The sequence below is a fragment of the Gossypium arboreum genome, chromosome 8 (genome assembly GCF_025698485.1).
Source record: "Gossypium arboreum isolate Shixiya-1 chromosome 8, ASM2569848v2, whole genome shotgun sequence".
NCBI lineage: Eukaryota > Viridiplantae > Streptophyta > Magnoliopsida > Malvales > Malvaceae > Gossypium > Gossypium arboreum.
In genome coordinates, this window is record NC_069077.1 from 33,989,319 (window position 1) to 34,040,000 (window position 50,682).

Sequence of the window (50,682 nt, forward strand, 5' to 3'; positions counted from 1 at the left end):
TGATGTTAGCCATGTGATTTGGCTTGTTAATGATGTAAATGTTGATATGTTTTAGCCAATTAAATTGGCTTAAGTTAAGTGCTTGATAAGTGATATATATGATGCAAATAATGCCTTTATATGTTGGCTTGTTTTGGTGTGGTAGATATGGTTAAATGGATATTGTTTTAGTTAGTTATCAATGTTTGAGTAATGGTAAATTGTGATGATTTTTAGCATAATAATTTGGTATAATTTGAATATGGAAATAATTAGTTGAAATGGTTGATTACTTATGGTATGTTATGTATATGTTTTGGTGAGTTTTGGTTGCTTACAAATGACTTGAAATGATGCCAAATAGGTTGATTTATATGCATGATTGTAGGATGGCAAATTGGCTTTTCAAATGGCCTATTTTTTTCCACACGGGCAGAGACACGTACGGCCGTGTGTCCCTTGGGGTAGTCCTACAATTTTAAGTCAGTCTGGAGCATGGCCTAGACACACGAGCGTGTTTGGTAGTCGTGTGAGGCACACAGCTTTGGCACATGGGCGTGTGTGGCCATTTCGAAGGGTACACCGCTAGACACACGGGCGTGTGGTTAGACGTGTAACCCAAGTTAGTTTCGACCACAGCCAATGCACATGGGCACGTCTTCAGCCGTGTGGTGGAAGTCAGTATGTATGCTCTGTTTTCACACGGCCTATGACACGGGCGTGTCTAGTAGTCGTGTGAGGCACATGGTCTGCTTACACGGGCGTGTGACCTAGGAATGTAAAATTTTTCTGAGTGTTCAGAAATTTTTAATTGTGATCGGTTTAGTCTCGAACCATTCTTAAGCATGTTTTAAGGTCTCGTAGAACCTTTTTCTGGTAATGCCTTGTAACCCTTTTTCTGGCGATGGATACAGGTTAGGGGTGTTACATATGTAGCCTTGTAATGGTTGATATATGACTTGTTATGGTTGAATGATGGTAGATAGAAATGTAGTTGAATGTGCATATTAGATATGACATATAACTTGTTGTGAATTGGTGTTTTGCGATAGTAAGCATTTATGTATTTTGATACTAATAATTATGTGGTAAAGTTGGTACCAAACGATATGTTTTGGTAAGTAATTTACATGTTCTGTAATGATGCAAACTTAGTTAGAAGTTAATCAATTATTTTGGCCAAATTGAATACATGGTTATACATTTTTTAATGTTGTCATTTGAGGTGCCTTTAGGCATATTGGTTGGATGTTATTGTACCATATGTGTTTGGCTTGATTATGCATGGTTTTGGTGCCTTTTAAGGGCTTAGGTATATGTACAAAAGGGATTATAGGTACATGTTGAAAAAAGTGAGAAAAATGGCTTGTAAAATAGATTATTTTTGTCCGCACGGGTAGAGACACGGGCGTTTGTCTCAGCAATGTGTGACACACTACCAGGTAACACGGTCATGTGTGACACATGGCGAGGTAACACGGCCGTGTGTCCCCTGTAGTTTTTAAAGGGTTGCAAGTCAAGTTTTATACGGCCTAGCACTTGGGCGTGTAAGGTTATTTTGAAGGGTACACAGCCTGGCACACGGTCATGTGGTTTGTCCATGTGACCTAAATCAGTGAGTTACACGGGTACAGACATGGGCTGGGACACGGTCGCGTGTTCCTATTTTGAATGCCTACACGGCCTAAGACATGGGCGTGTCTCTTGGTCATGTGAATCACACTGGCGTGTCTCTTGGTCGTGTGAGTCACACGACTGTGTGACCCCTGCAGTTTGTAAAATTTTCATCTTTTCCCTGAAATTTCTATATGTTTTTATTTAGTCCCGATTTGTATGGTCTCGAGGGCTCGTATAAGGGACAATATGTATGCTATTGATTGATTTTGCTGTGATTGATGATATGAATTAAATGTACTAATTTTTTTTAGTTCTAAAATGTAAACTCCGATAATATTTCGTAACCCTATTTCGACGATGGATACGGGTTAAGGGTGTTACATATGAACCTTCAGTCCATGCTTAATATAGACATGCATGTTGAAGGTGGGTTAGAATTTTCAAAACTTCCTCATAGAAGACCGAGTCATTCAAGTGCTTATACAATTTTTGATGATTTACAAGTTGGAATGGAGTTTTCCTTCAAAGACGTTGTTGTTGCTATAGTGAAATGGTATAACATAAAGCATGGTGTCAACTTCCATGTTACAAAATCACGAGTCAAAAAATGTGAGACGAAGTGTCAAATGCTTGACACTAGATGTCCATGGAAAATCATGGCATCCATGAGAAAGAAAACGAGGTTATTGTAGGTATGTCACAAGATCATTTGAAATTGGATTCTAACCTTATCTTTAGCATTGCCATACCTATGGTAAAATACTTGTGTTGTTACAGGTATGTCACAGGATCATCTGAAATTAAAACCTTCCGTTATCTCAGACATTGTCTTACCTATTGTGAAAATGATTCTTAATATTCTTATGTCAATTTTGATTGCAAATATCCGTAATGAGTACAATTACACTATTTCATACTACAAGACAAGAGTTACAAAATAGAAGATAATGAAAAAGTTGCATAATGGGTGGGATAAATCATATAATGATTTGTGGCAATGGTTGAAGGTATTGAATCAACACGTCTCAAGTACCGTCATCAAGATTCAAACGAGACCTACATATCATGAAAGGTGAATGGTCTAAGGGAAAAGAATTTCCATCATCTTTTTTAAACATTCAAGCCATGCATTAAAGTATTTCGATATTGTAAACCATTGGTCCAAATTGATGACACATTTATGTAAGGGAGATATGAGCATCACTTGTTGTTGGTTGTTGCATAGGACGATAATCGAAAAATTTTGTCAATAGCTTTTGTAATTGTTGAATAAGAATTTGTTTATGCTTGGGACTTCTTCTTAACTAACTTGAAAAGGCATATCATGTCGCAACCTGATATATGCATCATTTTTTATAAGGTACCCAGAATACAAGCTGTGATTGTTTAGCATGGAAACTTATGGGATCGTACACACCATAAATATTGTATACATCATATTGAGTCAAACTAAATTGGTTGATTTCACAAGGATGATAAGTGACGATATGTTATGAACATGAGTACGTAGTAAATATTATTTTCTATATAATTCTTTAACAAATTGTTTGCATTCTTGGATATACTTTTTATTTTCTTTGACAAGGTACGAGTTCATCTAACATCAATTCTATGAAATGTTAGAGAATTTGCAGGCAATAAAAAAATTAGTGTTGATAAAGGCAGTGTGTGGAACAAGATCATAAATTTGTCCAAGTCACGAATTTGGCTTAGGGCTCTAAACAAATGAAGGAGAACTCGAAGTTTAATACAACTTAAAATACAAACAAATCCAAGTCAAATTTAAGAATTAAAAGGGTAGCAATTAAAATAAATAATTAAGATAGAAAAAGAATAAGGAATCCAAAACAAAGATTAGAAACAATTAAATAAGAACATAACATAATAATAAAGAAATGAAAGAAGATAGATAGAAAAGATGAAAATAACGTGTAGAAGTCCTAAGGGGCCTTGGAAATAAGAGGAATCTACAACCTCCTTCAAAAGACTCTAATTTTTCCTCTAAAAAAGAAAACTTGGCAAGAAAAAACTTGAAAATAATCTCACAATTTGAAAAGATTGTTAAAACTCTTTTAAAAGAAAACTCAAAAGAAATTTTTAAAGAGAAAAACTCAAAGAAAATTTTATTAACTTAAAATAGACAAGTTGTTAAATGAGTTATGAATTGTGTATCTAATGAACAATGAAGAGGCGTTTAGATAGGCTAGCTAAGTACATCTGCAACATTTGCATTATGCCTCGGAGCTGGGTATAGTAGTATATCGAGTTAGAAAATAGTAGAGAATTTTCAAAGTAGACAAAATATGAAATTTGAGTGATGATTTAGTAAGTATTTTGAGCTAATAAGAAATCTGAAAATATTTCCTAAATAAGAAAATTTATTTGAGACAAGGATTAAATTGTAGTAGAGTAGAAAATATTGTGGCAAAAGTAGGAAAATTAAAAGTTAAGAAAAATCGTTGGAGTTTGTGGAAAGAAAAGAAGGACTAAGATGAAATTATACCTAAGGTATGATTCATGCTTGGTATTTTAGAAAAGATGAAGGATAAAATGGTAACTAGTTAAATAAGATATTATGAGACATAAAGATTAGAGGTCAAATTATAAATATGTGTAGCTAGAGGATTAAGTTGCAAATTAACCATTTTAATTAAAAATCATGAGATATCTTTGTTAGAAATATGTAGAAAGATCGAATAAAGGATGAGAATTCTTCAATTCTTGCTTAAGAAGTCAACATCTCTACCATTCCTCTCCATCCAAACTTTTATTTTTATTCCAAGCAAGTTCTTCCACCATTTTCAAGCCATTCCAAGCTTAATTTCATTCATTTCTTTGATGTTTTCTTAGCAATTCAATAGAGAAGACTAGTAGAGACCTAAATTTTATGAGAAGAAACTCTTCATATATGTTGAAGGAGAGAGAATTAGGTTTTGGTTCCAAGTGATTGAGGTAATAGATGATTAACTTTTCATGACATACATGTTTATTTCAATAAATAGCATAGAAAATTTATTTGATTATAGTTTTTAACATGAAAATATTGTATTTTTTATATGGAATTGAAGAAAACAAGAAGAATGTAAAGGACCAAATTGAAGATAAAGAAAAAGGGTTGATCAAGGAATAGAGGGAATGAAAAATCTACCATTCAAGTTTTTGTTGTAAGTACTTGAAGAATTTTACCATGCTTAGTTTAGGATTAGGTATAAATTATGTTATTAAATAGCCTAATGTGAAACTATTATTGTTATACATAGTAACTATGAAAAAAGGTTCTACATGAAAGTTTATGTTTTGAATTACATTATGAAATTTGGATAAATGTTTATAGTGGTAATTGAGAAAAGGACTAAATTATAAAGAAGACAAAACATATGTGAGTAATGCAAATGTTGAAAAGAATTTTTATAGAAAGACAACCGAAGTTATAATGTTATAAACATTGATGTGTAATAAATTAACAAGTTATGTTATGCCTTTGGAATTAAGGACTAAATTGTGTAAAAGAAAAGTTACATTGCATTGTTGTTTAAATGATTGATTTAGTGCCTAAAAGTATTGCCCACGTAGTTGAGATGAGAACCATTAGGATACAGATGCATGCCATTAAGGATATTTAGTGCGCCCTTTGTTCTGTATTGCACTACGGTGCACTCTGTTTAACTTAGCACTACGGTGTCCTCTGATTAAAAAACACACTTCGTGTGCCTCTGTTCTGTTAATGCACTTCCCTGCAAGTCTATATTTTTTCTGTATATCCTAAACGTTCTATTTAGTCTATGATGGGCTACTAAATGTAATGTGATCAAGGAATATAATTAAATGGGAAGGTAAGTTTTAGTAAGTAATTACATTGAAAAAGTTCATTATTTGATGATAAAGAAAAGAATTAGAAGTATGGAATAACTTATAAGTTGGCTAATAGAAATTATTATACTAATGATTTAGATTCTTATGCTACTTAGGGCCAGTTCTGCATTGCTTTTCAAAAGCACTTCTGGAAGAAAAGCTGTACAGAACAAGCTGCTTTTGGCTGAAATTTTTAGCTTTTCAGAAGCGCTTTTGAAAAGCAATTCTGAAAAGGAGAAGCTAAATTGTTTAGCTTTTCCTCTCCCAAAAGCACTTTTAATGCTTAATTACTTTTTCACCCCTCCAATAACATAGTACTTTCTCTTTTTTTCTTGGTACTTAATTACAAATGTGTTAAAATTATTAATTAAAATTAAAAAAAATAATTTTTAAAATACTAATTACAAATATTTAATAGTTATATTTAAATATTTAAAATATATTTTATATATTCTAATTAATATTTATTGCTTAAAAATATTTAAAATTTATATTTTATATATTAAAATATTAACAAGAAGTTATAATAATTTTTTATATTCTTACTAAAATATAATAATATTAACTAATTTAAATATTATTTAAATACATATTTGTTACTTTATAATAACATGTCTAAAATGGTCATTTTATTTCTCAAAAGCACTTTTTAACAGCAATGCTAAACACTCAAATTTTAAACTAAACTTTTCAAAAGCACTTCTCAAAAGCACTTTTTCACAGCACTTTTCAAAAGCATTGCCAAACTAGTCCTTACTAAGTCTTCCCCGGCTTAACGTGCTTCTTTTAACGTGTAGGTAAAGTAGATCCTAAGTGTGATATCCCAATTAGGGCCTAAACGGAATAGTGGTTTCGAAACCACAATTCTGAAGTAGAAAAATTTATTCCGATTAATTTTTATAATTTATTGAGTGATTAGATGCATGTGTTAGAATATCGATAGAAAATTTCATGAATTGCATGTCTAATTTGCCTATTAGGACTTAATTGCAAAAGTTGATAAATATGAGTTTTAGATGTTAAAGGATTTAATTGAAGAGCATAATTGAAGTAGAGGTCATTAAATGGTAATTATACCATTAGGTTTTCATGGACAAAAGTGGAAATACATAAGTAGAGATAACCAAAGTTTTTAATGAAGGGTATTTTAGTCATTTGGTAATTAAAAGATTAAAAAAGGGAAAAAGATGGAAAATATGTCCATCTTCTTCATTAGGACGAAATTTCAAGGGTTCTCCATAGCTAGGGTTTGTTTCAAGCTTCCAAGCTCCATAACCAAGAAAGACGTGGAATCGACCTTGATCGGGGAAAGGAAAAGATTGTGGACTAAATTGAAAAATTTCTTTATTTTGTACTGAGGTAAGTTCAGGTGTAAATGTAGTAACATAATTGTCATTTTAAGTAATTTAATGTTATTTATATGATATGATGATTAATATCATGAAATATTATGCTTTGTGGTTATTATTGAGTAATATGCAAATTATGTGTGCTACGTGTTAAATATGAATTGCTACCGAGTATCGATTTCGATATTCTGTGGAAGACGGCAAAGATGTGTGATTAAGGAAAAATCCCGTTTGAACCTTGGGAATAGATTAGAATACAAGTGACACGTCACTAAGATATTTGAGTTCCGAGCTCGTTGAGTTGAGTCCGAGTTCACTTATGGATGCGAACGCCCGAGCTCGTTGAGTTGAGTCCGAGTTCACTTAAGGGCGAGTTACATGGTAGCTTGGCTACATAATTTCCGTAGGCTATTGAGTTTGTCTAGCTGTGGGTATGGCACTTATGTGCATGAAATCCGTGTATTCGAATCATATTCTGATGTGTTCAACGGGTAAATCTTAAGTGGATAAGGTGAGTACCTAAAACGAAGGTGACATGTTGGTAAGTGTGGTGAATGAGAAAATTTGTACAGGTATGTACTTAACCCTCGGGTTGAGACTTCACTATAACAATAATATGGTAGGATCATGAATGAGAAATATGATATGAATGCTTTGGTGATATTATGCAAATATGGATTTCGTATTATTGCATGGTTATGTTACTTGCTATTTACATGTGAACTTACTCAGCAATTATGCTTACTCCCTCCTCTCTATTCTTTGTATTTTTATCAAGCCGGCTAGGAGATTGGGAACGATCGGAGGCGCGCTCACACTATCAAAAAACTATTTCGGTATAATGACTTGTATATTTTGGGACTATGGCATGTATAGCATTATAATCATTTTGTGTATATAATCTTATGATCTGGCTCATGGATGGCATGGAAATGTTTGAGAATGATTAGCTATTGAGTGGCTAATCAAGATTATATTTGATAACACGTATATTTTATGTGCTAACTAATCTATGGAAATCAATAAAATGGTGAAATTGGCTATAAAACAGAATCACACAGTAGCAGTAACGTGAGTTTGAAAAATCACTAAAAATAGTATAGACATAATTAGATGATGAATAAAATATGGAATTTAATCTTAATGAATATATCTTCATGTGGAAGAAACAAAATAGGTAAAAGAGTTGTATTTTATGAGATATTTACGTTTTAGTGAAATAGGGTCAGAGCGATTCCTGGATTCCCTGTTCTGACTTTAGAAATTCATCATAAATTTTTTAGAAATAATTAGGACTCACACTTTATATTTATGGATTCCTTATTGAGTCTATTTTAAAGAGAAACAAATGACATGGTCATTGGATCTCTGTACAGGAAGAAATTTGATTCGTAGTGCACAGGGGTCAGAGTATCCGAACCCTAAAATAGGGGAGATTTAACTAATAAACTGTACTAATTGGCCCTACCAAAAATTCTAGAAAAAAATTATTAAGTAGATATATGAGTCTAGTTTCAGGAAAAATTTACAGAATTTGATTTCGAGTTTCGTAACTCGAGATATGATTTTTTAGCGACTGTGACGCAGATGGACAGTTTACTACGAGAATTGTTTGAACTTGTTTAAATGCTAAAATAAGTTTAGTAATGTCTCATGCTCGACTCCGACGACGGTCTTGGGTAAGGGGGCGTTACACGAAGGGCTAGTATTGAGGTCAAATATTGCTCATCTCATCACATTGCCAAGCTTGTTGAGTGTAGGTAATGTATTTTGGTATAGAATGGAATGTACATAGGTAATATACTATGGAACTTAGTAAAAAGTATAAAAATGTAAATTTTGTAAAACCTACTAAGTAAAAGGGTTAATTAAAGTTTGAGTATGATGGTATTTTACTAAACTATATTGATGAAATGGTTGGTTTATATGTCTATTTTGTGAATTGGTTGAGTTGGAATTGAAATTTTTTATTTGCAAAGACTAATTTGTGAAGTTTGGATTTTGGTTAAATTCCCTTGCATCTCATTAATAAAGAGCAGATTAGGTATTGATGCCATGGCATAAGTATTGATACTTAGAGGTATGTATTGATACTTCAACGTATGTATCTATACCTTGGGAAATTATCTCAAAACTTTGGAAGTTATTGGCTTAATTTGGTATGGATACATGATAGGGGTACCAATACCGTCACTGTGATACATATAACTCATGCTTGGTATCGATACTTAACCTCTGTTTTAACAAGAAACTTACATTTTAAGCCTTGCAAACTCGGAAAAACTTAATTTGGGTCACCTCGAGTCTTATTACTAGTTATACGAAGATAAATAAATCAAAGTAATATATGTGAAATATTCAAATTTAAATAAACTTCAGTTAATTATTATTTTGACTTTCATCGTGACATTTCTATACTTGGCTCGATAATTGGGTCGAGTATAAAGGTGTTACAACATCCAAATAAAACTCTAAAATATATTAAAACTATAATTAATTTAAACAAGAAGTAGTTTTAGTAATAAAAAAAGTAGTTTTAAATCAAACTTTCTTGTTGACTAAAAATATAAAACTCCTACAAAATTTAAAATACTTACAAAATATCCAAATTTTGGAATAAATATATAATGAAATAATAAGACCTAATAAATACAATATTAGGTTCATATAAAATAAAATTTAGGACTAAAAGTCGAACTCAATATGATTTAAATTTGAATTAAAAGCTTGAAACTCGTAATTTCCATACTAATCCCAACTAGAAATTTTGTTCTCGCAGTCTTTACTAAAACAATCATAACTTGAGTACCCAGACTCGAAATCACTATGAAGACATTTCAACCCAGAAAATTCCATCCAAAAAGTTGTCGCAATTCGATTGATTTTTCAAACTTGGAAATTGACAACTTTGGTTATTGGAATTTAATAAATTTCACCCCATCCAAGCATGTATCAAGTGTTGAATACCTTGATGAGATACTTAAGGAATAGTGGGCTCAATCAAATATGGAGGTCTACGATACAAGCATATGACAACGAACTTAGCGGAATGCATAAATTTCGTATTGAATGGGACGCGTCATTTTTTGATAACGTCGGTTGTCAAAGAAACATATTTTCACTCATCAACCTTATTGTAACACCTATATCTTGTATCTGTTGCCGGATTAAGGATCAGAGTGTTACAAAACCAAATAGAACAATTTATTTTAATTCAAAACAATTATTCAATCATTTCATAGAATAAATATGCACATGGGCCTTAATTCGGGTTTACGAGGCCCTAAAATTAGTTTGAAAGCAATCAGGGACCAAAATGAATCAAAACATAAATTTTAAGAAAAACTTAAAAATTCATGGTCGTATAGCAGGCCGTGTCCTAGCCTGTGTGTCAAACTGTGTGACTCACTGACTTGGCTCACGCGATCGTGTAGCAAGCCGTGTGCTAGCCTGTGTAACCTACTAACTTGAGACACGCGACCGTGTCTCAAACCATGTAAAACCTGAACCTAAAACAATAAAGCACATACGGCCGTGTGGGGTGACCATGTGTGACGCACAACCATGTGACAGTCTGTGTCCCAGGCTGTGTACTAACAAATTACCCCTTAAAGCAAGCTAACTCTACATTGAACTTTCCCAACAAGGTACACCTATAACACAAACCATCTTATGACCAAAACACTCAAAACACATACTTAAAACATGTCAAAATAATCATCCTAACTTCTAACCAATATATCATCCATAGGTACCTCAATTTATAACCAACCACATTGAAACATTTTAAACATACCACAAAATTACCAAATACACTTTGAGATATTCATCTATGCATAAAGATTACCTACTCTAACATTACAAATCATACTCAAAAGAATTTAGCTAATCTTCATCATCATCCATGACTATTAACATTAACAAATTCACAACAAAACCTATATACATACCATAACCCAAAAAGAGATACAAAAGCTACCAAAATAACTGGATAGTGTGAGCTTTAAGGTCGATCCTTCCGATCAATCTGCAACTATTATCTACAAAATAACATTAGAAAAATAATAATAAGCTATAATAAGCTTAAATAGCTTAGAAAGATCATAGTTTAATATTTACTTGACTTGTTTTAGTTAATATAAACACTTAAAGATATAACACACTAACTAAAATCCTCAAATTGCATTGCACATAAGTTCTCATAATCAACCAAATCAAATGAATAACTTCTTAGAAAATTTATCATAGCAAGAATATACCAATTCCATGTAATCCTTCATATCATTTAGATTAAATCACCAATACTCGATTCACATACTCGATCATTACTCCATTTTCAGGGGCATCATAGATGCAAAACAGGGGCACTATATGCAGTCAAGGGCACAGATGTGCGAACAGGGGCACCGAAAGTGTATTCAGGGGCATAATTATGCAAACAGAGAAACCAAAGTGTATTCAGGGGCACAGTTGTGCAAACAAGAGTACTTCTTCATTTACATATACATGATATAACTCATTTCATTCACATATAATTTATTACAAATCCAAGGAATACCACTAACAAAAACAATCCCTTCTCCATTACATGTTACCATAAATATTTGCAATTTACCTTGTTATACAAATAACCTGTAACGCCCCATACCCGAGACCGTTACCGGAGTCGAACACGGGGTGTTAACGGACTTAATTCATTTGCTTACACAGTTCATTTTAAAATTTCCAGACAAGCTGGCTAACTGCATCACAGTCACTTTAAAAATCATATATCGAGTTCCAAAACTCGAAAACTGATTCCGTAAATTTTTCCTGAAACTAGACTCATATATCCATATACAAATTTTTTTCTAGAATTTTTGGTCTGGCCAATTAGTACAGTTTATTAGTTAAAGTCTCCCCTGTTTCAGGGTTCAACTACTCTGACCTTCATGCATTACGACTTAGATATCTTCCTGTACAGGGCTTCAATACTTATTCCATTTGTTTCTAATGAAACTAGACTAAAAAAGGAATTTGTACATATAAAGCATGACTTCTAATTATCTCTGGTTAATTTATAGTGAATTTCCAAAGTCAGAACAGGGGATCCAGAAATCGCTCTAGTCCTATTTCACGAAAACTTAAACATCTCATTAAATACGACTCATATGGTCGTTCCGTTTCTTTCATATGAAAATAGACTCATCAAGATTCGATTACATAATTTATTCATTATTTAATTACATTTCTAATATTTTTAGTGATTTTTCAAACTCACATCACTGCTGCTGTCAGCATCTAGTTTAAGGTAAATTTCACCTATTTCATAGTTTTCCATGAATCAACTAGCCATTTGTCATACATAGCACCAAAATGATCGTGATTAACCATTCCAATGGCTAATCATTACCAAGCATTTCCATACCACTCAATGAACAATATAAAAAATGATTATAATGCTATGCTCAAAATATATATAAGCCATTTTCGCATGGCTATCCGAATATATACATTACCAAAAGGTACTTGATTAACAACAAAGGTCAGTCCTATACATGCCATTATCAAAGTTCAACTAAAAGAGTACCAAAAGGGCTTTGATAGTGTGGACGACTTCAACTTTGACACTCCAGTCCGATAGGTGACGAACAAAATCTATAAAACAGAGAATCAAAGCAATGAATAAGCATTTTAATGCTCAAGAAGTTTAAGTAATGAAATTATTTACGACTAAAGTATAGCGTTCATATGACTAAATGAATAATTGCATATACGCATGTTCCCAAAATCATACTTACTTCACGCTTCAACCAAGACATTCATACGGGGATCAAACCTAACTAAGGCCGGAAGTTTGTTAATCAATTGAGCGAATACTATTTAAAAGGAGTCAACTTTCCGATGCATATACGAAACATACCTTATCGTTTGGATTTTATGAGCGTATTAATTGCAATTATTACAGCAAGATCGCTCATTTCCAAACCCAAGTACCTTCGGGATTTAGCCGGATATAACAACTCGCACAAATGCCTTCGGGACTTAGCCCGGATATAGTAACTCGCACAAATGCCTTCGGGACTTAGCCCGGATATAGTAACTCGCACAAATGCCTTCGGGACTTAGCCCGGATATAGTCACTAGCACAAATGCCTTCGGATCTTAGTCCGGTTATCATCCGAATAATCATGCACATATATCAATAAATCATAACACATCTATATTTCATTTTCATTACTAGAATTCAAACACAAGACACTTATCAACCATTACCATTTTCGGCTCAATAGCCACATACAAAGGGCATGATTTTGATTGGCTTTATAACATAATCTCTATACGCATTCGGCTGCCCGTCATAAGTATAAACCAATTACCTCAATATATAATTCAAGTAGAATCATTATATCACCGTTTATTTGTTATGCTTATATGTCATGACTTAATCAAATCATAAACTAAGTTCCATTACTCGAAGACTTACCTCGGATGTTGTCGAACGACTTCAACGGCTATTCAATTACTTTTTCCTTTCCTTTATCGATTTAGTTCCCTTTGCTCTTGAGCTTAATTTAACAAATAAATTGATTTAATCATTTTGAACATCAAAGAGAAACTCAAGGTACTTAGCCCATATATACATTAGACATTAGAGTCATATATATATGAAATCATGAATCAAATTCAACATATTGGCCAATATTCTCCTTTAGCCGATTATCTAAGTCAAGATAAAATCATCAATATGCTTACCTATAGCGAATGTGCAACATCAATCTATCACTATCACCTACATCCTTAATTAAAGGCGAATATATGCAACATCAATCTATGTATTCATTCATGTGGTCGAATATACATATTCCAATATGATTTCATTTCCATTTCATTTAACACTTAACATTTACCACATATCAATTAACCAATTTTGTTTATAATTACAAAACTCTTCATATATTCATGCTCTCATATTCGGTCATCCATACCTATACTAACCATATAACTAAATAATTTTAAGTTTAAACACAAATACAACATTTTACCACCATGGCCGAACACCTCATGAAGTTGCTAAGACCCATCCTTTTCAAATTCTCACACACACTCACATCCAATCCTTTTTATTAAGCACTCAAACTCAATCATCTTCATGCCTCATCACCACAACATCAAACACCAACCAAGAAAGACAACATCCATGGCCGAGTATCATCTCCATCAAATAGCAAAAATTTAAACCACGGGCTAGGTAGAATTTAAACTAACAACTAAAAATATGCATGAATTTCATGGAATAACATCAAACATACCTCAACCTAGTTACAAGCATGGCCGAACTTCTTCAAACCTTTCTTTCTTTCTTTTACCTGGTTTTTCGGCCAAGAAGAACCAAACTCTCACTTTGTTTTCATCACCCTCCAATTTCCATTACTTTATTACTAACCTTTTATTTTATTATTTCTAACACAAAATATTAACACAAAATGTTTATAATATGTTTTAACCCATAGCATGGCCGGCCACTACCTAAAATTTTGGGTAATTTGACATGCAAGTACAAGCATTTTCTAATATGCATTAATAGATCCTTATAGATTAACCTATCACATTTCAAAAGTGACACACATAAGTCTTATTAACTAAATTCACATGCAATCGACTAAATCGAAGCTTAAAACTTTCACACATTCATATTCACATATTTTAGACAATAAATATTATATGCAAATACTTCGGTGACTCGGTTTAGCGGTCCCGAAACCACTTTCCGACTAGGGTCAATTTAGGGTTGTCACATAACCAAAGTAACTTCACACTTAAATACACCAATTATCTAGAAATTAGTAATCTAACACAAGTAATTACAATTTCTAAAACAAATCACTATGAACTTACCTATGCTAAATTGCAATGGTTGTAGAAGTTCAGAGACTACTCCGCTACTTTTCCGTTTCCTCTTATATCAATAGAATCTTGATCTAAAATATAATTTATTTCATTTATTAGCTTAAATTTCATATATTTATAAATTCTAAAATTTGTACCCTTGTATTTACAAAAATCACACAATTACCCCTAATTTTTACATTTTATGCGATTCAGTCCCTTAACCCGAAAATCGTCAATTTAGCCTCTTTTGAAAATCACCATATCTGGCCCAATATTTAAGACTTCAAAATAGTCCCTAAAATATCACTATTTCACCATTATACCATGAAGTTTTTAACATTTTAACAATTTAATCCTTTAACTAAAAACTAATAAAAATCACATTATAAAACAATCCAAAATCACAACCAAGACTTCAAACACATCATTAACATCAAGATCAATCAATATTCATCAATGAAAACATTCAAAATTTTTAACAGTTTTAAAAATAAAGGTACGGTTTAGCTAGACCTATTTGTAACGATCTCAAAAATATAAAATTTATTAAAAACAGGACTCAAAAACTCACTCATGCAAGGAAATGTGCTAGTCGAACCTCCAAGCTTTTACTCTCATGGTGTTTTCGGTCAAAACAAGTGAAAATTAAGAAGATGGTGTCTTCTTAAATTTTGTTTTTAACTTAATTTCAATTAAATTACGAAATTACCATTATAACATGTTTTAACTAATTTATTTTTCTCCATTACCGTCCACTAACCATTGGGATGGTTTAATTGCCATATTAAACCCCCTTCAATAATAGAATTATCAAATCGACACTAGAAGAGTTTTCAAGATGTGAGAAATTATCTTCTAACCATTTCATATCTATCCGGTTACCACTAAACGTGTCCTATACTTTGTCTAATTGTTGGTGGCAAATTGCGCTCCAATCACCAACACGACTACCCTCGTAACAACTGACCCATCAACCGATAGACTGAGTTATAATACCACATCCTTGAGTGTATGTGTTTTAGGTCTCCATCTTTCCAACAAAGCACTGATAAGTACAGACTCCAATTTAGTCCCGCCAAGCATACAGAACACGTGCAAGAATCCCGTCTCTTTGAAGTGTTGTTCAATAACACGCGGTGCTCTCACACTTAAATTGTGTATATATGTTTCAATAATTTGATCTTCATCCTAACTATATAAACATAGAAAAATTTTAAAAATAATATTAACAACTTAATAATGATATTAATTAAAATAAAAATATAATAATTTTGCTTACCATTTGTAATTAGATGTCAAAATGTATTTGTGATCTAAATGAATTAGAGCCATGGACAGTTTTAAAATTTTTAAAATGATGAAAATCTAACAAATTATAAACAATTAGGATAGAAATTTGGAAGAAGAATAATTTCAGAGAAATTTAAGATATTAGAATAAAAAATAGAGAGTAGATGAATAGGATTGAATGAAAAAAATTGAAACTTAAGAGACTATATAATAAATAAAAATTAGACCATTGGAAGCAATAACTGTTGGTTTTTTCTTTGAAGTACCCGGTGATTCCAATGGTTAAAAATTCTAACTGTTGGGGATCCAATTGTTAATATATTTTTATTTTTTAAAATAATCAAAGACAGGTGATCATCGAGAACACGTCTAGTTTTCCATAAAAATCCCCTTTAATAGTTTTCTAAAAGTAAAATTATATAATAATGTTTTTTAAATTTTGTATAAATATATATATAATTGTTTAAAATTAGCCTAAATCCTTTAATAGTTTTTGGAATTCAAGTTGATAATTGTTTTCTAATATTATAAAATGTTTATTTTTAATAGGATAAATCTTTATAAGCAACAAACACGTAAAATAATGAAAATGTTTAAAGGATCAAATATACAAATTTTACGTGAAAAAATTCCTTTAAAATGATAAAAAAAATCACGGACAAAAAGAAATTTTACTAATAAGAGAAAAATAAAAGATGGAGAGAATTAAAACAAAGAAAAAAATTTGAAACTCTGAATGAAAAACCCTTCAAGCTAAAACATAGAATTCTCTCTTAACTGTGTTATTTTTTTTATCTAGGTCTAACTCACACACCAATTCTGGTGGCTTTAAGGAGACTTATAAAGGTTACATGTTACTTGACGCTCACTTACTTTAGATACACTTTAAATACTAATTAATGCAATATACTATTAAATCATTAGGGTCTAATTAGGAAATAATCTCAAAATTATTGTCTAAGGAATCAACTGCATATTTCTATATCTTATCACGATGTTGGGATGAAGATTTTCTTCTCGTCGTGTTCTCCGATATTATGATGTTATTCTTTATTTCAATGTGAAATGCTAAGCATACTCAATACTTTTACATAAATTTTTGTAATTAAATATTATACTAACTTGAAATTGTTTTAGTCCACGTTCCTTCGTGGCTACGCTTGGTAGTTAAAAGAAGAGATATATATATATATATATATATATATTATTTTAATTTAAAATATATTATTAAAAGCTGTGATTATATCGTTGTTTGTGTAGTGTGAAATCGGCAGCTGCCTAGTATTTAGAGCGGAGGCCTAAATTTTGACTACAGTCTTCGCTACGTATTCAGACTCAGCCCTTTTTTATGCCTATAATATTGTTTGGTCAAATCTTTGAATATTAATAATATATTTACACAATGCCCTTTTTTATAACATAAAGGGTGCGAAATAAAAAATTGTGATAATACCTAAGTAAGTTTTAAAATTTTATGGCCAAAGCTAAAAATGGTGTATTATAATTGATTATATTGTTTTTTAGTGACAAAATATGTTTTTTTGTTTTTCATATAGGAAATGTGTTTGAAGGATTGAATTGAATTATTAGCACTTGGGAGGGTTTGGCTGTTCCCCTTATCCAATTATATATTTAAGAATGGTTTAATTTTGTTATTAATCCTGCGTAAATTATGAATTTTGTTTTTTACTTTACTTTAATTATTTTTAGTTTTTATATTTTTTAATTTTGAAATTTAAATCTGATTAAATAATATCAGTTAAATTTTTAAATTTTATTTAGTAAATGTATTATTACACGTGTAATGCTATATAAATTTATTATTTTTACATATTACTCATAAAAATATCATTTTATGAATTTAACAATTATTGCTTGCTTTAAGACTAAAATTTCAAAATTCAAAAAGTATAGGAACTAAGAATAATCAAATTGAAGAATATGAATTAAGTTTATAACTTACTCATAATATAAGACTAATAGTAGAATTTAACCAAATAAATTTAATTGCTACCTTTTGGATCGAACTGAAATTTTAAAATTAAAAAATATAAAAATTAAAATTCATCAACTCAAATAGTACATCGACTAAAATTGAACAGTTAAAATACAAAGATTGAATTTACAACTTATGTATAATAAGATAATTTAAACTTTAAGAAAACTTGATATCATTATAATTTTCATTTGGCAAAATAACTTATTTGGCCTACCAATTTTACAAAAATTCATCAAATCATCTAAAATAAATGTAAAATTAACGTGTCATACACATTGATTATGCTATAAATGTTATGTGAATAATTAATTAGTTTTAAAATTAACAAAAGAAAGAAAAGAAAGTCAATATATCTTAATAACTTATTCTTTTTATCAAGACCGGAACCAAAAGCATTAATTAATAAAAATAAACAAGAATTCCTCCCGCCTCTTTTCTCTCTTGCTTTCTTTCATTGAGAGTAAACTTTTCTAGAAGATTGACACTCATAGATTATTTTAACAAAAATATTTTAAATTTTAATCATTATTGATCTATTTTCTAAAATTTGTTAAAGTGGTCGAATCTATTTATTCTTATAACATTTAGTGATATGATTTGGATTATTATTTTTAATATATTAATCATGAATTTTATAAATTAAATATTTAGATGATGAATAAATAATAAAAAGGAGCAGCTTGACCCGAAACTGCTCTCATCCCTTCCACTGTTGGATATGGGTGGTAAGATAGAGCTAAACTTTTTAGTTTTGCTTTTTTAAATATTTTTGTGAATAAACAATCTCGTTTCTCGACCCCATTAGAAGTGGTGCACATGGGCATGGGGCAAGTCAATGCAAAAAAAACATTAGGGTTTTGACATGTTCAACTTAAACGTGATATAAATATTAATTATGTAATATAAAATATTGTATTTAGGGACAAATAGAGAGAAATGGGGTTTCAAAAGTGAGGAGACAAATCTCCAAAATTAAATGGTTGTTTGATGAAATCTTGTCTTTGGACCCCAAATCTTAGGGATAACATATTTCCATCCGTTGTTTTTTATCGGGTAAAAGTATTATAAAGATCTCTTTTGAAAAAATTAAATTATATTTTATTTCTTTACTTAAAAATTAAAAATTAATCCTAATACATTAAATTAAAAATAAGTTTTTTTGTTAAAAATATCATTTATTTTACTAATAAAAACTAAAGTAGTTGACAAAATACTAAATAATTACACTTGACATGTCATATGTCTCTCATTTTAATGTACAAAAAATAGTTTTTAACAGTAAACTAGTTTAAAACTTGATCCAACATACATAAATTAATTTGTCAATTTTTTTATCAAAAAGACAAAATACAATCTGACTTCTAATACAAAAACCTCTAATACAAAAACCTATACAATGCTTTTACCTCTTTTATTGTCTCCTCCCCATCACTCAGTTCTCTTACTTTCTACCCTTACCAAAGAAAAAAACACAAGTATCAATCATAAGTTGTTTGTCAATCTGATTTCAATTAAATTAAATATTAGAATATTTAAAAAAAAAACAATTCAACAGTCAACTTAAATTGATTTCTTATTCAATTTGTTTTCTTTTTTTTTTTTTCAATACTACTCAGTTCTCGATATGATCTGATTTCAGGGTGAAGACTGAATGAGGTTTTCAAGGAAAATTTAATTGTAGTAGAGCTAGTTAATACATCATCATTAGTTCTTGATAATATATTTGCTTTCATTTTAATTATGCCTGGCAACAAGTTATTTCCTTGCTAACAATACAAGTATGTACGCATCATTAATTATCCGGAAACTTCAGTTTCTATACTGTCTTACAATTTCATGTCTCATGAGTTCCATTTCATTCCCAAGCCTGAAACTAAAATCAAAAGATATTTCCTCTTACAGCTGGTAGCTGCTTAAAATATAACTGAATTAACTTCCATATCATATTATATAATTTTGCTGGTACGGATGCCTGTGGCATTTCTACTTTCCCTTCCTTCCCTAAACCTGTTCCACCAAAATTTAAACTCAACCCAATTTGATTTCATCATTAACTATGGTACCAAAATTGATCAAAACCCTAATCCAAACAGATGACTTTGAAATAAGATAAATCTATAATGACCCAACTCGAAAGAAATCAACCCTCGAACCCAAATGAGCCAAGCTCAAAAATATTTCAACCCAAAAGACTGCTGAGTTGGGCTACTTAGTTCATTGACATCTATGTTCATTTGCTTCTACAATGATACAGTCAGGTTCAATCCTACAAAGCTAATAAAGCCTATGAATGAACTCATCAAAGTGACGTTCTCCAAGATGTTACTGCTATCATCCAAATTAGTTTTATCATCTACCAAAACTCTCAGGTTTTTTTTTTTTTTTTGGGGGGGGGGGGTTGCGGGGAATGAACGAAATATAAACTTTTAACACTCTTTCTGAGCCCCAGAGTCGCATCCCTTTGGTGGAAAAGGGTTCTTCAAAAAGTCTTCTTTCTCACAACTGGCTTCCGTGGTTCTTTTTTTGCAGTTGTCATAAAACCAGGTGTTGGTATTCCCGTGGCGGCTTGGTAAATGTCCTTTAGTCTTTTTAAGAAAAAGTATAAAACACAGGAGAACATTATCAGAAATTATCCACATAAATATAAAATCTTTTAAGGCATATGAGGGAAAGAAGGGGGGGTCAAAGGATATTCAAGTTACCTTGGAATGCTGAGAAAGAGAATGATCACTGAAACTCCAACAATAAGAGGGAATACCGGTGCTGGAGTTAATTCCTATTGGTAAGCAAGACAAGCAAAAAAAGGAAAGTTCGATGGTAAACAGTAAGTACATATATAATCAAACATCATTGTAGTTTTAGTAGGACCACTCTTTTGTTATACATAGTTGCATAATCATTTGGAAAAAAGGGAACACATGCATGATTTTAACAAAATTAAACAAACCTGTTTGTGATGATACTCCTCCACACTATATTTCAGGGGACCGACATGAACTTGAGCATTCTTCTCTAGGTCAACCTCAATAACCTCCGACTCGAATTTGTGAGTGCTAGAAGGGAGATTGGATTTGAGCTGAACGGTATGTTTTCCCCTTGGCAAGTGCTTTACCTGGAAGAAGTTGGATAATGGCAGTTGGAAGACAGACTCTACTTTAGACGTGTCACCAGCTGACTTGATTTCTACCAATAAATGAGAATGTAATTCCCCAGTCCTATTCACTTCAACATGGCCACTTAAGATAGTCATCTCTGGTTCTTCAAAGACCAAAAATTCCAGTCCCTTGATATCGTTATTCCCAACCTGGAAAGTGATTAATCAATCACATACACATCAGAAGTTTAAAACTTAGTAGCCCTAGTATTGTCGATGGAAATGATTTTCTGAAAAAAATGAGATTTCGATTTTGAAGAAGCTTCACCCAGTTGATCATGAATTATATAACTTCAGTTCCAACTACAATTGTGATGATGTCAAATTCAAACATTGATACAACAAAAGCTTCATACAAAATAACATTTAAGGTCTTAAAAGAGCTTAAACACATTTAAGAATTAAGACAAAAACCCAAAAAAGGGGGAAAAAGCTCCAGCAAATAGAACCAACCTTTACAGGAACAGATTCAGGAGATGCTCGCTCAATTTTAGCACTACCCAAGCCATCCTTCTTCACAACTTTGATTGAATACAATGCGTCAGGAACCAGTCCTCGCAGACGATAACCCCCAGATGAATCAGTTACTGTCTCCTCATAGTAGCCTTTTGACTCTGAGCGGGCCTCAATTGAGACACCTTCTTTTGGTTGGCCAGACAACAAAGTTACCGTGCCCATTGCACTGCAGAGAAATTAAACTGCCTTAAACCCATGCACAGTACTTCGGGTCTGACATAAGCTAGACATTTTCAAGAAATATATACTATGTTTTGCAGTGATGTAGCAGAGAATCTTAGAAGTTTGGATTGTAACTCAACTATAAAGGAGAGTTGGAAAAAATGCTGAACATATCACCTAAATTAAAAAACTTAAATTTAAGACAATTTAATGTAAATAAGAGCCAGGAAAAATATATAAAAAACTTATCTTCAATAATACCATTGAAGCATGCGCTTAAATGTTTACAATGCCAAAAAGGCAACTGGGGAGTTAAAGCAAAAGAAAAACCTGTAAGCAACACGTGTAGCATGGAAAACAACTTCTCTAGATTCTCCAGAGCCAAGTTCTATTGCCTGTGCTGAAGGTGAGAAAGCATACTCCTGCAAGATAAATAGAGATCACTTGTTGGAGTAATTAAATCGAACAGAAAACCAGTTTAAAACTCCTCCTAAATATTTCTGTCTATAATGTGCATATGATCGTGATTTACCTCAGATTAACCAAATGCCTAGATTCCGATTGCAGTTTCAACTAACTTAAGAAATTGAACGTTCTAATCAGAAGAAAAATGATTAGGTACCTTTAGCAGAGGCCGAAGATAGAAGCTTCCTGGAAACAAGTTCTCAAAGACAAATATTCCACCAGTCCCTGACATAGAGTTATTCCTATACCCATCATCCCCACTCAATGACAACAGAACAGATGGCATAGGTTCAGTCGCATCATCCTTGGAATATATTTTCACAGATATTTGACTAAGCTTCTGACAAGAAAAAGAATATGGCCCTACTTGTTTGAGATGAAATCCAGGCTGCACCAAATAAGAGACACATCAGGAAATGTAACAATAAGTTGCACAAAAAAGAACATCGAAGATGATAAAAATCAGCTAAACAGAACTTTTGTCTTAATTATTACAAATTCATACTGAAATTGTACCCGCAAAACCATATGAGAAATTGTGGATCCATGATGCTTTAGATCTTGGAGTATTTACATCCATCCAAAGGATGAAAGCTTATTTTCCATCTAATAACAGAAAACCAAATTAAAGGCATCCATGTATCTAAAGCTAGAAGTTCAGTTCACCCAGTCCCATCTTCTATGTATCACATGCCCATTCCATTTATTGTTAGTAATCACAAGCTATGTTATTTAGACTTGGGGCAGACAAGTTCTTAAGCTTTTTCATGTATTTAGAAGACCATGCACCCATAATCCAGTCCAAATATGGGTCAGACACAAGTACTTGCAAAAAAAAACTGAAGAGTCTAGATAACATAGATCACAAGTGTGCAGGCTAGCACTTAGTAACAGCTGCAACCATTACTAGATTTACTACCTTTTAGAGAACATGCCTCTCTCCTCTACCAATGAAATGGTTGACATACACACCATCACTACCTGATCTAAAATAAGACTCAATTGCCAGCACTGCTCTTCAAACAAGAAACTTCCCCACTCAAATACTTATTTTATTTTCTATGACTCCAAATACTAACTAATTTAGTGAGAATGACAAAAAGAGAAACTGCAGACATGCATCACATATTCAACGTAGGCCAAAAGACTACCAACACAGCCCATATCTCCACCCAGTCTTGAAGATAAAAGTTCTCATAGTTATCAATTAAAAACAAGAAAATATCATGGTTACTCGTCACAAAAAAAAAAAAGGGAGGTATCAAATCATTTAACTGAAGAACAGAAAACTATCATTTTGAATATCCATTATAAGACTAATGCGTTTACATAAACAAATGCCAAAAATACAAAATGACACCAAGATGATGCTATGTTAGTTGTTAAATTTGAAAAAGGAGTTTAACACACATTGACTTCAAGCTGACGTTGAGAAGAAATAATACCAGAATAAACATTCCCTACCTTCGAAGCCCTGATATTGTAAGTTATGTCATCATACAAAGGTCCTGTAACATAAGACCCCTCTGCCTCTGTAGCAGTTTCAAGCACTACTCCTCCTTTCTTGACTGAAGTAATGCTGCCCTCGTCCCCAGCAATAATCTGTATATGAACACCAGAAATAGCGGGAGAAACTGATCCCTCCAAGTATAGCCCTAGTCGACCAGAGAATGGAGGCACTGAAGCTTGACAACCATCATTTGTCACCGAAACCTAAGAAACAGTGCAAATAATTCACCAATATGAACATAGTTTTAACATTGCAGAAGTTGTATGTAAGTTAGTCCATTTGATGCTTACATGGTGTAGTCTAGGATAGAAAAGAAACTTCTTTTCTCCATTATTCCTGCAAAAAACCACCGCACTAGTTATAAACTATGCACCAATAGTGAGATCGAATTTAAAGAGATCACATGTAATTCAAAACGGCTTCTATAGGAAGATTTATGGGTAATAGTCAACTCTAAATGTTACTTCATTCCGATCTCATTACATGGAATACAACTCATATCTATAAAACCCATCATATATCACTTGCATATACTAGCAACTCTTTAACATCCTCGGAAATTCTCATTTTCAAACACCAAAGAAACTATTAAAGTTATGTATGACAATCAGTCAAATAAAAATATCTAAGTACTGATGTTTCATACATTGAAAGTTCTGGCAACAATGAAATCCTTACACTCATGGGCAAATATAAACAAGCATGATAGCCTGGAAGTTTCTAACAACCACAAGTAAGGCCGAAGCAAGTGAATAAACTCATAGCATTGCCTTCCTACAGACCATGATAGAACAAAGGGTGACCATAATTCCATTTTTTTCAAGGAAATAATGTGAGCATGAAAAGTTAGAATCACTTAATCATTTAACAAAAATTTCTAGTTGAAATGAAATATCGTGATTATGGAGATGTTACACATATTTATCGGTATTAGGAGAAAATATCAAACTACAAAAAGGAGAGAAAACAAGACATGTTATTCATTTTCACAGTGGTTAAAATGCATTTAGGAGATAATACTGTTTAGCAAAGACAATCCATGTGAATATGCAAAAATGGCATAGTAGAGTAGACCACACTTTATATGAAATATATTGCTTTGAAATTCTATAATGGATAATGTCTGTGCATTTCAGCTATAAGAAAATGACAAAATAGTGTACAATTTACACAAATGAATCAAGAAATACCTGGGGTCCATAGGAAGAAAAGTAAGCTTTTCTCCAAGATTGGCCCACACAGAATACTCATATACAGCAGTCATTTGATCATTTGCACTGGATGCAAGTTTGGCATTCGTGCTATACATAATCGTGCCTTCACTATTCAGAATGTTCATAACTATTTCCACAGGCAAGTCATTGGATGAACTGGGATTTACATTGATTTGTCCGCTAAGGAGATACTTCTCACCTTTGAGATAGATAGGCTACAGGAATGAAATAATTTAAGCCAATAATTAATACATTAAGAAAAGAACTGTAAATTGTATGTCAAAAAAAAAAATGAAGTATAATTCTCTACCAATGGGTTAGATGTATCAATCTTCATTGACGAGCTTCCAAAGAAAATACATGAGTTAACAAAATGCAGTTCATGCACTCCAGGGGATTTGACACAAATATGCTGGGAACCTTTCTGCAATTGCATGAGTAGGTGTGAATTCCTTATAGAAAAACTCAATAGTATTTAAATATAGTCCTTTAAGTTTTTACTCGGGAGAGACAAGAATTTTACTAAATAACCTTAATTTTCAAATTGATAGGTGAATCATCTTGCTGTGTCAAGTATGCATCTACATCATGGGTAGAGACAACATTAACCCAATAACCCTTTTGAACAAATTTAATGCCTTCAATATCCTCAGAACCAACATCCACGTCAATGAAGCTTTGCTCCCAGCACCAGTTATCTTCCTTGGACACAGCTCCTGGAGATGTGTGTTTGACCTAAAAAGATGAATAATGTTTAAGTATCAGCAGAATTTATAAATCAAACCATACATGCAAGATTATTTGAACATCAACTAATACAAAGAGTTGAGGAATAAGGCACCCTACCTCAAGTCTGTACTTTCCTGGCAAAACATCAGGAAAATGAAATTGGCTTCTCTCTTCAGTCAAACTCACTATTTTTTTCCTTTCATTATGTTTTCCGGCTAATCTGACAAGGGTAACAGAAACAGAAGCACCGCATTTCTCCTTGCAAACTACTGTACCACGGACATTGACGAGTGCCTAATCATGTCAAGGGCAAAAAAAGCATCAGTTAAAACTATTTTCACCCAGATCGCACCACCAACACACAAGTTTCTTTGCTGCCATCAAACAAACCCATTTGTGAAGAATCTAGAACACCTACTCTAGACTAGTTTACAACTTGGTTTAAAATTTTTGAGAGAGAAATATTACATAATTCTTAGAAGGAATAACACTATAGTCACTACAATCTGCACTTATAGAGACTTGAGAGTTGAGAACCCTTATAATCTGTTGGAATTCCTAAGATTAAGGACAGAAAACTTACCTTATTACTAGGAGTTACCTTGTAAATAGAAACTAATCTCAGTCACTAATTCTTAGGAAGTTACTATTTTTTAGGGATTGTTTCCTTGTTTGTGTTAATTCCTCTCTTTATAGCTGTAAACTAATTAGCAGAATAACAATAATCTTTTCTCGAAATTTGTTCATGATATCAAGAGCCTTACGATTCATTCGATACTGCTCATTCGTCTCTAATCTCCCTTCCTAAAAATCCCTCCAGTTTAGTCCTCCTCCCATGGGTGACGTCAATGAAACTCTGTCTGAAACTGAGACTTCACAAATAACTCAAAATGTCAATCAGGGAATCACTCAAGGTGAACTTAATTCCTCTCTTATAATCACCAATCATCAGCTAGATGGGAAGAACTTCTTGCAATGGTCTCAATCGGTCCTTATGGTGATTCGTGGTCGTGGCAAATTAGGGTACATCAATGGAGAAATTCCACAACCAACCACAGCTGACCCGACTTATGCCACTTGGGAACTCAACAACTCGATTGTAATCGCTTGGATAATTAATTCAATGGAAGGCCATATAAGCTGCACCTATCTCCTTTTCAAAACTGCAAAAGACATGTGGAATGCAATCAAAGAAAACTACTCGGATCTTGGAAACGCCTCCCAAGTATTTGAGATCAAGCTTAAGTTAAAGGATATCCAACAAGGGACACTTGAAGTAACTCACTACTACAACAATCTAAAAATTTTGTGGCAGGAACTGGATATGTACTACGAGGCAGATTGGGGTGAAGGCTTGGAACACACCAAGTTTATGACTCACCTCAACAATGAACGTCTTTATGAGTTTTCTAGCAAGACTAAACCATGAGTTAGATGAGGTCCGTGGCCGAATTCAGGGCAGATCACCTCTCCCAACCATCGGTGAAGCATTTGCAAAAGTTAGAAGAGAAGAAAAACGCCATCTTGTCATGATGGGAGACTTAAAAGAACCTAAACCTGTGACACCTCTTGGCAACCGGCCTACTGAGACCTCTGCCCTCATCTCCAGAGGTCCACAGCCACAAAAACCACGTGTTGGAAATGATTCTGGATCAACCAGACCATGGTGTAACCACTGCAACCGTGTTGGTCATACAAGGGAAAAGTGCTTCAAACTCCATGGCTATCCTGAAAAAAAAAAAAGGATAATAAGACTGCCCTGTTATCCTCCACTGCTGCAGATGATGTTCTCGATGTTCGCCTAACCAAAACCCAACTTGAGACTCTCCATAAGATACTTGGTACTTCCACTGCTCATGGATCTCTAGCCACCCAAGGTACTGCCCTCAATATTGCTTTTGAATCTAATAATCAATCCTCTAGGATACTTGATTCGGGTGCCTCCGATCACATGACAGGTAACTCACTTTGTTTCACACCTACACCCCTTGTCATGACAAGTCCCGAATTCGCTTAGCTGATGGTTCTTACTCTCCTGTGGCTGGAGTAGAAGAAGTACAAATAACAGAGAATTTTTCTCTCGATAAAGTCCTACATGTCCCAAACTTGTCCTGCAATTTACTTTCAATCAGTAAACTTACTAAGGATGAAAAAGTTCTTGCTGAATTTTCTGCAATTGGTTGTGTGATACAGGAACAGAAATCGGGGAGGATGATTGGCATTGCTAAAGTTGATGATGGACTATATGTTTGGAATAAAGACAGCACACAAGGAGGATTGGCTCTATCCACTTCAAAAGACAACACGATTATGTTATGGCACCGTAGGTTAGGGCATCCAAACTTTTTGTATTTGAAGAAACATCTTCCGTTGTTATTTCAAAATAAAAGTATTAATTCCTTGAAGTGTGAAATTTGCCAATTATCCAAACATACCCGTGTGCCATATCCATTAAAACCATATATCCAGTCCCAACCATTTTCATTAATCCACAGTGACCTATGGGGAGCCAGCCGAGTGAAAAATATTACGGGGGCTAGGTGGTATATAACATTCATTAATAATCACACTAAGGTCTGTTGAGTCTATCTCCTCAAAGAAAAATCTAAAACACCCAAAGTAATTCAAAATTTTCACTCAATGGTTCGAACCCAGTTCAACTCTACCATTCATACTCTCCACACTAACAATGGGAGAGAATACTTTAACTCTATCCTAAGCCCATACCTTTCTAACCAAGGCATCATACACCAAAGCTCTTGTCCTAACACTCCTCAACAAAACAGGATCTCCGAGAGAAAAAATCGGCATCTCCTTGCTGTGGCTCGAGCCATAATGTTCACCATGAATGTTCCAAAATACTTGTGGGGAGAGGCTGTCCTCACTGCCTGCTATCTCATAAACCGAATGCCATCAAAGGTCCTCAATTTCCAAACACCTCTAAATACCCTTCTAAAGGCCTTTCCTCTATTTCGTGTTCCTAATCTTCCAGCCAAAATATTCGGTTGCAAAGCTTTTGTCCATAACCATCAACCAAATCAATCCAAACTTGACCCTTGAGCCCACACCTGCATCTTCATTAGATATTCCCCCACACAAAAAGGCTATAAGCGTTACTCACCAACCTTGCGCCGAATGTTTGTCTCTCGGGATGTTACCTTCTTTGAAAATGAACCATACCTTGCAGCATCTCATCTTCAGGGGGAGACTTTCAATGAAGATGAGACCCTTAATACTCTCCTCATTATACCTCATGATCCTACCACTACTATCACAAACAAGACTAACAATCAAGGTGCTATGGTAATCCCAGATTTAGATATTGTTTCCCCTATGCAGCAAGAAGTTAGCACGATCCTTCCCAATAACAATACCACCACCGAAGTGCAACAGCCCCCTGATCAAGGAAAACAGCAAAAACAGGTTCCCGAAATACAGGTTTACTCTCGACGGAATCGTTCTCCTGAACCGATCTGGCGAAGCCAATTGCATCCCCAACCGAGGACTGTTCTGAAACAGAAGTCTCACCTCCATCAGCATCCATCTATCTTCCAATTGCAGTTCGAAAGGGCACAAGGAGCTGTACTCAACACCCTATTTCTCGGTTTGTGTCCTATGGAAATTTATCTATGTCTTACAAAGCTTTTGTGACTAATGTTGATTATGTAAAAACTCCAAAAAATATAAAAGAGGCTCTTGAATCAGCTGAGTGGAGACAAACTGTGATGGAAGAAATGAAGGCCCTCAAAAACAATGAAACATGAGAAGTTTCGGATCTACCTGAGGGAAAAAAACAGTAGGATGCAAATGGATCTTCACTACGAAATTTAAACCCGATGGCCGTATTGACCGATACAAGGCTCGACTTGTGGCTAAGGGCTTCACCCAAACTTATGGTCTTGATTACGATGAGACGTTTGCACCGGTTGCCAAGCTAAACACCATTCAAGTCCTCCTATCTCTTGGTGCCAACCTTGATTGGCACTTTACTCAATTGGATGTAAAGAATGTTTTCCTCAACGGGGAATTAAATGAGGAAGTGTCAATGGATTTCCTACTTGGGTTTGAAGAAAGCAAGGGCCAAGTGTGTAAGTTGAAGAAGTCTTTGTATGGGCTGACACAATCTCCACGAGCGTGGTTCAGCCGATTTGCAAAAGCTATGACCAACAGAAATTACATTCAGGGACAAGCGCAGACCACACCATGTTCTACAAGCACTCGAAAAAGGGGAAATGCTATATTCTCATAGTTTATGTGGAAGAGATAATATTAACAGGAGATGACTCAAGCGAAATTGTGAGGTTGAAAGAATTCCTTGGTACAAAGTTCGAGCTTAAAGACTTGGGGAATCTTAAATACTTTCTTGGTATGGAGGTAGCAAGGTCCAAAACAAGTATTTCCATCTCCCAAAGGAAATATGTTCTTGATCTACTGTCAGAAGTTGGTTTGATGGGATGCAAACCAGCCGAAACTCCTATGGAATTTAACCTTAAATTGGGAACTGATAAGGATGGAGAAGAAATCGACAGGGGGAGATATCAACGACTAGTAGGAAGACTCATCTACCTATCTCACACCCGTCCAGACATAGCCTTCAGTGTAAGTGTTATCAGTCAGTACATGCATGCCCCGAGGGAGAAGCACCAGGAAGCTGCATATAGAATATTAAGGTATCTGAAAGAAACTCACGGTAAAGGCATGCATTTCAAGAAAACTGCCAACCAGAATGTGGAAGTCTACACCGATGCGCATGGGTAGGTTCTGATAACGATAGACGCCTACAAGTGGCTATTGTAGTTATGTTTGGGGTAACCTCGTGGCGTAGAGAAGAAAAAATAGTCTATTGTAGCACGCAGCGGTCAGGAGGCGAGTATCGAGCACTATCTCATGGTATATGCGGAGGAGTTTGGATACAAATACTTATGGAGGAACTAAAAGTGCCTTACACTGTGCCTATGAAGATGTCTTTGTGACAACTAGGCAATTGTCAAGATAGCACATAATCCTGCATCACGATCGCACCAAACATGTGGAAATAGATCGCCACTTTATAAAAGAAAAATACACTCGGAGAAGTGTGCATCACCTACCTACCTACTAGACAACAAGTTACAGCGTGTTAACTAAAAGTTTGAACGAAACATGTTTGAGGAACTTATTGGCAAGTGGGTTTGATAAACATCTACACTCCAGCTTGAGGGGGAGTGTTGGAATTCCTAAGATTAAGGACAGAAAACTTACCTTATTACTAGGAGCTGCCTAGTAAATAGAAACTAATCACAGTCACTGATTCTTAGGAAGTTACTGTTTTTTGGGATTGTTTCCTTGTTTGTGTTAATTCCTCTCTTTATAGCTGTAAACTAATTAGCAGAATAACAATAATCTTTTCTCTAAGTTTGTTCATAATCTTTACTAATCGACCAGCTTAACATTTAACCCAAGCTACAAACCAAGTGAAAAAAAAGGTGGAATCAGAACATCTTAAGAATGTAGGATACAATAGCATATATAATTTATACTTGGATACAAGCTTCAACAATAGTGCATAAGATAATCAAAACTTAGGTTGTGTTTGATTTCAGAAAATAGGATCCAATTCATTTCATTCTTTGAGAAATAGGAAATAAGAATGGAAATGTGTTTTGGTAATTCAAAAATGAGAAAATTTGCAAAGGAAAAAGAAAAGGATGTTTTAAATTATGAGAAATAAGATGTTCATTATATTTTTGCCTGCTGAAACCATTAATATATATAAATTTATTTTTAATCAAAAGCTATTAAAATATTAATTGTTTTCATAACCCTTTCTTTTTCTCATTAGATATTATTGTTATTTTGAACTATTCATTATCCCTTTCCTCCTTAACACTCAAATATTTCATACAAAAGTTTATGAAATTAAAACACAGTTTGAATATTTGAAATCACATGCAAGGGATGATTTCGTTGGATATTTTCTTTGTTTCTTTAATGATTCTTTTGTTAAAAGATATATATGTACAGGATATAAAATATAATTAATTATTTTGCATTAGGAAAAACTTTTTTTTCATTCAATAAACGCATTTTTTAAGTAAAAAACAAAACCTGTTTTTAGGAAATGAAAATAGAAAATTAAAAAAAAAAAAAGAAATATTCTTCTCTCAAGACAAATAGAATTCCAACTTTTCTAGTGAACAAGAAATTTACCTGTGAAAATTCCACATTAAATATTGGACCGTTCACCACAACATCAGCATAAGCAGGTAAAAAGAGAAGCTCAGGGGAACTCTCAGGCGCAGCACTCAGAGCAGAAATGCGATATTCACCTGGTGGAACCTGAAAGGTTTTGAAGATTGAAAGAAAAAAGGCACTCATCAAAAAATGACATTAAAATGCAAGAAATGTGTTAAATACTACAATTCAGAATCCTGCAACAATGAGACTACCCAACTAGATTTCAGAATCTCTAAATTTCACAAACTATAAGAAAATTTCCTACTACAACTCAATCCTCTTTATCATAAAAACGGAGTCTGGCTCTTCTAGTTGCATACCTCAAAGCAGAACTTTCTACTTTCATCTGTATGTTTTACTTGTGGCTTGACATTTTCTGGTCCATGGGTCAAAGCTACCTAGGATCCGAAACATGACAATATTAAAACAAGATATGCCAGAAAAACAGTAACTGATAAAGAAAAAAAAGCAATTCTTGAAGTTACCTTTGCCTTGTAACCTGAGTCAACCGTCCGTACTACACCACAAACATCGTATGAAACTGCTTTAATGTCTGAAACTGAAGCCATATTTGGCTTAACCTATAATTAAAAAAAAATTAAAAAGGAACAGGTCATCCTTGGTCATCCTAATGCAGTGCAGAATCAACAAAAGTTATAACAGTTCACCAGGGTGGAAGTCATATCACAGATTCAGGAAACAAATGTAAATTTTATATGATATGCTTTACCAAGTAATCCTTCAACTTGTTGAACTTGAAATGCTCCTTTATGGCCTCTATCGTATAGTGATTTGATGTAACCTAGAGCAATAACAGTGAGAAATGTTAGGGAAAAATGCGTCAAATGCCCATAATTAAATTTATCAAGTCTGTATGCAGCTACATTAAGATATTTTCTCAACACACATAACTTTAAAAAGAAAAGCAGATAAAAAACAGGGAACTCACATCAGTTGCCATAATAGGTACGAACTGTGATATATGTCTAATTTTTTGCCACTAGTGCGAATCTGGACCAAATTCCATGGTCATACTTTTCTTAACTTAGTAACTATGATAAGCTAAAATCCTCAATTAACAGAAGATAGGATATCCGTGATTGAAATATTTTGCAAAGAGCTAAGATACTTGGATCCAAATAAGCCCTTAATATTTGGAAAAAGTCTAGCCATACCTGATCTAGCTTGTAATAACCTTCTTTATCAGTGATAGACCTTTCTTGACCATCAACTAGAATTTTAACACCTTCCACCCCAACGTCATTTGCATCAACAACACGTCCCCCAATAGAGAAACCAGTAACCTACATTTAAATAAGAAGAAGATAATTCACTTAAACATTTATATCATGAAAAAACACAAGAAACATGGCAATGCTGAATACTCAATGACAGAACTAAAGAAAATCAATGTTGATATGCTGTCAAAGAAACACTCTGCTTTGCAGAAAACAAGAAGCACAAGGACAAACTGTATTTTGTGACATAAGGAATTGCTTTGAGGCCTGGGAACAAAGAAACTGTCTCATAGAACAATATTTATGTACAATATTATACTCTGCTTTGCAGAGAACAAGAAGCACAAGGACAAACTTCTACAATATTATATTTCCATAAGTGATTATCAGGATAACAATGCGAAATTTATGTTTGAGACAGATAGAGAACAAGTATATATATATACATATATCGGGAAAAACAGAAGGTGCCAGGGTGGTATACTAAAAATAATTTTGACAAAACAGATTTAGAAGACAAAGATCAAGCTGTTTATCTTAGCTTAAATTTCTCTTAAAAAAAAAAAAAGGAAAAGTCGGCCTAAAATCTAGAATACTGGAACATATTGCTACAGAAGACAAACATTTGTGCATGTAGCAACAGAAGTACCATACCTCAAACTTTTGGGGAACTGTTACATGTTGATGCCCTATTGACACTGACACGACAGAGGGTGAGACATCAAACACTGTATTTTCACCCTTGTAGTATGGTATGAGTTCATAAAGCCCTGTAAGTTGGTCAAAGTCGTTAACTTAGATTAAATCAAACCTTTTGTACCAATGAATGGCAGAATAAGTTCTGTTATTATCTGTTGTCAAGCTACCAGCATCCGTTCAGCTTGATACAAATACTCTTCAATGGAAAAGATATACAATAAGCAATTTATTAGGGAGAAAAAATGCTTGATAAGAAAGACCTTAATCAGCATGTGACCAAAAAGCTCTAAACTATAGAAATCTTCAGGGTAAGCATAAAATTGAAACTTAGCTTAATAACCAAAAGCTTTCCAAATAAGCACTAAAAATCTAAAATGAACAGGAAAATAGCAACATCCATAGAAATAACAACTACTGGCAATATATCTTAAGCCCAACTCTGTGAACAGAGCAACCTTAGCTCAGTATCATTAAGCAAGTCAATCATGCCAATAATACAGACTGATTCCAAAGTTGATAACAAATTGGTACCAGATAACATTTAATGAATTATACGCACAAATACTTTAACGATGTATCCCCTATCCAGCTGATCAGTAATCAGCCTTAAATTCGATTACAAAAGTAGAATGAGTGGAGATGTGCATTTAGATTGGTTTACCGCAAGGAATTGATTTGAATGTGAACATCCCATCAGCATCAGAGACAGCATGACATAGAGCTTTTCTTTGTTCAGGAGCATTACCAGAACCTTGGGGACAATCTACCTCAATGACATCATCAGAATATAAATATATATGGACTCCCAAAATGGGATTTCCCTGCCAAAACAATAACATGACTGTCAGAGGGTAGAGAAAACATATAAACTTGTAGGAATATTCTGTAAATATTTTAGGAATATTTTGTAGATATTTTTTTTATTAAAATCCCTTATTTTAAGGGATCATATCTCCTATTTAGTATCTTTACTAACTTAGAGTTTCCTAAAGTAGTGTCATAGGTTGTATATAAAAACTCGATTTATGTTCTATTTAGTATCAAAATACTCTGATTTCTACATGGTATCAGCTTAGGTTACGATTTCTTTTCAACCTAGACCATGTCCAAACTCCTTCTCCTACTTGGAGATTACTTCAAATCCGAAAATTTTTCTGGTTCCGATGCTCCATCGATTAAATGCAGTCGACTATCACCGCCATCGATTGAATGGCAACAATTTTCTTGAATGGTCCCAATCGGTTAAGATTTTTCTCCGGCGAGAAAGATTAGACTACGTTCTTGGTGAAATCAAGAAGCTCTCTTGTGGATCGATGCTGGTTTTGCTAAGTGGATGCGTGACAATGGTCGTTATGACTTGGCTCCTTAATTCCATGACCCAGTATAAGCGAAACTTTCTTCTTTACACCACACCGCTGAAATTTGGAGTGCAGTCCATAAAACTTACTCTAGCACGGATAACATTGCTGAATTATATCATGTTGAAGATCAAGCAGCCACCCTTAAACAAGGAACCATGCTCACACTCTCTACTACAATACCCTTATCGCTCTTTGGCAACAATTAGATTTGTATGCACATTATGATTGGGTAGATCCAAGAGATACTGCTCTTTATCAGCAAATTGTTACTCAACGAAGACTTTTTCAATTTCTCCAAGGCTTAAATAAGGACCTGGACGAGGTTCGCGGCAGGGTCCTGGCTATTTCTCCTCTTCCCTCCCTTCGAGAGGCTTTCTCTATGGTCAAGAAGGAAGAAAGCCGAAGGTGTGTGATGTTGTCGATGAACCATATTCCACTTCGAAGATCGCCTTCTTCGACCCATCAATTATCTCCCTCTTCCAAACGGGGGAGACCTTGGTGTGATCATTGCAAAAAGCCCGGCCACTCTAAGGAGAAGTGTTGGAAGCTTCATGATAAGCCTCAGGACTAGAAGTCCAAGCACTCTCGAGATAATAAATCAAGCCTTGTCGTTGCCACCTCATCACTAGTTTCACTAAAGAACAGATTGTTGAACTTCAAAACTATTTGGAAAGTTTCAAGGGTCTTGTGAGGGTAATCTGGTCATAAAAGATCCGAAGGTAACCTTTCTTCTCTGCATTTTCTCCTCCCGTTGACTCCTAATTGGATCCTCGATTACGGTGCTACGGATCATATGATCGGTAACAAGGCATTGTTTCACAATTTTTCCATACCTTTGGTAAAGTCATCAAAGCGGTGATGGTACCTTGTGCAAAATAGAGGACATGGCAATCGTTATTCTCAATGAACAGATTGCACTTAAAATGTTCTCTTTGTACCAAATCATGCAATCTCATCTCTGTTAGTAAATTGTCCACAGACTTGCACCGCTCTGTAATTTTTAATGATCGTGATTGTACTTTGCAAACACCGAACTCAAGAAGATGATTGGTAAGGCCACTTGCATAATGGTCTCTACATCCTCCTACCTCTCCTAAAATCGAGATCTCCAAGTCATTTACCGCTTTAGGAAAAGTTGATCTTGTTATGTTATGGCACTTTCGTTTAGGCCATCCTAGTTTCCAATACCTTGCAAAATTGTTTCTGCTCTATTCATTAATAAAAGGCCTAATTCTTTTCTTGCAAAGTTTGCTCTCTTGCCAAACATACTAAATCATCTTATTTTCCTTCTACATACAAGCCTTCTTACCCTTTTGCTTTGATCCATAGTGATATTTGGGGCCCTTCTCGGGTGAAGAATGCTGATAATTGTAAGTGGTTTATCACTTTTATTGATGATCACAGAGGATAACTTGGACTTATTTGCTGAAAGATAAATCTGAAACTGCTAGTGTTTTTTGCAATTTTATAACATGGTTCTCACTCAATTTGGGTCTAAAATCCAGCTCTTTAAATCGATAATGGCGGTGAATTTTTGCTAGGTCTTTAGGTGATTTTTTAAGGAAAAGGGCATAGTTCAGATTAGTTCTTGTGTTGGAACCCCCACAAAAAACGGCATTGCCGAAAGAAAAAAATAGGCACCTTCTTGAAGTTACTCGTTCTCTTCTATTTATCACTAATGTTCCTAAATATTTGTGGGGGGAAGCCTTATTAACTACCACATATTTAATCAACCGGATGCCTAGTAAGGTTTCAAAATTTCAAACGCCTCAATCTATATTTTTGCAAAGACTTTCCTCATTTTAAGCCTATCTCCTCCATTCTCGCCACTTAAAATTTTTGGTCAGATCTGTTTTTATCCAAAATATTGCTACTAATAAGTCCAAGTTAGATCCTAAGTCTTTAAAATGTGTATTGGTTGGGTATTCTTCACTTAAGAAGGGTTATAAATGCTATCATCCTCCTTCTAAACGATTTTTCACCACTATGGATATAACATTTTATGAGCAGGATTCCTATTTCACTCAGTGAAATTGGGGAAACATGGAGTGATTTTCACCACAACAGTATCTCCTCCTAATCTTCATTCTCAACCTTCGAATTGCCATCTTGTTCGCCATTACCCGCAGATCATCACTGTAAATGCTCCCATTGATTCTCCTGTAGTACCTATGACTAACTCACCTACACCCACTTTAAACACTCTTCCCGAAAATACACCTACTCCAATTGATGGTCTTCAAAAACACCACCACCCAAACAACCGTGTTTACACAAGAAAAGAAGACATATCCACGAGACTGTTTTGCAATCGATTCTTGTCGAGAATTGGATTTGGGTCCAAATTACCGAAATGGAAGAAGAAATCAAGAAGTCCACTACTCTAGATGACTTTCCTATTGCTATTAGAAAAGGGGTTAGACAAAGGCACCAAGCATCCTATTGAAAAATTCTATCGGTTATAATTCATTGATGCCGTCTTTTCAAGCATTTACAGAAACTTTGGATAAAGAACAGTTCCCACAAGCATAGTTGAAGCTCTAAAGGATCCAAAATGGAGAAGGGTCATTGAAGAGGAAATTTGTGCACTAGAGAAAATGCTACTTGGACCATTACGCACCTTCCTCAAGGAAAAAGGTCATCGGTCAGTAAATGGATCTTTCTTGTAAAGTATAACTCCAATGGCGGTATCCAACGATACAAAGCTAGACTAGTGGCCGAGGTTTCACGCAAACATATGGGATAGACTTCACGAAACTTTTGCACCGTGGCAAAGCTTAACACTATTCGAGTACTCCTAAGTTTGGCTGTAAATTGCGATTGGAAATTACACCAACTTGATGTAAAAACGATTTCTTAATGGCAAGCTTGAGGAAGAAGTCTATATGCAATTGCCACGGCTCAAAGTCTATTGAAGGTAGCAACAAGGTTTGCAAGCTCAACAAGTCTCTATACTGAGTTAAAACAATCACCCGAGCTTTGTTCGAGAGGTTCACTAAAGTCATTCTTCAAAATGGCTACAAGCATCCTTTGCCGATCATACACTTTTCATCAAGGTAACTTCTACAAATAAGAAAGCTATCCTAATTGTGTATGTAGATGACATCATTCTTCTTGGAGATGATGAGGAAGAGATTAGCAATTTGAAGAAGTTGTTAAGCAGAGAATTGAAACCAAGGACTTGGGAAAGCTAAGGTATTTCCTAGGAATGGAGGTGGCAAGATCAAAAGAAGGACTTGTGATCAACCGGAGAAAGTATGTACTTGATTTACTCAAAGAAACCGATTTTCTTGGTCAGTAAGCCTTACCGATACACCAATGGAGGCAAACTTGAGATTCAATAAAGAAGATGAGTCCTTAGTAGAGAGAGAGAAATTTCAAAGGTTAGTTGGGAAACTAATCTACTTATCCTTGACAAGGCCGATATAGCTTTTCCCGTAAATGTGATAAGTCAACACATGACTAATCCTCTTCAAGAGCATATGGCAAAGACAAATAGAATTCTCAAGTACTTGAAGAAAACTCCGACACGGCTTAATGTTTAAGAAGACACAAGATGAATCATTAAGATTTTTACAGACTCTAGTTGGGTGGAGATCTCACCGAAAGAAGATCCACTAGTGGGTCTTGCACTTTTGTTTGGGGTAACCTTACAACTTGGAGAAGTAAGAAACAATCTGTTGTTTCAAGAAGTAGTCTTGTGAATTTAGAGCACTAGCTTTGGGGATATGCGAAGGAATTTGGCTACTTAAATTACTAAAAGAACTTGGCACAAATCGGAGGATCACTTTGAAGTTTTGTGTGATAATCAATCGCCATTCAGATTGCCAAGAACCCAATTCAACATGACCGAACAAAGCATGTTGAAATTGATAGGCATTTTATTGTTGATCAAGTCAACAAAAAGACAGCCACTCTTTCTTACATTCCTTGAAGAGACAGATTGCGACATTCTTACCAAGGCTTTGCCAAAACACGTGTTCAATAAATTCCTATTCAAGTTGGGATTATACAATGTATATTCTCCATTTCGAGGGGAGTGTAGGAATATTCGTAAATATTTTAGGAATATTTTGTAGATATTTTTTTTATTAAAATCCCTTATTTTAAGGGATCATATCTCCTATTTAGTATCTTTCCTAACTTAGAGTTTCCTAAAGTAGTGTCATAGGTTGTATATAAAAACTCTGATTTATGTTCTATTTAGTATCAAAATACTCTGATTTCTACAAAACTCATACACTAATGCATTATGCATGTGTAAGGGTGTGTAAGGGTGAAAAGAAACAATTACTCGAATTATCTTTTAAATCTTTAGAGCGCAATGCTCATGCATAGACACTTAATGGTAAGATGTATCACAAGATTAATAAACAATATTGGGCTCTCAACAGTTGTTACTTAGCACCTGGGCAACCACAGAACCATGGATGTTGTACCCAGCAACAAAGAAAATGTCTTCAACAATACCGTTTTGAAATCCCAGTTCCACCTGAAATAAGTGCATTTCCAAGTGGTTGGCATATCATACAACACAAAACAAAGCAGAAATGGAGTTGAGGAAATATACAAAACCTCTGTGGAACCTCTAACTTCAATTTTCAAATCAGGATGTGAAGCATGTAATTTGTACTTTCCTGTACCATAAGAAGGATACATGAAAAGTTAAAAACAGTAAGAGAGAGGTTTCTAAATGCAAATTATTCTGGTAGGTGAAGAGTTCACATATAGTGGAACAGAGGAGTAAGTATGACCAAGTTACCCTGTACATTATTCTAGTAGATGAATTTAAATTATCTTGTTAACATCCATTCTGTCAAATTTTATGAGAACATGGTTTTTGTTTGCTTTGATTCACAAAAACCACAAACTAAATAAAAATGAACTAACAGAAAAAAAAAATTAATTTACAATGATTTAAGCAACAGATGAACATAACAATACTTGCAAGAAAGTAACATGGCAGCATCCATACCTGGAATAATATTTTTGAACAAGTAGCTTCCATCTGGCATTGTTAATTCTGAAGATATGAGATCATCATTAGGAGATAAAAGGTCCACATTCACATTTGCAGGACCACCATTCTTAAGTGAGCAGCTCTGCCCACCAACAGCTCCCATAACCCTACCAGATAGGGTAAATCTGCAACAAATAAATATACATACAGTTATTGGCACTGACATTCAGCGCATGATAAAAGAGTGGAACACAGATTGCACATAATCTAGCTGAAATAAAAATAAACAACTAAAGAATGCGAGTTATTAAACAAACCCTGTAAACTGGAAATTGATATCTTCATTATCGTTGCAACTATTTTCATCAATAACAACAGGAACCTACAGAATAGCTTTTAGCTTTAAGCATAGGAACACCGATATATCAAGAAAATAAAGGAAGCGTAGCCTGTAAGAAAATCTATCGTAATAACAATGAACCAAACCTTGTCAGGGTCCCAAGACCATCCTTCTGGTCCACTGATTTTAATAACAAAAGAACCCTGTAAACATAAACTATACCAATGAGTCCAACAGGGAACTACATTCTCATATACATTGTTTGAGCAAGCATGCGTAGGCACCACATACGGTATCGTTTTGAACATGCAAATAGAATTGGGAAAATACTATAAAAATGGGTTGCAAACCAGTGGATTAAAAGATTTGGATAACATAATTGCATAAATATTCTTATGCGGGCATTAGGTTGAAGTAGTTAAGCAAAACACAGCCCCCAAAATCTCAAATGTGAATTCACATAGACATAATAAACGCCCAGAACCTAAGTGAGTATTAGCAGACTAACCTTATCATATACTGGAATGAAGTAGTATCCATTTGGAGCACACTGAGTTCTTTCCTTCACTAGCCCATCTACAGTGCGAAGCTCAACCTACAAATAAGCATTGATAGACTCTGGAAATTAGATTTTTAAAAAAAAAAAAAAAAGGAACACAATCCAAAAGACAAAATGAACAAAATCGCTAAGTCCGTACGGTGATGTGAGAATAATCCAACTTCGTATCAGTTTCCTTCCTCGATTTAATCACAGACGAGCTCGCCTACAAAATGATCCATTCATGTTCAGTTTAAACGACGGCAATAACAAGAAGAAATTCTAATAGACGGTCAAAAAGGAGCATCGCATCGCAGCTGAAATCAAAGAATTCAGATCGAGAAACACACGCACACGACAAAAATCCTTCTCTACTAACAGTCGTCTTGATTTCCAAGAAACAAGATAATAAAGATTCGAAAAACATCATTTCTCGAAACCTCCTTATCATTTCCGCATCAAAGAAATGAACAGAAAAATAAAAAGGAAGTGTTAAAGAAGTTTTTACCTCAACGAATCCGCCACAGCCGTGGACGGAATTTGCAGAAGCAGCTGAAACAGTGTAAACTAAGATCAGTAAGCAAAGTGCAGCATCTCTGATCTTCATCTTCAATGATTAAATTTAGCTGCCGTTGCTTTAGAGCCCGACGGCGACTAAAGTAAGCTCTGAAAGTTAAGGGAACGACTGGGAAAGGATCTGATATTTGTCTGGAACAAGGACCTATATAAATCACGCCTCGACACAGAGGATCTGGACATAGGCCTCAGATCAGATCTGTTTGTGAATCGGGTATGGTCCGCTCAAACCCAACCTTAAAGCCCTTTAACCTTAATGAGAAAATGGTGAAACTGCCTATCAGATCCCTCTATTATAAATACCAGATATTTAACCTTATTTACTGTTTAAATAAGACTAAACTGTAATAGAATTATTATTTAATGTTTAAAAATAACATGAAAATTAATTTTTGAATTGTAATTCAACTCCAAATAAAATATTTCATTTATAGAATTATAAAAGTTTTAAAGATATTAACTTAGTAAATGATATTTTTAAAAATTAAAAAATAACTATTAACATTTGACATTTGATTTTTATAATATTACATGAACTAAATTGATTAATTTAAATAGTAAAGGACTAATTTGATCTGGTCTCTATAAAAGAGGGACTTCCTAGGAAATTTCACCATACGAAAATGCTAGTACTTAGCTTAACAGTGTTATTCTTGCTGCTATACAATTTTACTTTGCTAGTTAGATTCAAGAATTAACAGTGTTATTCTTGCAGCTACCTAATTTCACTTTGCTAGTTAGATTTAAGAAATTAAAATTTCTTCTAATTACACGATGTTAGATTTTTTTCGTAGTCTGAGTTCACAAAAAAATACGAGATTCGAAAATTAAGTTTGATCAAAAAATTTAAGAGTTGTTTGATAAATAAGTAAGATTTAAGCTGGAGCTCAATTCATTTTATATTTTTGTAAACTATTTTTTTTTATATATTATATAATTTATATATAATAATACAATACTATGTGAATATTTAAAAATAGGTTAAATTGTTCAATTTTAAAATTTTAATAAAAAGAATGACCATTTAAAATATTAAAGATGATATTAAAAAAATTATATCTAAAATAATAAGGGCACACCTAAAACAGGCTTAAATTAAACGTTTACAAATATGTGAATGGATTTGAGTAAAATTTTAAAATCATATTTCAAATCAAACTAAACTTGAACAACATTACACACGAGGATTTAATTTTTAAATGTATTACTCAAGGTCCTCAGAATTAATCTGTTTGATTGGCTAAAGAAAGAACATAGCATTTAGTACATAATATAAAAGTGGATGGATGAGATGCAACTTACATATCACTGACAAGACCTTGTAATTTTTAAGAATGATCCAAATTCGCTACATCATTGATGTCCCTTTTTCCTAATGTTCATTTTCATAGCAAGTTCTACATCTCTATAAATGAGGTACTTTGGAACGTCATTGAACCAACTGGAATATCACAGCTCGCAAAAAAAAAAACTAGACCGAAACTAGCCACCAGAGATCATGGAATAGACTCACGATTATCCTAAATGAATATAGGTTGTTAACAGCTTCAGAATACAACATTACTCTGGGCAAACCTTTACAAGCAAATCCTCGAGCTCTTTGCTGATTTCAATCCCATCATCCTCCAACCTTCGGCGCATGTCTGGAGCCACCTTACCAGCAGCAACATAAAGTCTTAGCAACTGATGGTACACCTCGGAATCAAGACAATTGTTATTCTTTAGATGCTTGCAGAACTCCTCGGCAGCCTTAACATCACCCTCACTCATGAAATAATCGAAAAAAGCAGTCGTGGTTTCGGGATTAACAGGGCTCCAGTCCTTGACCTCAGAAACCACTGCTTCCATATGCTTCAAAGCCATGTCAAAGCGATATTTCCTTAAGAAGTAAACCATGAAATACTCTTGAGCCTTAGTATAAGGACCTTTACTTCTCTTCATAGCATTATCCAAAACGACTTCGGCTTCCTCGAGCATGTCACCCAATAGAAAACCACGGATGGTACTAGTTACCAACCTCCTATCATACGAAGAGCAACTAGTGTCCCACTCCTCAAAACATTTCTTCAAACCCTTGAAATCCTTTAGATTAGCAAGTGCCTGAACCATAATAAGATAGCTTGCATTGTTAACAGTAGGATAACGCTGTTTCAGATCTTCCCATAGCCGATAAACCTCATCTCGATTCGAAGTACCGGCATACAAGCTAATCAGATAATGGTAAGCCTCGCGCTGACGAGGCATATTATCTTTCTCTAACTTCTTAAGACATGCCTCAGCTTTCTCAAACTGACCAGCCTTGACATACATTGCAGCCAGATTACTATATGTTCTCCAAGTACACTTATCTTCACTATCATTTGACAACTCCATCAAAACATTCTCCGCTCCCTCAATGTCATTTAACTCTGCATAGCTCTGCATCCAAAGAATGTACGTGAAGCTACCCCGGGGAATGTCACAGCGCTTCATTTCATCGACAAGTTGGGGCACCTTCTGAGGTCGCCCCAATCTCATATACAAGCACATGAGATTGTTGAAAGGTAAACAATTATCAATGAACTTCAATTCATCCATTTTCTTAAAAAGGGCCAATGCCTTGTCCTCCATAAGATTATTGCAATAGCAATTCAAGAGAGAGCCATAAGTAAATTTGTTCTTGGCATTTGGAGGAAGGGCGCTTAAGTAATCCTCAGCAGCCCCAAGTCCTTTGGTTTTTGCAATAAGATCCAAACGTACAGCATGATCAACATGCGAGAAATGCATATTCCTCTTCTCCATCCAATCCATAATCTACATTATAATAAACCATAATAAACAAATCAAATAATAGATAAGTTCGAATTAAATAACTAGTTTTTTTTTTTTCCATCTTCATATGCAAACGAAAATTAAAGGAAATGCTTATTAGGCTTCAGAAAGGGGGAAAATGGGAAGTACATCAAGGGAGTGCTGGTAACGACGGTACTTGCGCATCTCTTTGACACAGCGGCTCAGCTCATCTTTCCTAATCTTCTTCCCTTCCATTATGTAACCGTTTAACGCCTCCGCCACCGTCCCTCCCGTCGCTCCTAAAGCCGACAGCCTCGAATACAGAATGTTTCTGTTTCGAGCCGCCGCCGCCCTCACCGCTGGAGCCATCGCATTCTCGGCGGTCTCGGTGCAAAGCTTCCTCACCAGCCACGAACCCGACGGAATCAGACTCCTGAACTTCATTTCTCTCTCTCGTTTTGAGTTCGAACTTTGAAGGCTATCAGCCACCAGGGTTGTGTTTGGGGTTTAAGCTTTCCTAATATACTACACAAAATTAATGAACAAAAACATACCATCCAAAATTCTAGAATTACGCTAGACGACAACGTTCCACTCCTTTGCCTCTGTCATATCAAAACGCAGCGTTTTCAACCGCAACCATCTTTTCAAAAGGGTTCATTTCCATCTAACACCTTTGAACTATTGTCCAAATTTTAAATTGGTCTCTAAATTTCAAAATATTATAATTGACTCACCAAAGTATAACATTAAACATTTCATTAGCCTAGTCATCAATTTAAACACTAATGACACATTTGCTTACTAATAAAATAACATAACATTTGGGATAAACTCGATTAAGCAATGAAAAAGTAAAATAACAAAGAAATTAAAAAGATCGAACATAAATATTTTATGTGAAAACCCCCCGAAGAGGATAAAAAACCATGAGTAAAGATAATTTCACTATAACGGCAAAAAAAAGTATAAAAGATAGAGATAAAACTAAACCCCAAAACCTAAAAATAAGAACCCTTAAAATGTAAACACAAAATTCCCTAAAAGCTTGTAAAAGCTAATACTAAATGTTATGGGTTATTTTTCTAGGGTGGAAAATGGTCTATTTATAGGCTAAATTCGTAGGTCAAATAATATTAAAATAACCTACACTAATCAGAGTTCGACTGGGACAAATAATCAGAATTTGATTGAAAGAAAAAAACTGAAAAAATTGCATAACACGTTGCCTCATCATGACGTGGTTGTTGCCTCATCGGGACACCCTTCATTGCGTCGTCAGGACGAGACATCTCTTCTCATCGAGACGTTGATGGTCACATCGTCGAGACGACGCCTTTTCCTTATCGGGATGTCAACTCTGTTTCGGCCAAAAATGTGAGGCATACTCCATAAATATCCACCTTAACTCTTATTTTCATAATGTCTTTTTTGTCAAAACTCGCCACGAGCCTATCTCAAACTATGCAGGATATCAACTGAGTCAAAGTTGTGCTTAGAAGTTGTAAAACTTCTAATCTTTGACTTGTGCACTGCCAAATCAAAACTGACTCAGTTTGCTTCCCGAAAACACAATGCTCACAAAAACCTAACTTACAAACTCTAGTGTTTTTAAGAATACCTCTGTTGCACAAGTCTGTTATACTTTCTCGCTCATATGACCCAAAAGTATGTGCCAAAGTTTGGTTGAATCAAAATCAGTAGACGAAAAACCACGTCGTGTCGTCTTGACGTGGAGAGTGTTCTCGTTAGGACGTCACATCGTCACGACGTCGAGGTCTTCCTCGTTTCGATATAGCGACGATTTTGGTTGTCCTTGAATAATTGCAGTCGCACCAATTATTATAGACCTTGTAGAACATATAAGCTACATTTTTTTCTGTCTTCTCATCACAACGAGAGCTTCACGACAGACTTTTAAGTTATTTGATTCAATGACTATTCTACAACCGTTAGAATCAAAAATTCTTAATGAGATGATATTTTTCTTTAAGTCAAGAACATGCCTGACATCTTATAGTGTTCGAATAATTCCGTTGTACATCCTAATTTGTACGGTTCGTACATTAGTTATCTTACATGGAGAATTATTCCCTATCAACACAACTGCATCTTCAACTAAACTGTACGTGAAGAACCAGTCTCTGTTGGGACACATATGGTAGGAGCACCCTGAATCTAGAATCCATTCGGAAGTATGATTGGAGCTTTCACTCGTCGATACCAATAATAAATCATCATATCTATTTTCTACTACACTAGCATCAAAAACTTAAATGTTCTGCTTATCTTTCTCGTTACTTTCGACATCCCTTTTTTTTATTTTATTTTGAAGTTTCCAACATTCTGCTTTAACGTGGCCTTTCTTTTTTCCATAGCCATAGTATTTGTCACGGTTTTTAGATTTGGATCTTGCTTTAGACCTGTTTTGTTCTATCTTTCTGGATTGTTGTCTGCCTCTTGCAACTAGATATTGGAAAATATGCCCATATTGTAGTAAACATGTAATTGTTTTCTATTTATTTGAATGACGAATAAGTAAATAAATAAATTTACTTTCACATTTCACTATTATGTCTTTTGTATTTTTGTCTTTCATATTTTGTATGAATAGTAAAATTGTAATAAGCAAATATTAGTTCATTGATTGTCTAAGTTCAAATTAATTATAAGTGGCACTGTAAGAATGCTTATATTGCGAGAAAGACAAACTACTACAATAGATAATCTAAACAAGTCCATAATCCCATAAAAGAACCAAAGTGAAGAGATGGCTAGTCTTGGCTATCGGAGCAGTTGACTCCACGGGTAGAGACATAGATGTATTCATTGAAAAAATGATACATTCGACTCAGCCCAAGATGAATTAACTCTTAATCCATTTATGAATTAATTCACTTGTGACGTTCATAGTATGATTTACTTAAATCTTGAGTTAGTCACTAACCATGTGTATGTAACTCATGTGCTTTAATATAAATGGAGGCTTATGCTCTAAAGATGATTGAGCTAATAGTTGGTATGTTGGGTACATGACTTGTGTATGGCATGACTTTATTAGAAATAGTGGAATTCGTAGCTCAATTAAAGAGTTAATGATATTCTCTCATTGGCATTGTATGGATTAATGAATATGGAAAGTAACCACAGGTTGCTTGTTCTCGAAGGAGCAATTTATCACAATTATTTGTTGACAATGATCATATTAATCGTTAATAAGATACAAGGGTGACAATGAGATAAAATAGAATTGTATTGAGTGAACAAATTTAACTCAAAAGAATCAATGATATCATATGAAGGCAACACACACTTGACGAGGTCATTAGACAAAGCAGTTGGATGAATTATTTTCGTAAAGAGTATACAATAAGAAGTTTTCAATCATGGTAATTGTAAATTATCGAAACGATGCTTCTGGATATAATTGCAATTACTAAAGCTTAACTGTATATATCTGATTGGTCCCTCCGCTAGCTCAATAAAAGCTCGATCAGATTGTTTTTAAATCAGAAGGAAATTCTACGACTTTGAAAATAATTTAATTGAGCCAATTTATTCGATGTGGAATTAAATTTGGCGATCATAAGAATTGTTCAACTAGAGAATTTGATTAAAGAGTTTTCTTAAAAAATTAATTTAGAAAATCTAAGTGATTTTTAGAAAAATTAATTTTGATCAAGTAAAATTAAATTAATCAAATTAATTAAAATTAATATGATATTTTTAGAACTTAATTTTTAAGTTGGACAATTGGTCTAATGGGTAATTAAACTTGAAAATTGGACCTAAAATCGTAAATTGGGCTCGAGAGCCCAAAACTGAAACCAAGACCCAAAACTTGGTCGAATCGAGTCTGGTATTTGAAATCGGGCCAACAATCCAAACGATGGCTAGGTCGGATCAGTTAGGCCGTCACTGGTCCGGACCGAATCGGCAGAAATCGGACCAACTTCAGGTGTCGGTGGCTAAGACAGTGATATTCCAGTGGCCGGCAAATAGTCGACAGCGGTGGGTCTTTGGTGGTTGAGCAGTGAAAGAATGACACTCTTACTGGGACTCTACTAGAGAATTTGATTTTAGATTAACTACTCCAAAAATAATTTTATTTTAATAGATTTAATATTAACTTTAATTTAATATTTATCTTAATATTAACTTTAATTTAATATTTATCTTAATATTTAATTTAATTTAATGTTTATCTTTTAGATAAATATTCTATTAATTTAATAAGATTTAATATTGAATTTAATCTAATATTTATCTTGAAAAATATTATATTAATTTAATATTAAAGTAATTAAGTTCAATCATAGTTGAACCCTCTAAAATCTTCCTATATAAAGAGAGTCTTGTGTCATTATTTCACACACTTGAGTTCAAGAGAAAAGTTGCAGAGAGAAAATTCTCTAAAGAAATTATTTCAGAAAAATTATAGAGATATTTTTCTTATTTATAATTTGACCCAAAAGTTTAGAGAAATTACCCTATTGGTAATTTTTGTGAATTTTTTTATTTGAAGCGAGCCCACATTTGGCAGACGTGAGCTTGAGTATAGTGGAGAAGACTACTTAGTTGAAGTGTTCATCCTAAACAAATCGAAAAGGTACAATTTTGATTAAGTTTTTATTACTTTAGATATCACAACCAAGTTCTTATTTTGGAAAAAAAATTTAAAACTTTGGTTTTTCCCTAAATTTATTTTCTACTGCTTTTCTAAACATGATTTTCCAACACTAGAACTAAGGTTTGCTCGTCTGACTTTTTGTTTGGGCCTAACTCATTGTCGAGTTTATCCTTGCTCAGCAAATTCCCCTTCACGTTCTCAAATGAGAGATGATCTCTCCCATAAATCAAAGTTTCCTTGAAAATTTTATAAGAAGAGGACAATGAGCATAACAACAATATAGCTTGATAATCATCATCAATCTCTGCTTCAAGATTCTTTAAATCATTAAGAAGGGTAATAAACTCACTAATATGAGTTCTAATAGACTCACATTCGGCCATTATGAACGTGTAAAGATGTTTTAATACTAACCTGTTGGTCAAGGATTTCGTCATGTACAAGGCTTCCAGTTTATTCCATAACGTATATGTTGTTTTTTCCTTCAAAACCTCTTAAGACACATTATTTGTTAAGCATAATTGAATTAAGGATAAAGCTTTCTTATCTAACCTATCCTATTCTGATTGTTCCATGTCATCCGGTTTTCTTACAAGGATCCTCTCAAGATTACTCTGGATCAAAATTGCTCACATGTGAACTTGTCATAAATTGAAATTTGTGATGTCGTCGACCTTGTCGATATCAAACTTTGATTTACCATCTCTAAATGGGTTGATTACAAAAAAAAAAAAAAAAACTAACTCAGATGCTAGTTTGTTAGGGATAAACATGATTAAGCAACAAATAAGTAAAATAACAAAGAAATTGAAAAGATCGAAAATAAATATTTTACGTGAAAAAACCCCTCCGAAGAGGATAAAAAACAACAGGTAAAGATAATTTCACTATAACGGCAAAAACGAAGAGTACAAAAGATGGAAATAAAACTAAACCTCGAAACTCAAAAATAAGAACCCTCAAAACGTAAATATAAAATTCACTGAAAGCTTGTAAAAGCTAATACTAAATATGTTATGGGTTATTTTTCTAGGGTGGAAAAATGTCTGTTTATAGGCTAAATTTGTAGGTCAAATAATATTAAAATAACCTACACTAATCAGAGTTCGATTGAGACAAATAATCAGAATTTGATTGAAAGAAGAAAATAGAAAAAATTGCATAACACGTTACCCTGTCGTGATGTGGTTGTTGTCTTGTTGGGACACTTTTTGTCGTGTTGTTGGGACGAGAAGTCTCTTCTCATCGGGATGATGCCTCTTCCTCGCTGGGACGTCAACTTTATTTCAACCAAAAATGCAAGGCATACTCCACACATGAGAAAAAACTTATTTATTACATATGTATTATAATAGATAGACATAAAATAAAGAATAGTTTATATATAAACTTGAAATTAGAAATATGGGTAAAAACTTTTGTAAAAAAATAAGATATTTTCAAAATAAGCGAAAAATATTCCTCCTCTTTTCTCAAAACAAGCATGTGAGTGGCTAAAAATTACTAATTAAAATTAGTTCATTGCTAACTCATATACTAAAACATGGTGAATATATAATACTCCTACTAAATGTTGCAAAATATCATTTTGGATCTAACATAAAACATGTTTAAAACATATCGATCAAATCGTAATTGTGTCCA

At 33.9% G+C, this 50,682-nt stretch overlaps 2 protein-coding genes across 3 annotated transcripts; both read right to left on the reverse strand.

Annotated features, from left to right (window-relative positions):
* Positions 1-19,979: 19,979 nt before the first annotated feature.
* Positions 19,980-41,924, reverse strand: LOC108460195 (uncharacterized). 2 transcript variants are annotated; one of them, XM_017759592.2, is made up of 27 exons: positions 41,569-41,924; positions 41,221-41,286; positions 41,031-41,117; positions 40,669-40,725; positions 40,500-40,564; positions 40,198-40,367; positions 39,798-39,859; positions 39,631-39,714; positions 34,523-34,682; positions 33,817-33,932; positions 33,100-33,228; positions 32,655-32,726; positions 32,410-32,505; positions 32,245-32,322; positions 31,898-32,026; positions 25,826-26,002; positions 25,511-25,714; positions 25,290-25,403; positions 24,956-25,194; positions 24,056-24,101; positions 23,720-23,968; positions 22,413-22,643; positions 22,121-22,212; positions 21,566-21,794; positions 20,906-21,262; positions 20,661-20,734; positions 19,980-20,543 (listed from the first exon to the last, which is right to left on the reverse strand). In XM_017759592.2, the coding sequence occupies exons 1-27, from the start codon at positions 41,665-41,667 to the stop codon at positions 20,438-20,440; spliced, it is 3,588 nt and encodes a 1,195-aa protein (XP_017615081.1). In that variant the 5' UTR covers positions 41,668-41,924; the 3' UTR covers positions 19,980-20,437. The 2 variants fall into 2 exon arrangements, with proteins under 2 accessions (XP_017615081.1, XP_052887639.1); XM_053031679.1 differs by lacking the exons at positions 40,500-40,564; positions 40,669-40,725 and having other exon boundaries at positions 41,569-41,639.
* Positions 41,925-42,823: 899 nt separating this feature from the next.
* LOC108457912 (pentatricopeptide repeat-containing protein At1g02370, mitochondrial-like) lies at positions 42,824-44,957 on the reverse strand. Its single transcript, XM_017757120.2, has 2 exons — positions 44,577-44,957; positions 42,824-44,429 (listed from the first exon to the last, which is right to left on the reverse strand). Exons 1-2 carry the CDS (start codon positions 44,850-44,852, stop codon positions 43,197-43,199), a joined length of 1,509 nt encoding a protein of 502 aa, XP_017612609.1. The 5' UTR covers positions 44,853-44,957; the 3' UTR covers positions 42,824-43,196.
* Between the last annotated feature and the right edge of the window lie 5,725 nt (positions 44,958-50,682).

Excerpts from the sequence above, each read along its gene's own strand:
- LOC108460195 (XM_017759592.2), bottom strand. The coding sequence starts at position 41,667 with ATGAAGATCAGAGATGCTGCACTTTGCTTACTGATCTTAGTTTACACT. Across the intron at positions 33,229-33,816 it reads CAGTTCCCCAAAAGTTTGAG|GTTACTGGTTTCTCTATTGG; the intron begins GTATGGTACTTC and ends ATTTAAATGTAG. Across the intron at positions 32,727-33,099 it reads GTTATTACAAGCTAGATCAG|GTTACATCAAATCACTATAC; the intron begins GTATGGCTAGAC and ends TTATTGCTCTAG.
- LOC108457912 (XM_017757120.2), bottom strand. The coding sequence starts at position 44,852 with ATGAAGTTCAGGAGTCTGATTCCGTCGGGTTCGTGGCTGGTGAGGAAG. Across the intron at positions 44,430-44,576 it reads GTTACCAGCACTCCCTTGAT|ATTATGGATTGGATGGAGAA; the intron begins GTACTTCCCATT and ends ATTATAATGTAG.